Here is a 71758-nt window from a genome sequence, read left to right on the forward strand (position 1 = left end):
TTGCTCAGGACAAGATAAGAGGCCACGAGCAGCGGATGTGGGCAGGATGCCACAGGCTCTGTGCAAAACATCCTGTTGTCCTCTACACTGTAAAGTGACAGGGGCAAACCCAGCTCATCGGGGCAACACTGGGTGAGCTGTCCCATCCCTGCATCCACACCACGGACCTCTTTTAGGGTGTAAAAACTCTCTATATCATTTAGGTGGCCTTTATTTCTGGATGGGCTGAGCTTGGTATCAAGGATTCTTTGGAAAAATTAACTGCAATAAAGACAACCCTTCTGCTACAGCATCAGAGAGAAGTGAGGGGAGGAACTGGCCCCCAAAGCACAGGTACAGCTGGATCTCCTGAATGTCACATTTTGCTCCACAAAAGACACTTTCCTGCAGAAAACACTTCCCAGCCCTTCCCTTCAGCCCTGCTAATCATCACTCAGTGGCCTCTGGATCAGGCCCAAACCAATCACATCTGTGCCCAAAAACGAACACGTCCGCTTGTGTTTCCCTCACTTTTATAGGAGTGTTAACACATTTCAACCACATAAAACCTTCACCTTCAAAAGGGGAAGGGGAGAGAGAAAGGAAAACCTGTCACATAAAGCCCTGATTACACACTGAACACACCAACCCGGGAGGAGCCGACCTGGTGCAGAAGGGTTTTCCTGCTCAGGGTTCCGGATCCAGCAGGGATGTGGGGATGCCCAGGGCCAAAATGATGGGATGTGGGAATGCTGTCAGGACCGTTGCAACCTGGTTGTCACCAGGATGTTGGGATGCTGCCACCACCCCAGCTGCAGACAGCCGTCACTGCCCCATCTGGGGGGTCTTCTGCTGGTGGTTTGGGACTTCTTTCCCACAGAAGATGCTCCTAACCAAAACCAGATTTGATTCCCAAATATCCCCAATCTCCCTTAAAGCTTACAAATCTTCCACACCTGTGTTTGCTCATTCCTGCTGCTCGGCCCTGCCCTGGGAAGGACGATGTTTATTCCACTCCCCCACAGCTATTTACAATGGGGTTTTGGGATGGGGATGGAGCACATATTTGTCTAATGGCAACAGGGCGGTGAATTTAATTCTCCTCATTAACAGTCATCAGCTTAACGGGAAGCAATAAAAGATCTTTTAAATAGCAGCTGCTTGTGAGATATTATTTATGGCTGTGCCTGTCAGCAGGATGAGTGCACTGCTGGCCTGCAAGGGGGGAAACTGAGGCATGAGGCCATTTACCGACCCACCCTGGACCACACAGAAGGAGGTGGGAAGAAAATCCAGCCCTCCTCAAACCCATCCCGAGGCTGTGCTGCCCCAAGGCCACACAAGCCATGTTGTCATTACATGCCATTATTCACCCTGCAGGAAAAGCAATCTGTGAATGGTGCTATTTCCAGCACCCAAGGGAGGCATGGCAGGGCTCCCCACCCTTTTTCTCCCTTCATGAGCCACCTCCAAATCCCTCTGCCTGGCTGGTGACAGAAACTGCCCCTTCCCATGTACCCCCCAGCTATCCATCAATCCAGAAAATGACATTTCTACCCCCATTCTGATGACAAGAAATAATTTTGTCTGAGATTGCTTCTCTTTTGACCACAGCTGGTGACATCCACAGTGACACCTGGGATTGCAGGTCCTCCCTTAGTGACTTTGGGTCAAGGTTTTCACCTGACATCCTGCACTCGATGCTACAGAGACCCCCATGAGAGCAGAGCTGCTCCCTGCTGACCTGAGCATCTTTCCCAGTGGTAAAGAGGAGTCACCTCCACACAAGGACCAATTTTTGACCTGGACAGCCCTGTTGAAATGGGTCTATCTGAGATCTCACTTGAAATAACTGGCATTTTTTTAGCAGTTCCCCAAATATTCCTACTTGGAGACAAGCAGCCCTCCCCCCCTTCATTGGGGTTTACCCCAAAACACACAGACATAACTGCCCTCCAGCATTCAATTTTCCTGGCAGAACAAGACCAGGCTGTTCTTTAAGATCATTTGATGCTGATACCAGTCCAGTAAGGTCTGAAAGAACTCACCATGAATGCAGGAATCAGAAACCCACTCAGTATTTAGCCCTGCCTTTGGTAACTCCAAGGGAAAATCCTCACTTCATCCATCCCAGGTGTTGTAACTTGGGCTCTCTTGAGCTGTTTTCTGATCAGCAAAGCCCCCAGGCCTTTGTTTTCTGCCATGCCCAAGAGCAGAACTGCTCAGCTGTCCATGCAACCCTTCTCACTACACTTTTGTACCATCAAACCTTGCTCCCAAATTCCATCCTGCTGCTGAGGCACATGTGAGTCCCTCTCAGTGCTACCATTGGTTAATCAAATTAAAAATATTATCTTTGCAAACGATCCTTGGGGACTGCCTCTTACTGGGCAACTGTCCAACTGTACAAACTGCCTTTCAAGGAACACTGCAGTGATTATTTTTAATACTTTTAAACACCAAAATAAATAGCAACCACTCAGGCTGTATATATGAACTCTCCTCAAGTGACACCTTGAAATACCTGGTTCTGATGCTCCAAGTGCAGAAGCAGGAAGGATCAGCATGTTCCACAGGATGTCTTGCTCAGTGCCTCTTCCAGACACGTTCATGACTTGAAGGCCCTTGGATGAGGGTTTCTGTGATGAGGGGCACAGTGGGATTGGAGCCCTTCTACTCAGACATCCAAGGGGGACCCAACTCCCACCTTACCAATGGAATAAGGGCAAGTCCTACAGCCCTGTTTTTCCTTTTGGATGCAAACCAACAGCAAGAAACTCTCCTCCAGGACTGACCCAGCAGCGTGGGTTCCCCTCACAGCAATTGCAGAGCACAACCCCCAAACCCCAACTACATGAGCAGACAGTGGAGCACCGCTGGGGCTGTGCTGCTTCCACCAGCCCCACACACAACCCACAGCATCAGCCATTCAACCCCTACTCCACCAAGAGCTTCTTTCAGCCCTGAGAAGCATTTTCATAGGATCATAGACTGGTTTGGGTTGGAAAGGACCTTAAAGACCATCTTGTTCCACCCCCTGCCATGGGCAGGGACACCTTCCACTGTCCCAGGTTGCTCCAAGCCCTGTCCAACCTGGCCTTGGACACTTCCAGGGATGGGGCAGCCACAGCTACTCTGGGCAGGCTTTGCTTGCCTCTTACCCATCGTGAGGGCTGCAGGGTCTCCTCACAGGTCCCTCAGAGTGAAAGCAGCAGCTCCACCAGCACAGTCAGGCTCAAAGCTGCAGTGGGCAGTGTTGTGGTTGGGGGAGCTCTGTGTGGGTGCCCTGGCTGTGCTGTGCAGGGCCCAGCAGCTGTAAAGACATCCACATCAAAGAGTCAGACTTCTCCCCCAGCTCCATCACCTCAGTGGCCAGCAGGAAGAGTTGTCTGCACCACTCAAAGCACTTGGCGCTTGAGCAGCACATTTATATTATATACATATTACACATATCACATATGGCACTGTCGTGCCTATACATACTCAGGATTGAAGGAGTTTTAAGAGATAAACTCCAAAAATCAGGGCACAAAGGACATGGGTGGCTCTTCACTGAGCTACTCACTCCTCCTCCTTTGGACATAATGGATTAGTGTGGCATTCAAACAGTGTTTCCTTCTATTTATTTAATTCCCTATTAAATGCTCTTCAACACGGACATCCTGCCCAGGGCTCCCCCAGTGAGGTGTATAATCAATTTAGCCTTTCTGAGCCAATCTTGGCATGAAAGATTTCACCAACTTTGGTACATTACACAGCACAGACTAAACAAGGAAAGCCAATAACAGCAATACAGATTGTTACTGCTTTGCCTAGAATCTGACATGTGAAACAGCACAGTCCACATCAGGTGATTACTTCATAACACAGAATCTTATATTTCTGAAGGAAGAGGTGAGGAACAGGTGGAAAACCAATTTCTCTTTGCCTGTGAAACTCCAGACTGAGTCAAGCCTTTGCTTTTCTGCAGTGAGAAGCCTCCATTCAAGAGTGAAGGAAGTAATTTATTTTACCAGAACACGTTTTGAGGGGTGAGATTATCTGGTCAGGAATGGGCAGAGCTGAGACACAGAATCACAGAATGGCTTGGGTCAGAAGGGGCTTTAAGGCTCCCAACCCCCTGCCATGGGCAGGGACACCTTCCACTAGACCAGGCTGCAGGAACTCAGAAGGGTTTAAATCCCTGCCATAAATGCAACACAAAGGCCATTCCCTGAGGGCAGAGCAGAAAGTCCTGCTCCTGCCAGAACCCACCCAGCACCATCCCCTTCATGTTCCACAGCTGGCTGGAAAGGAAAGGACTCCCTGCCCAGTCCCAAACTGGTTGGGGACAGAGCTGGGAGGCAGCTGCCCACCCTGCCCAGGGATCTGAGTAGCAGAAGTCCAAGCAGCACTTCTGTTTGAAGAGGAAAAGGAGATCAAAGCTTCACTGCAACACTGCAAAGGACCTCCAAGGTGATGTGCACACAAACACCATGAGTTACCATCGTTACATTTAAGATGCAAAGTGATGCATCACTTTTTGCAGCCCCAGATAAGTGCTTTACAAACACATTTCTACAATTTCAGCATGTTGATTAACTTACTGAGGGTTCTTTTCCATGGCCTCCATCCTCCACCGTTATTGCCCGAACTGCTGGAGGTGGCACTGCTGGAATTTGCACTCAAAAGGCTGAGCACCAGCAGGGATCAACTTCCACTCAGGAAGACCTGCAGGTCCCCCCCAGCTTGGTTAGGGCACAGCAGAGGACAAGGGTGACACATTCAGCAGAGCAGAGGAGATGTGATCTCTGGTGCAGAGAAGGGAAATACGAAACAGGGGCTCAGTGTGCCCAAAAACACAAGAACTCTGGGGCATGAGGATGAACTCCAAGGTGAGGGTTTCAAAACCAAAAACAAAGGCAGCAGTTCAAAAGGAAGGGATAGGCAAAATGTGGAAATTACTGGCACAAGATTACACTAATCTGAAGAAAAAAACAATAATTATAAGATTTATAAAGTAATCCTATAAATTTCTGGGAGTAAAATCCATGCTGACCTATTAAATACAGTGACCCTGATTTTGGCTTTGGAAGGTCTGTCCTGTAAATAGCTGGAGGCTGATGAGTGCTCTGGGAAAAAATTTATTACAGGTTATGCTCCTGCCTTCTCCTACAGCCCAAGGGGGACCTTTGGAGAGAATTAGCAGTGACTTTTTTCCCTTTTTATTTCCTGTGAATATAGAGTAACTTCAACATTTTCCATCCATAGTCTGCTGGAACTGGGAGCCAACTTCTCCTCTGGGAGCTGTGTGGTCTCCCTGGATTTGCACATCTGTGATCTCCAGGAAAAGGGTGAATCAGACCACAAGTGGAAAGGAAAGTCTGCATTTATAAACACATCCTGTGCCAGCACCTGAATGAAAAGGAGACTGGCAGAAGTGTGGATGATGTAAATATGACCAGCCAGCTACAGAGTACCAAAGGCAGGTGAGCATCTCGAGATGCAGCCACACCCAGAGTATATGGACAGATCCAAAGCATAGGCCTGGGTCTGGATGAAGCTTTCCTTGGCTCCCTGATGGAAGGGGCAACTCATCACAGGTTCTTTCCAAGGTGGAATCCTACTGGTGATGGCTTTTGGTTGAGCCGAAGGTCCAGGCAGGCTTTGTGGTCTGTAGCACACCTGGGACTGGGAGTGATGCCCCATTCCTGGAGTGTCCAAGGCCAGGCTGGACAGGGCTTGGAATAAGTTGGTCTAGTGGAAGGTGTTCTTGCCCACAGAAGGGGGCTGGAACAAGATGGATCTTCAAGGTCCCTTCCAACCCCAATTGTTCTGGGATTCTGTGATTTTATGTCCCTGTCCATGGGAAGGGGGTTGGACTATAATGCCCTTTAAAGGCCCCTTCAATCACAAAGTGTTCAATGATTCCATGATGCCTCTCATGGACACGGGAGCTGAGCACTCTCCCACGAATGTCACTGCCACTGCTCAGCAAATGGGCTTGGAGCAGCTCTTTGCAAAGCCAAACTGAAGTTCTGGGAGAACACAAGGGGTCAGTGGGATCCTGATACTCTTGAGTAAGATACAGAATCAAGGCATGAGCAGGGGGCAGTGCATGAAAATTATTGACAGTGTGAAAAACAGCACCAAGCTGGGGCAAATTCTGGATGGAGCATGAACCAAAATCCCAGCACATGTGTCCAGCTGCTGAGTGGAATAAATGACTCATGGCCAGTCCAACAGAGCCAGAGCTCCCCATGGCTTCATACCTTCTTGGGCTCTGCTAAGGTACAAGGGACTGATGGATTTTGCTCCTCACTGCTTGTGTCCAGGTGGATGCTCTGCTGTCAATTAAGGAGCAAGTTTGAGGCACTTCTTTAAGAAGCCAAGTGAAAATAACATTCTGGAAATCCTATTTTACACTTCCAAAGTTCAATGTAGGATCCATGAAGGGAAAACTAATGTCTGGGTCATTTCTGATGCTCCCTGGCATGATCACTGCTGCCTAGAGAACAATGTGGACTTGGTAGCTTTCCCTTCATTATATTACACTGGAGTCCCCCAGTGCTTTAAGGTTAAGTGATGGATCTTCAGAAGGGAAGACTCAAGACCAGAGAAGAGTTTAGTGTTTAGAGCACAAGACACTGAGGTGCTGACACTTCCTCTGGCTCTGCCTGTTTTCTCTACATGACTGTACCCAAAATCCTTACCTGCAGGAGGGCAGTAATATCTCCTCTTACCTGTTCAGGTCCTGGGGCTTCAGAAAAGGACTGTGCACGTAGAGGACCTTCAGACCTGCTGCCATGCTGTGAAACCCCAGAACAGAGAGAACAAAGACCCTGTTGATGCCAAGATTCAACCATTTTCAGGCTGTGACAGCCTGACTGTGCTAATTGTGATGTGATCAGTGAGAAGTTTGCCAGAGGTGTCCCAGCACTGCAGTCAGGGAAGGGCCTCATCTTCCTCTGCTGGCTCTGCAGCAAAGCCTCGTGTTCCTCCCAGAATAGCAACGTGCAAACCTCGGTGCTTCTCTTCCAAACACATTCACGTTTTTAGAAACTAATTTGCAAAGCCTTGGCCACTGTGGCCACAAGCAAAGCCTGGTTGTCTGTGCAGCCTCCTCAGCCATGGCATCTCCAGCCTTTTCTCAACGTGATGAGTTAAGATTTGGCCTGGGAGGGTGGATTTTTACCTGGGAGAAGAAAAATCCTGCCAGAAAACACTTGGGATCCTAGAAACAAAGAGGGGAGAGGTTGGGATTGGTGTGACCAGAGGTCTCTGGGGGGAGCTCCTGACACATGACAAAGCCTGGGCCCCCATTTTCCAGTGGCCTCACCCCACACCCTCACCTGTGCTCAGCAATAATGTCATTGCACAGCATCCAGTGGCCCTCACCAAAACCACTGAGACCAGCTCAGCTGGAACCACAGGGGGTTAGCAAACCCCACAGAGATGTTCTCCTCATTTCCTATATTCATAAGCCACACAGACAGTACTTTTTAGGTACCCAAAGCCACAGACTTCCTGTGGAAGGCACAAAGATGAAGTCCCCTCGTGGTGAGCTGCAGAGCATCTCCCATCCAGCTCCTGCTTCTCGGGGTGCTGGTCCATGGGCACAGCTGTCAGGAGGACACCAGATGGTGGGAAGTGGCTGCACACCCACCTTCAACCTGATCCCCTTTCATTCACAGCTTGGATTGAGTGAGGGGGGGATTAAACTGATATCCCTTATCTCAGATCTTCCAGGGATTTCTGCTCCAGCTGACACAAAGTGCTCGCTCTAAAATAAGTAACATTTGCAAACAATACAGTCCATGGTCAGAGAGATGATGGCACTTAGAAAGCAGATAAATTTGTCATATTTTTAGGCAAAGATAAACACTGGCTGCCTGAGATTAAACCACCACTCCAGCTCTGCTCTGCTGAAACCATACTGGCACATTTATGGCTGGGAGCACTTGGCAAACAAACAGGTTTGGTCATCATGTTAATTCCTGTACTCAGGATTAAACCCAACTGCTGCAAGAAATGCACAAAACGATGGCCAGAAATGCTCTGGGGGATTCCAGGGTGTCCCTGCACTGTTGCTTCACTTGCAGCTTCTCAAAGGCAACTCCCCTCCCCTCCTTGCCAGGATGGTGAAGAGAGTTTGGATTAACACCAGTAAAACGCAGCATAAATTAAAGTGGTGGGAAAAAAAACCCACCACTGGTTGTCAGCTGGAAACTAGAAAGGGACTAATTCTGGTCTTCCTAAAATTTTGGTGTATTTTCCTATTTTTAAACAATTTCTCAGACTGAGAATTTTGTTAAATGCCTCCCTGATCACACAAGGCCGTGCAGCAGTTTGACACCCACATGTGACAGGGACACACACACAGAGGGAGCAAACCCTCAGCCTCTGTGCTCTGTGTAAAGTGCATAAATTTAGAGTAAATTCCTTAATACATCCATGAGTATTTTGTCACAGAGATCGCTTGTACCATCAGCAGGTTGATACCCAGTTTAGATTCCTATAAAATTTACATAATTAAAATACTTTGATTTTTTTTTAAGAAACAGTTAACTATTTTCCTGCAATTTGTGAGCAGAACACCCCATACAGGATCTCACCAAGCAAAGGAAAATCTCCCAAAGGCCACGGAAGCATCAGGACAACAGCAGAACCTACGAAAAATCAAGTGCCTGTGTCCTCCAAGGGGTTGAAACTTTGATTTCATCATTGAAACACAATGCAAAAAGAAGCACCAAAATAAACAGCTCCATAAAGCAGCAGGAACGCAGCAAAGCAGTTGGAGACTTCTCCAGTGAGAATGACCTAAATCCAAGAGGCTTTTGTGCAGATGCTGCTCAGCTCCACAACACCCTCCAGGACAGCCCGGGATGCAGCGACCAGCAGGGAAACGAACCTGGGAGAAGTCTCTTTCTTTGCAATAAAGTCACTGTGATTTATTTTTTTCCTCTCCAAGGCACCCTCCCTGCCGTGGCTGCCCCACATCCAGGGGGGCCGGGGTGGGGCCCTGGAGACCCCCTTTCCCGGTGCGACCCCGACCCCGCAGCGCCGGGGTTATCGATGGAGATGTGTGTAATTGCCCTGTCAGGCAGCTGAAAGGCGCTCGCCTTTAGCTGATGCCACTTCAAAATGAAATTCTTTCTTTGGCATGGCTATGTCTGATATGCAGGCATCAAAGGGGAGGCAGCAGGTCGCCGATGCCCCAGGCCACGCATTTCCCTTCTAAAAGCAGGAATGAGAGTGTCAGCTCGGGGCGAGGGGGCCCCCGGAGACCCGACACCCACTGCTGCTTCCTGGGGTGCTGGAAGGATTGGAGGACCCCCCAGCACCCAGAGACACCCAAAGGCTCTCCAGCAGCACAGGGAACTCCGTGGCCTGCACACCCCTGGGATGGAGGGGTGGAAAAGCCTCCCTGGCACAGAGGAGGTTGAGGGCTGGGTTTTTTGCTTCCAAGAGAAACACAGGGCCACGCTCGCCTCCCCCCACAGCTCCCATCTCTTCTCTCCACCTGCACTCCTCAGGGAGCCAAGGCTTTTGGCAAGCTCTCCACTCCAGTTTTTATTGGTTTCAACTGAGCTGCCCCTTTCCGAGGGTTGGAAAGCTTCAATCTTTAAAGGAAAAGAGAAAAAAATAAAAAGGCATCATGCACCCTTGCCCTGCTGCCCCTTCCCACTCCCAGGAAGGCTGAGGACACGAGCCCCACGCCACACAGCTCCCTATTTTCCAAGGCAAACACGCTCCCTTCCAATCCACTTGAGTCAGAGTTTTCAAGGCTCTCAATACCTCCAACTGTACCTGCTCGGCTCGATCACCTTCCTGCTCGGAAGCAATTTAGAAAGGACACAGCACAGGTAGCTATTAGCTAACACATATTTAACTGCTCCAGATATCTTTTTTTTTTGGCATTGTAATGGAGTGATTTGATCTTCAAAGGATCCGTGGAAACCTTTGAAGCTTCCCCATCTCCAGTGGGGAGGGGAGGAGGGGGGGGGAAATGTTAACAGTTTTAAAACCTGGGGAATCCTGAAGTCGTAGAAAGGGTATAAAACCCAGTGGGTTTAGCATAAAGCCCTCAGGTAAATCTTCAGCTTCTTTTCAAATGCATTTTTGGTGGGTTGCTTGCAAAGGCTTGGGCCAGGTTAGCAAGGTCGGCTCTATTCCCAGCGGCTCTTAATCTCCAGGGACCCTCATCTCCCACGTGGCGCAGCCCCAGCTCTGGGGGATCCACAGAACCTCGGCAAGAAATAGAAAGACTAAAATTTGCAAAGCCTTTAAGTGGAAAAGGAGTAGGGGGGGGAAAGGGTAGAGGAGGTGGGGGGAGAGAAGATAAGGAGAGAAGATAAATTCCCTGCTGCACTCCCAGCCAGCACAGCCTCAGCAGCACCCTGAGAGGCGAGACACAAAATGCGTTTACCTTTAAAATAATGACTCATTTTATTTTTTTCTTTTAATATGTAGTTATAAATATATTTTGTCAAAATATATGATCATTATTGTCAAAAACATTTGCACATAAAGTCATAAATAAGGTCAAGGTGAACGTTTAGTTTAGAGAAGAGTCCAGCTATAGCAAGCAGTTCTGGGGTGGGACGGGAGGGAGGGAGAAGGGGAGGAGAGGGCAGCGGGGAAGGGGGTCAGCGGCACCCGCACCCCTCCACCACCATCTCCTGGTAGTTTTTCAGGACCACCTTGTCATACTCATCCAGGTAGAGCATGGAGATGGCGCTGAGCTCCGTGGGCACGCAGCAGGCCTTGGGAATGCTGGAGTTCACGGAGTTCACCAGCGTCTGCACGATGGCGTGGTTCGTGGAGTTGAGGTGGTCGGCCAGAGGGAAGGGGCAGTCCCCGTGGCAGTAAAACGCCTGGTACCCCGGGGGTGCCACGATCCAGTCGTTCCAGCCCACGTCGCTGAAATCCACATAGAGGGCGTGGCGGCGGCAGTTTTTTTTGTTCTTGCGGGAACGCTGGTGCTTGGGGCTCCGCCGGGCTCTGCGGGTCAGCGCGTGGCCTCGCCCGTCGTGCCCAAAAGTGACCAGGAGCGGCCTGAGCTGCGCCCAGTCCCCGCGCCCTTGAGGTAAAGATCGGCTAATCCTGACGTGTTTGCCCTGATGAGTCTGTGCGTGGTGGAGGTGGGTCACCTCGATCACCAGCCCGTGGTTCGGCTGCTTGTCCTTGGTCCACCGGATCACAGCCGGGCTCACATCAAAGGTCTCCCAGCGCGTCACGTTGTGGTGCACCAGACGCGTGTCCAGCAGGCGCGTAATGGCCTGAGCGCGCTCCGACAGCGGCTTCATCACTTCGTAAATGTTTATCCGGTGGAAGCCCCCCTCCCACGCCGCGCTCGGCTCCTCCACCTGCTCCCGGTACAGCCGCAGCTCCGCCGAGGAGATCACCTCGTTTTCCGGCACGCTGCTGAGGTTGAAGACGAAGCGGATCCGGGGCGCCTCGCTGGGACCCGGCACGGTCTCCAGGTGCTCTGGAGGGGAGCAGGGACGGGGGGAAGTGGTGAGACAAGCAAACAAGAGCACGTCAGCCCCAGGGCACCCAGCCACGGCTCCCGGCGCAGCCACAGCACACACCCACGCTTCACCTGCCCGGCACCGCTCCGCTCCCCCGCGCATCCCTCCCGGCTGGACCCGGAGGGGCTCCGGCCCCGGCACCGCTCGCTTGTCTAAGCCCTGACCGGGACACCCCTTCCCAACTCGCTTCCCCTTTTAGAGAGGCTTTTTCCCCTCTCGCTTTTCCACTTTTGATTTCCCGCTCTCAGTCTCTCCAAAATCATCCCCTCGGCGAGATGCGGCGCCACGGAGCACAGAGGTGCCTTGTTACAGGGGGCAGGGGGAGAAAGAGAAGCAAATTCCAACGCAGTAATGATGCGGCTGGATTAATAATTCAGATTTACTTTGGAAAAGAAACATCCGCTAGGAAACATTTGGATCAGATTACAAGGGTCTATTGAATAAACCTTATAAACACACAGCTGTAAGTATTAAATTCGAGTTGGGGTTTGGGGGGGATTTTTTTTCCTCTCTCCTTTTTTTTTTAAGAGTAAAAGCAGGCAGCAATCGCTTTGATAGTTCAAAAGAAACACTCCAGGGGCGAGATCCCGCCCTCGCTTTACTCCCGTATCCGATCCAGAGCCATTAAATCCACGCGAGCCCAGGGAGTGACCCCGAGGCAGAGGCACCGAAGGAAACTCGCTGTTGTCAACAGAAGCAAAAGCACTTCAAAAAATGGTCAAACTCGGGTTAAGCACAGGATGCTGGAAAAAATACAGCATAGCACGCCTGTCACCCACACACGGCAGGCTGGGGGGTGGTTTTCCTCCCATAAATTTAGGGCCGGGCACGTCCTGCTTCTAAAGGCATTTGTGAGCTTCCAAACGCAAGGAAATCCCGATCGCTACCGGGGCTGGGAATTTACCGCCTCCCATCACTGACCTTCATGGTGGAAACTCCTCACGGTGTTTGCCCGGCTGGTCGATCGCTCAGGGTACTGCAGGCTAATTTCCTGGAGGCTTTCCTCCTCTTCTCCAGATTGGAGTCGATAGAGATCCAGCATGTAACTAGGAATGACGGCTGACTTGCTGGGCTGAGGCCGCCTTCGCAGCCCAAACATCTGCAGCAGAGTTGTTTCGAAACCCCGCAAGAGTTCATGGCTTTGGGCAGAGCGGCGTCCGGATCCGGCTTGTCCCTGAAGCTCTGCCACTTTCTTCCTGCCGGTCTCGGGGATCAGGCTAGCATGGTTAGTACCTCCTAGAAGGATTTGGCATAGTAGGATGACCATCAGCATTCGGTTACCAGGAATCATGGTGTCTCTGGGGTGTAAAAAACGCGACAACAAACAAGACGAAAAGTCAGGATGAGAAGAAAAACTCTTCTGAATAAACTTTAAAATAATAATTAATAATAATAATAGTAAATGGCAAAAGGACACGGGGAGCAGCCTCAATTCGAGAGGCTGCCGGCGCGCCCCGGCGGGCAGGGACCAGCCGCCGGCTCCGGGCTGCCCGCAGCCCCCTCGGGAAACGGGTCCCAGGCAGGTCCCTGGCGCATCTCGGTCCCGCAGCCCCTTCGGGAAACGGGTCCCAGGCAGGTCCCTGGCGCATCCCGGTCCCGCAGCCCCTTCGGGAAACGGGTCCCAGGCAGGTCCCTGGCGCATCCCGGTCCCGCAGCCCCCTCGGGAAGCGGATCCCAGGCGGGTCCCTGGTGCATCCCTGTCCCGCAGCCCCCTCAGCAAGCAGATCCCAGGCGGGTCCCGGGCGCATCCCGGTCCCGCAGCCCCCTCAGCAAGCAGATCCCAGGCGCATCCCGGTCCCGCAGTCCCCTCGGGAAGCGGGTCCTAAGCAGGTCCCAGGCGCATCCCGGTCCCACAGCCCCGCCAGGACGGGACGGGAGAAGCGGCGGCGGATCCCGGCGGGGACCAAAGGGGCGCGCGGCTCGGAGCGATGCGGAACCACCCGTTCGAATCCCACCGACAGACACGGGGAGGGGAAAACCGGGATAAGAACACCATAAAGTTCTTTAAAAATAAAAAAAAAAGTAAAATAAAGCCCCGCGCTGAAAACCAAAAGCGAGGATCGAGGCGGAGGAAGAAGAGGGCTGTACTCACTGACAGCAAGCAAGGCATATCAGCACAGTCCATGATTCTGGAGAGCCAGCCCGGACCCAGCGCGCCGAAAGCCCCGGGGCAGCGGCTGTGAGCGCCTCCCGCGATCGCCGCCCGGCGCAGTGCGGCCGCCGCCGCCGCCGGCCCCGGTTTTCTGCCGGCCCCGCAGTCACGTGGAGCCGCGCTCGCCGCCAGCCCGGCCCGGCCCGGCCCGGCCCGCCGCCCCCGGCCCGCCCCCGGCCCGGCCCGGCCCCGCGGGGGACGGCCCTGCCCGCCCCGCACCAGCCCAGCGCCCGCGGGCCGGGAGGGACCGAGCGCGGGGACCCCCCGGCGGCGCCGCGGGACGGGACGGGACGGGACGGGACCGGCGCGACCCCCGCGAGACCTTCGCGCCGCTCAGGTGCATCCCCGCGGGACCCTCCCGCACCACCGGGCGCCCCGAGGGACCGGCCCGGGAAGGGAGGCTCGGGAAGCGGCTGTGCCCCGAGGAGAAAGGGAGGAACGAGAAGGAGCTGCGCGGGGAAAGGGACGGCGGCCGGGAGCGGGTTCCTCCTGTGCTCCCACCACACGCCAACCCCCTGAGGGTGCCCTCCTCGGCGCTGCGAGCCCATGCCACTCCTGGGGGTTATCCATGCTCCCTGCCCTGCGATCCCACCCGCCCTCCAGATTTTCTCATCCTCCTGCCCCTCCCTGGCTGCCTGCACAGCTCTTTCCCCCTTCCCACCAAGCCAGGTTCCCGGACCCCCACCTGGATGTGCAGCAGGCGCCTTTCCAAGCCCACAGGGGCTGTGTATGGCCACAGCTGGCTGCTCCAGAGGGGTACAGACTAGAATCTCATGGAGAAAGGATGCTCCCTTGCCCCACAGTTCAACCCCAGCATTGCCCTGGGCCAGCTTTGGGGCTGAGACTAAGCACCAGACATCCCAAGGCCTGAGGCTGTTCCCAGGTGGAGTTTGGGGACAAAGTGGTCTCCCACTAGCACAAATCAACTGAGCACACTGGGGTTGATGTACAAACAAGGTGTGGAGAAGGCAGCTCCAGGGAAAGACCCTCTAATGAAGGGTGATGGATGCCACATATTTTGTAGACACAAAGTAGATTGAACAACCCACGATAAATAAAGCCAACCCCACTAGGGCACTAAAATATTGCCCCTTTGCCCTGCTGGGTTATCCCTTTGTGTTGGGCAAACTGTCACCCATGGTGAGAACAGCTGGTTAATTTATGAGACCAAAAGATGTGGTCGTGGAGTGGCCATGGGAACTCCTAAGCTCATCAATTAACCACAACCAAAAACCAGCTCAGAAACGATGACTGTGAACCAGCCACGTGGCCACAAACCACCAGGCTGCTGTGCCCAAGTGTGCAGCAAGCCCACACCAGCACCTCGGCATCCTTCCAGCACTGCCCCAGAGCTCACACACCATCACAGATGCCTTCTTTTCATATTTCACTTTTTTTTTTTAAGCTCAGACCTGACCCATGCATTAGAAAAGCCCAGGGATGTCACCGAAAGGACACGCACAGATAAAAGGCAGTGCTGACACTGTAATATCTCTGAGTTATTCCTATACCACTCTGAGTTTAAAAGAAACATCTGTTAGCAAGGTATTTGGGCTATGAATCCATCAAAATTGGTGAAATATTGCTATCGCCATTTCAAATGTATCACACTGTGTGTTATTCTTAACAAGGAAAAACAATTTGGGGAGTAGCTGCTGTGCAACTTTTTAAAGTTAAATAACATTTTCATTGAAAATACTCCAGTCTATAAACAAAGTTTACACGAGGGCCTGTATAGCTCTGCTCTTAAAACAGACGTCTGGATTGGGAAAGGCAATGGGCTCTCTCTTTGTCTAAAGACCCCACTCAGATTTTGTGCTGGAAATGTTTGTCCCTGCGGAATTCAGTCCCACAGCATCCAGTGCCTGCTCTCTCCTAAGCCATCCCATGGAACAGAGATCCCCAAAATTGCTTATGTAAGGCTGGTTAACCGTGCCCTGTGAGGAGGTGGCCAGCTGGGGCCAGAGAGCCAGGGCAGAGCAGTGTGGTTTGGGCTCTCGTAGGAGGCAGGAGCGTATTTGAGTAGCTCCCTGGTTACTAAGAAGTGTTAGTCATGGGGAAAGCTGTAGTATTTATTCCGTAAAATGTAAATACATAACCCAAACCACAAAGGAATAACCATGGATGGAAATAGTGTAGCGTTTACTGAGGGAGCTGAGCTGCCTTTCTACAGGAGCTGCATTTCCTCAGCCCCATGGAGTGTAATTCACCTTGAACGAAGCTTCTGCTCCAGCCCGTGGAGTTACACATCGGCTGAACTCAGTCCAGGCACACTAAACAACCCAGTGTGTTATATATTCCAACCAAAAAAGTGATGCCAAAATGGAGCTAAAAATACAAATGTGGAAGGTTTGAAAAGCAAACACTGCTCAATTCAGTGGCAGATGCAACTTTAAAGATCCAGCATGTCAAAAATAGAGAACATTGTGTCTGTGCTCAATGCAAGGATCACTACCCTCTGATTACAGGGGTGAGGGTGGGGCTGGTGGGGTTCTTGCCTGTGACCCAGTCCCAGCCTTACTCGGGGTTCTGCTGCCAGGTTTTTATTTCTCTGTGCTCTGTGAAAAACCCAGGAATCTCTGCACCTGGACCAGCAAGACCATTGGTCACCTCTGGAAGAAAAGAACCAGATCACTGGGGACTCACCCTGCAAAGAATGGCCAGACAAAGAGGTGATTCATCATGTGCAGACCTTGGCTGTGACAGAAGACTTTGTGGTAGCAAAAAGTCTTGGGAGCTGGCAGGTCTCCTGGAGCCCCAGCACCCAGCTCTGCTCACAGAGGTCACAGCTGAGGGGCAATTATTTGCTCACTTTTGTTCCAACCCAGTAATCGTGGATTTGCCCAGACGTGCTCCCGATAAAATCCCAGCCGCTCACACCTGACCCATTTCCAGGTTTTGTGTGCTCAGGACCTACCAACAAGCACTGCAGGTCGATGTTCAGCACCTCTAGAAATTAGGCCAGCTCTGTTTTCAAGGCAAACTACTCCTCTAATGGCAGAATTTCAGGTGATGCCTCTGGACACGGACCTTCCCAAACCAGTTCTTGCATCCTATGTTATTTTTAGAGCTGCTGCACCTTTTTGGGCTCTAAAGTTTGCAAACAACCCGCCTTGAGGAGAAAAAAAAAAAGAACTTGCCTCACCAGATTTGTGCTTGAGCAGAATTAAGCCTAAAACCATAAATAAATAAATAAACACCTATGGCAGAGACGTTTTAATGACATGAATTACAGGAGGAGATGCCCATAAGTGTGCTCAGATCAATTCCCTCCTACCCTTGCCTTTCAACTGCCTAAGCCTGTCAATTAAAACAAAGGGAACGGAGCAAACAACTCCAAGGGATTACATTTTCCAAAGTAGCTCTTCACTAAAGAGCTGGACTGCAACTGGTAAAAACAAGTGCAGCTGCTTGAATGGTGAAAGGAACATTTTTTACAACCACTCTGAGATTTTCATGATTTCTCTGAGTGCTTCAGAGCTGGCCTGCTCTACCAGAATTTTCTACCTCCTCCTGAATAAATAAATTCATACTTCTAAAGCACAGGACTGGGCCCAGCTTGGACTCTATTTCTGCTTTACATTAGAGTGTCTCTACTGAGGTGTCAGGACCACGTCTAGAACCACTCTTGAGCTAAGAGGAGAATCAGGTTCAGCATTGCTGTTTTATTCCAAACAGCTTTTCTTTTTTACCAATCCCTACAAAAACTCTGTTTGGGAACATTAAAATAATGCAGTTCTAAAAAGACAGTCTTTGGTAATCAGATACATGGCAGTTGAAACAGTAGAATTGTCTGCTCTTTTTTATTTTTAAGCTTCCAAGGATGATTTTTATTTGTTTGAGAATGCTATTAAAAGGTTGACAGTGCCATGCAGGGAGAATCTTAAGTTGCTGTTGCTTGACTTGTTCACTTTGTCACTACTCAAAGATCCCCAAGACTGAGCAAGGCGAGAAATGTCCATACAGACAGTGCTTGTCTTCTGTTGTGGGACTGTGAGGTCTCTGCTGTCAAATATTGTTCCTTTAGAGATGCTGTTGCCTCAAAACCAGGAGCTCTGGGTCTTTCAGGCCAGACCTTTTTCAGGTTGGATATCAGGAAGAACTTCTTGGAAAGGGTGGTTAGGCACTGGAATGGGCTGCCCAGGGAGCTGATGGTTCAAGAAATGACTTGGTGCTCTTGTCTAGTTGACAAAGTGGTGATGGGCCAAAAGTTGGACCTGATGACCTTGAAGGTCTTTTCCAGCCTTAATGATTCTGTGATTCTATGACTAGGGAAGTGCTTCAGCAACATGAGTCATGAAGTAAAGGTAGAGCCATTGTAAAGGTCTGTTAAAATTCTTCAGATCTGTGTTAGAAACATGTCTGATGTAACATTGGCTACACATTGACTGGTTTCCTCCATCGCTGTTATGAGAAGAATAAGAATACCCACTGATCTCATGCAGCTTTTGGAAAGAGTCATTGCTTTAGCTCACATCCTCTGTATTACTCCCCACTCCATCAAAACCTCATCCCTGAGAAGCAAGGAGGACCTCCCAAAGGTGAAGAACATGTTCCTCCTGCTCTGAAAGTGTGGCCGGTACTAATAAAGACCCTCATTCCTCCAACGAGCCCCATCCAGCCATGTGGCTATCGGAGATAAGCAGATTCATTTTGGATCTGATGAGTTATGAATAGTTCTGGAGGACACCACAAGTGCTGGCAGCTCCCTGGCCTTGCAAAGCTCTCCAGTGTGTCTCTGGTGCTGATATGTGGCTTGGTGTGAGTTCAGTTGCCACTGTGATATTTCCACACAGCCACTCGCACCTCCAGGGTGCCGACATTTGTCTTTGTCCTTTAACTGTGGCTCGAGATCTGCCATCAGCAGAAGCCTTCATGATCTCAAACACTACCACAAGGTGTAAATAAGCAGAGTGGGACATCTGCCACAGAAACAGTTCACACCAGCTCTATTAGATTTGCAGCAACAGCAAAGGACTTCACTAGCAGGTGTTAGTGCAAGTGCTGGGAAATGGCAGCACATGGATGAATTTTGAGTTTGTTACTGTGAACATCCTTACCTGAAAGCAGAGAGGAAGGATCCTGTCAGGGATTCCCTCTTGGGAAACATGGATATGCCCTGTGGCCTTCATCTCCAGCAATAATGAACTGGTGGGGCTTGTTTGTACCAGTTGCCTGGTGACAAGGTGCATGCTCACAATTAATCATCTTTCTTAGAAAGTGCTCACTGATTAAACTTACACAGTGGGTGTGGATGAGCAGAGCATGAGCCTTCACAGACATGTGACACAGAAAAAGATGGTTTCTGAGGGAAAGGCTCCTGCTCACATAATCAAAGAATCTGCTGAGATGGAAGAGACCCACAAGGATCATTGAGTTCAGCTCCTGGCCCTGCACAGACACCCCAACAATCCCTGAGAGCATTGTCCAAATGCTCATTGGGTTCTGACAGGGTTGGGACCATGCCCACTGCCCTGGGCAGCCTGTTCCAGTGTCTGACCACCCTCTGGGTGAAGAGCCTTTTCCTGAGATCCAACCTAACCCTGCCCTGACACGGCTGCAGTCCTTCCTGACAAACCTTTGAGCAGGACCTACTTAATGACAGCACATCAAGGCTCTCTGTTCTATAATTGATAAAGCAAGCTAATGAGTGAGGTGTTAGCTGGCTTTATTTTCAAGGTAGAGGCATTCTTACTTACTGTTACCTGCTCTGCTTCCTTCTGGGGCAAAGAAAAACCCTTGTAGGCAGAATCAAAGCCCACCTCCTCTCCCAGACAGCTGCAACCCAAAAGCACCTGAGCAGGGACACAGTTTGTGTCAACAGCAGCAAAACCTGATTTGATTTCTCTTTTCTAAATAAACAATGATTTGTTTTCCCCTTCACTGCTTCCATCATACACAGACACTGACTCAGCAGCCAAGGGGGGACTTCACCTACCTGTGAAGTCCAAAGGCAATAGATTTGATGCAGTGCTGCAAGTACTGTGATGCCTAAAGGAAGGTTGGCCTAATGATGAAGGAGTTAATTTGGACTTCAGAAGGTCTAGATTCAGCTTTGTGCTTCTGTGACAGTGACTGAATCACCAGGAACCTACTTTATCCAAGTGGCTAAGCATATACTAAACAGTGAGGAGTAATTAAAAAACATGGAGGTAATTAGAACTAAAGGCATGTCGGAACCTCCAGTCTGGAAGAACATTTTGCACCATTCTCAGAAATAAAAATTGTTCTAAACAGGTCCTTAAATTCCAACCAACCAAACAAAAAGGCTTTCAAACCATTTCAGTAGAACTCCAGCCCCTGGGAATGTATTGGAAGAGTAACATGACATGGAGAGTCCATATGATCTCTCCTTTACAGCACTTGGAACAAAGGTTGCACTGCCCTGTCCATCATGGAGAGACACCTGGGGATTCACCTCCTACCTGTGGCAGAAGAAAAAGGGAAGGAGCAAAACTGAATATGCCTGGAAAGCAGAGATTAAACACATTGTAGTCAGAGGGGGGTTTCCAGCATTTTCCAGAAATGGCCATCAGGGCTTTGGATTATTGGCTGGCAGCCTGGGAACTGAAGGGAGGCCAATTTCTTGACCTGCAGGTTCCAATGCAAAGGCAGTGTGTCCTCCCTGATACCTTATCCAAAAGATGTGGGCAAACCACTGTATGTGTGTTCTGTGAGATCTGACCCCCTCAGGCAAACCAGGCTTTCTATTCGAGGCCTTTCTCAGCATCCACTTGTTTTATTTTCTAAAATACCAGTCACCAAATATCTTATGGAGGGATAAAACTGAGGAACTGGCTCATAAAAAAAAAAAAAACAAAAGGGGAAAGAGGGAGTTTTAGGAAAGGAATATCTAAAAGTCAGTCTGAAGAGGGAAAAAAGCATGAAATGGCAAAAAAGGGGGCAAGTCTGGGGATTTCTCATATCTCATTGTCTCTTGCATATGAAGGGGCCTCAGGAGTGAGGGAGTGCCACCCTCACAGAGGTCCACCTGGGCAGAGGGTGTACAGACCCCTGAGGATCAGCAGGAAGACACAACAGGAGAGAAAACTGATATGGGAAAGAAGTGAAAACCAAGCAGGCAAATTTGGTCTGGGCAAAGGGCCAAGGCAAGGCCAAGTGCAATTCTAGAAAACAGGACTGAAGCCAGAGGCACCAAGGTGTCATGCCAGGCTCACACTGGTCTGCAGTGACAGCCCAGAATGGCACACCTGGCAGGTGCACAGCATCCCCCAGAAAGAGCCTTAAACAAAAGTCTCAGGATGGAGAGTCTAAACCAGCAGTTCCTACTTGAGCAGGATCTGGGCTTAGCACAGCACTGGTATGTCCCAGCCCTCTGGGCACTCTGGAGTCACTCACTGGTGTCACACTTTGAGTCAGGGAAAGCAGAACTGAGTTACCAGCAGTTTCTCTGAGGACCTGTTTGTTCCCCTGGTTGCACCCTGAATTCCTGCTGGTTCCACCTCTGTCCTGCTGACTCTGCTGCCTTTTCCCACCCTCTGTACACATACCTGATAGAGCAACAAGCCTCAGAACCAGGTATTGTGTGCAACACCACACCCCAATTCGAAGAAATATTGCAAAAAGCAAATGTGCAACATCATCTATAAAATTGGCATCAGATTACAAATGTTCCTCACAAAGACCCAACACTGAGAGAACTCCATGGCTGCCAAAAAGTCCAGAGACTGCCTCCAGAGGCTCTCAGCAAGTCACCTCATATCCAATCACTCTTTCCCTACGTAACACTTGGGTGCAGAGGCAAAGTGGGGCAGGAAATCCTGCTGTCCATCCACTCCAGACCAGACTGAGGAGAACCTGAGTGGGGTTGGGGCTTGAGGGTCTACAAGATAAAAATGAAGTGGGTTAAGGCAGATGTTTGAGGAGTGGAGGATAAAATGAGAAGATCAAAGAGGACTTGGAGGCCATGAATATTGACTTGAGTGACGGACAGTGGAGACAAACCCCAGATCCAAAGCACAAAATAAGAGCCAAGCAAGGTGAGCTTGACAGAATCTCTCCCAGTGTGGTGCCATGAGAGGTGCCATTTCCCAAGGGCATGAAGTGAAAGGACAAAAATGGAATGGTTTTAAGCTGAAGGAGGATAAAATTAGATTAGATATTAGGAAGAAATTATTCACTGTGAGGCTGGTGAGACACTGGCATAGGTTGCCCAGAGAAGCTATGGCTGCCCCATCCCTGGAAGTGTTCCAGGCCAGGTTGGACAGGGCTTGGAGCACCCTGGGCTGGTGGGAGGTGTCCCTGCCCGTGGCAGGGTGTGGAACTGGATGGTCTTTGGCCTCCCTTCCAAATCCAAACTATTCTGGAATTCTATGAGGGCATCTTGGACTTGCCAGGTGGTTCATTTCCCTCTCTTGGGACCACTGGCAGCCACCAGAACTGCAACCATTCCTGTTTCACAGGTTCCCCAACTGGGAAGTCACCAAGAGCTCATGGGAATTCCACCACACAGGAGGTTCCTTGAAATGGATGGTACAACTGGAGCACTTGCATGTTTTCTGCTATGGGATTGGTGCAGGAAGCAGGTGCCTGAATATACCTACAGGGTTGAGAATGGCTATGATCTGGGAGCTAAACAAGAGTCACCAGAAATGTGGAGACCTAACCAGTGTGTCTATACTTGCAGGAGGTGCACAGATCTGCTGTCCAGGGATAGCTCCCAATCCACTCTCAGCCCTTTCCAGAGCACAGAATTTATCCCACCTGGCATCATCCCTTCCCTGTCCACACAGGACCACCTTGCTGGGCAGAACCTCCTTTCACCCAAACCAGCAAAACCCAAAGTCCAGTCTGAATAAAACAACTCAACCCAAACAAAACCAAAACCCACAGCCAGTGGGCAAAAGGCATTTTTAAAATAAAAACTACATGAAGGCTGGGCTCTCTCTGCTGCTCAAGGCTTGTAAATGCTCTGTTCATCCATTTCAGGCTCTTACCAGCAGCAGAGCTCCTGAAGCACTTTGTCCCTGCAGGGTGAGCAGCTCCATGTCTCCCGTGGCAGAGGGCACACACAGGGATCTGGCTCATGTTACTGAGCAGGATCAGATGATAGATGAAGATCCACGAGGCTGAGCAGCAGCAGCTCACAGGTCAAAGTCTTTTCCTTCTGTCTGAAAATCCTCCTGCATCTTTCTTTTCCAGAGTAAGTAGAGGCCCTTCATTCTCCAAGGAGTTGTGTTGCTACCAAGCTTTATGTACTTACACATCCCTGCATGGGCAAGATTTTAGCTCAAGGGCATTGCCATGATTTTTTTATCAGCAATTCCTCTGTAAAACTGTTAATTTGACTGGCCCATGAGAGATGAATTGTAAACTCAGCCCAAAAAAACCTGTCCCACATCACTGGGCCTTAGGAAATACAGATTTGTCACCTTTCAGTCTCTCTGTATGCTGTTAGATTTTTCTCTGGGTAATTTTATGCTGCTCAGACACCCAAAGACCTAAGTGGTCCCAGGGAAGAGGAATTGGCTTCCTTTGGGGAAAAGAAAAAAAACAAGGTGTTTATTTGCAATTTAACTTACCTGCCCTTGTTTAAAGTCTTATCAGACTGCAACCACTTACTTTCTTTTCTTCATTTTCACTTGATATCCAAGATTTGCTTGAATTGAGAATGTCCAAAGCCTCAGGCATGAACCTGGGTGTTCTCAAGACTTAAATGCCACTGCTCAAAGAGTTAAAGATCTAGATGGCTGCACTAAGAGGATGATAAACTAATCACTCAGTCACTGCTGGTGAGCCTGGTGTCATTTACTGAAACATGGAATGCATTTAACAATGTAAGAGAAACTCCATGCAGTGCAGAAGCCAAAGATGACTGTTTGATTGTCAGGGTTTACTTTGGAGAAAGTCCTCAGTCTAATTACCTACTTTTGAGCAACAGAGGTATTTTTGCCCTCGTTGAAGAAATTAACATTTTCCTTTCAAGTCAATGGGTTGTTTTGGGGGTTTTTTCATGCTGAGGACTGCAGATTATATTCAGGGGGCTTCAAAAATTTAAGACAGGGACTAGGTAGAAGAAATAATTCTTCCAGGGAACAAGTAAGAAATGTTTCATAATAATGAGAAAAGTAGAAATAATAATTAGAGTACCAATACTGCACATTTACCTCCTGATTTGTGTCTTCCAGTTCTGTGAAATGGCTGGAAAGAAAAGGACAGCTCTTGGCACTCAACAGAAATAGATATTTAAAAGCCAGGCTCTGTTTTGGTGTTACTGAAAGAAAATTCTTTCAATCCTTTTCTCTGCAATCTTTGAACCTGAAGGAATAGAAAGAGCAGGTCCAACATTTTGGTTCTGCATTTTAGAATTTAGTGAATGACTGGCATTATCTGGCTCTACAATCAGTTAAAGACCAAGATACCAAAGATGAATGAAACTTCAAAAGAATTTTGTGGGGCTCACCCCATGAGCATCCAAACTGCACTTCAGTCTCTTTCACTCTATTAAACTTAGAATGGTGCAACTCCCTCGTGCTGGCAGCTGGAACAGGACCCTTTCCCAGCATTCCAAATCCCAGAGCTGCTGCCACTGGATACCACCAGAAGTTTTTCCTTGATGGTAAAGTAAGGGCTGGAGTGACAGAGCAAAAGGAAGGTGTGACCATAACTCATCCTTGAAGATCAGTGTCACTCTGACCCAGCAATAACAGACAGGGCAGTGACATCAGCACGGACTGACAGCTAATCCAGGGGCTCTGGATGGGTGTTCTGATGTGGCCACAGCACATCCTTGCACACCAATGTCAATTTGACCTGGTAAACACAAGTAATAATAGAAGAGGAAGCAACAGAAGCTCAGGAAGCATTACCAGCTTACCAGTTCTCCAGGGACTCTGGTGGACACTCTGCTCCCCAGCCTGGTCAAACCTTGTCCCATGGCTCTGGTGTTGGGACCCAAATGACTTCCAAGGAGGAGGAGGAGGAGGAGGAAGAGGCAGACACCTACCTTCATGACAAGCCTGACAAGTTGCCACATGATCATTTTCCCTGCTGGCTGATGGTTCAGGCAGTTCTGCTGACCTGGGTTAGGGCAGTCCCTGAGGGAGCAAGGAAAGCTTCAGCCTGTCCCAGAGGATCAAAATCCAGGTGTGGGGGTAGAAATTCGGCCCATCAAACAGAGATGTCTCCAGCATCCTCTCACCCTGAAATGCACATCAAAAATAGATCAGCTCTCAAGCAGTGGCCATTTCCCTGCACACCTAAAAAGGGAATCCAAATGAGTAAGTCAGGTGTTGCTGGAGAGACTGCAGAGATCTAAAGGCAGCAAAGATAAATGCTATTCAAAGGAACCTGCTGTTCCTGTTGTGTAAACCTTTCCCTCTACAAAGAGGCAACATTGAGCCCAGCAACTGTGTGACAACACTTGCCTCACTGCCCTGTGTGAAAGACAGAGCAAACACTTTGAGATCAGTGGGACCAAGAAATGTTGTTTTACAAGGGCCTGGAGTGACAGAACAAGGAGAAATGGTTTTAAACTATCAGAGGGCTGGGTTAGATTGGAGATTAGGAAGAAATTCTTGGCTGGGAGGGTGGGCAGGCCCTGGCACAGGTTGGCAGAGAAGCTGTGGCTGCCCCATCCCTGGGAGTGTCCCAGGCCAGGTTGGACAGGGCTTGGAGCAACCTGGGATAGTGGAAGGTGTCCCTGCCCTTGGCAGGGGGTGGAACTGGATGACCTTTAAGGTCCCTCCCAACCCAAACCATTCTGGGATTCTGTGATAAGAACTGGGGAACTTTTGAAATGCACTCCCAGCTCCACAGGCCACAATTGTTACTGCAGAGAAAACTGTTTCTACTTCATCTGTATGTGCATGACTTTAAGACTTGGAAAACTGCTGCTCTGGTACTTCTCAGCAGCTAATAAAACCCCTTGTTAGCAACATCTGGATACATGATAAGGGAACCTTGCAAAGAAACATGAGGTACTCAACAGGTTTCTGCAGTGGGTTCATCGTCAGTTCTCTCAGGACTTTGCTCCAAGGTCCACTGAGGTGTTTGGGTGTTTTTCCATTGACTTCATTGGGCTCTGAACCAAGATGTAAAGCCTCCCTGCTGTGTTTTGGGCATTTATTTGTGTTTGATCTGTAATAAGATCTTTCATTTCTCTTATTCCTGTAAAAACAAATAAAGCCAGAGCACAAGAAAGCAACTCAACACGTGCTTAGCTTTAAGCATATCCCTCAACCCATTCACTTAAAGCCCTTAATTCTATGGAGTTCTGGGAAAGAAAAGCACATGCTTGAAGTTAAACACGTGCTTGGGGTCTTTGCTAATTAATGAAGGCCCTTTGTCTCACACAGATCTCATCTTAGAGCATCTGGGCTTTTAGGGGCCATATGGGAGAAATTACATGGAGTGCAACTTTTAGGATTGTATCTCAGAAGCACAACTTTTAGGATTGTATCTGATGCTGAAAGCCTGTCTTTAATGGTTTTAAGACTGATTCTGGTACAGCACCATTTACAACTAGTTGGGGGGGTGTAGAGTTTCTCAGCTATTGGTAAAAGTCAGAATATCTAAACCCAGAACATTTCTTGGCTATTACTATGACACCATCCCATCACGGTGACAGAACTTAGCAGAGTAAAACTGCTCTTTGGATATGCTTAGTGGCATATCAAGAGCAAAAGTGCCTCAGTTCAGCCAAGGCATCGTCCCTGGGCTCTTCACTCTGCTTAGGGAATCATGGAATCATAGAATTGATTGGGTTGGAAAAGCCCTCCGAGATCATCAAGTCCAACCCTTGGTCCAACTCCTGTCCCTTTACCAGATCATGGCACTCAGTGCCACGGCCAAGCTCAGTTGAAAAACCTCCAGGGATGGGGAATCCACCCCCTCTCTGGGCAGCCCATTCCAATGCCTGAGCACTCTCTCTGCAAAGAATTTTTTTCTGATATCCAACTTCGAATTCCCCTGGCAGAGCTTGAGCCCATCGTGCCCCCTTGTCCTATTGCTGAGTGCCTGGGAGAAGAGACCAACCCTCACCTGGCCAGAACTTCCCTTCAGGCAGTTCCAGACAGTGCTGAGGTCACCTCTGAGCCTCCTCTTCTCCAGGCTAAACACCCCCAGCTCCCTCAGCCTCTCCCCACAGCACTTGTGCTCCAGTCCCTTCACCAGCCTCCTTGCTCTTCTCTGGCCCCGCTCCAGCACCTCAATATCCTTTCTGAACTGAGGGGCTCAGAACTGAACACAACACTCAGGGTGTGGCCTCCCCAAGGCAGAGTCCAGGGGAAGGGTCACTGCCCTGGGCCTGCTGTCCATGCTAGTTTTGATACAGGACAGGATCCCATTGGCCTTCTTGGCCACCTGGGCACACTGGTGGCTCCTGTTGAGCTTCCTGTCCCTCAGTCCCCCCAGGTCCCTCTGCCTGGCTGCTCTCCAGCCACTCTGTGCCCAGCCTGGAGCGCTGCAGGGGGTTGGGGTGGCCAAAAGGCAGGACCTGCACTTGGCCTTGTTGAACTTCATCCCATTGCAATCAGCCCATCTCTCCAGTCTCTCCAGATCCCTCTGCAGATCCCTCCTGCCTTCCAGCAGATCGACACTCCCTCCCAACTTGGTGTCATCCGCAAATTTGCTGAGGATGGACTCAATCCCCTCATCTAAATCATCAATAAAGATGTTAAACAGGACTGGACCCAACACAGACCCCTGGGGAACACCACTGGTGACCAGCTGGATGCAGCTCCATTCACCAGCACTCTCTGGGCCCGACCCTTCAGTGCATCCTCTGGAATCTGGCCCTTGGAAGATAAGTGCCCTTTGGGGCAGAAGGAAGAGCATTCCCAGCAGTCTGCACAGAGCAAAAAGCATTTTTCTTCACCACCCCATGTTTATTTTGGACCTCTGCTAAAGTGTTAGAACTCTCAGCTGTCTTGATCACAGACAAGGCCTGAATTTAATGTCTGACAGGTCAAATCAGTGTTGTCTCTGGTGAGAGGACATTTGGGAAGTTTCTTCACAAAACACATGCCAGCTAACAAGAAACTTGTCACCTTTTCAGCATCTCCTCTGCAAGGACTGAAATGTTTTCTACACCCCATCTCTTCTAATGTATCTTCCTGAACTCCTTTTTGAGATGCATCAGTGCACTCAACTTTAGATGCTGTTGGACCTTCATCTCTCTATTCTGTAAAGTTTTCTGCTGTCCCAGGTTTAGGGGCTCATTGTTCTGCAGGCTGCACAACGAGGCCACGTTTCCATGTCCATTAGTGAGGGATCTGGATCAGATGTTCACCCCCAGTGTTTCTCTCAGCCCAGCCAAGGCACGCAGCCTGGTGCCTCGCTGCTCACACAGCCTGTGAAGACACAGGTGGTATCTGAACCCAGCAGAAAGCCTTCAGAGGAATATAGTTTGAAAGAAAAGTGATGATTTGAATGCTTTACATCACATGGCTGCAGTGCCTTTGATCTGAAACTAGATTTACCACAGCTTCATGCTTACCTCTGAGGAACCACCAACCACCCAAACCACCAAGAACAAAAGGCTGCTGGGGGCTGTGCTTGCCCAGAAGCACCAGCAGCAAAGTCCTCCCCAACCCAGGGTCTAGATAAACACCTAAAATAACCTCAGCCCAGCCCATGGTATTTTAAGGATGGAAAGGAGGATAAACACAGGGAACTTCTCTTGGATCCTTCTGCAGCCCCACTTTTTAAGATGATCATCTACATTCCTCGACTCTTCAGTGCCAAAATCCAGCTCACAGTGACTTCACAGAAGAGATCAAACTTTTGTAAGAAGCATCAGATCCACCTGCTCTTGACCACAAAATAATAGATCCAAAGCAAAAGAATCACAGAATCGATTGGGTTGGAAAAGACCTGTAAGATCATCAAGTCCACCCCAAGGTCTCAGGATGTCCATCCAACAATAATAATTTCCTGCCACTGGCTCCAAACTATGACTCTCCTGAACCAGCAAATTTACAAATATAATTTCCTGATTACAGAATTACTGTGGCTTTGGGCCTGCTGGATCAATATTTTGATCCACCACTTCTTTGAGTCCTTCCTCTGTGAGAGCTCTTCCCTCTTCCCTCAGTTTCGTGATCCAATCTGGTCAAGATGATGTAGAGAACGAAGCCTTTAAGAGGACCTGGTCTAAGGCATTTTGTAATGAGTGGGATGTTACTCAGGGGCTAAAACTCTACAGAGCTGTGTTCAGTTCTGGGGCCCTCAGTTCAGAAAGGATATTGAGGTACTGGAGCAGATCTAGAGAAGAGCAACGAGGCTGGAGAAGGGACTGGAGCACAAGTGCTGTGGGGAGAGGCTGAGGGAGCTGGGGGTGTTTAGCCTGGAGAAGAGGAGGCTCAGAGGTGACCTCAGCACTGTCTGGAACTCCTTGAAGGGAAGTTCTGGCCAGGTGGGGGTTGGTCTCTTCTCCCAGGCACTCAGCAATAGGACAAGGGGGCACGATGGGCTCCTTGGGGAAATTGAAGTTGGAGATCAGGAAAAAATTCTTTGCAGAGAGAGTGCTCAGGCATTGGAATGGGCTGCCCAGAGAGGGGGTGGATTCCCCATCCCTGGAGGTTTTTCAGGTGAGCTTGGCCGTGGCACTGAGTCCCATGATCTGGTAAAGGGACTGGAGTTGGACCAAGGGTTGGACTTGATGATCTCGGAGGTCTTTTCCCACCCAATCCATTCTGTGATTCTATAAGGGAACAAGGGTCAGGCCTCTGGGCTCCAGCAGATCCCTGCACTAAGGCATGGCTGAACACAGGAGCAGGAAGAGTCTTCTCCTCCTTGTCAAAAAAATCATCCTCACAGAGAAAAAAGGTGGCAATCCTTAGATCAATCTTTTCTACAAGATAGATTTTCAGAGGAACTACCCCCTTGGCTGGTTTTTGCAGCTGAAACAGTTGCACTGTTTTTTCCAGTGTTTTCTGAGCAGCCCATGTCAAAACTGAGAACATTACAACCAAACAGAAGGTAAATATTCATCAGCATCTTCTGTGCTGAGTCTTGGTTGCATGAAATGTCCAAGTGTTATGATCTACTTTTAAACTACTTCTTGGGGATGACCTACATCACCTGTGGGAGAACAAGGGTTGATATCACTGCTGCAAAGCTGATTTTGGAAAATCTCTGTGAAGACCATGCCACATGATTAAAAATTACCCCTCTGGGATCCTCCCAATCCTTTCCCAGAGACTACTTTGCCTGTGGAAGTGAAATCCTGTCTTCCTTCTGGTAGCAAACATGTAAGAGTTTCCCAAGAAAGCTGGGGAAAGAAAATTGTGTTCAATATACTTCCTAAACTCCAACAACAATGGAAGGCTGTACTCTCAGTAGACCTCAGAAAATTCACTTCTTTCACCACCAGATTCCTGTTCCCAATGCTGCCTCTAACCTCTCTGTTTCCCTTCCTTTCCACACAAGATTGATTCACAGAACTTGATTTAAAGGATGTTTATTTCCATAACAAAAATGATCAGGGGTCTAGAAAACATGACCTATGAGGAAAGATTGAAAGAATTGGGTTTGTTTAGTCTAGAGAAGAAAAGACTGAGGGGGAGACATGATAACAGCCTTCAACTATGTAAAAGGTTGTTGCAGATAGGAAGGTAATAAATTGTTCTCCATGTCCACTGGGTATAAGACAAGAAATAATGGGTTTAAATTGCAGCAAGGAGGATATAGGTCAAACATTAGACACATTTCCTAAGAGGAAGGACAGGTGAGAACTGGAGTAAATTAGTCAAGGAGCTACAGAGTCTGCTGTCACCAGGAATGGCTCAGACCTGGCAAATCCTGCCTCAGGGTAGAGGGTTAGATCATCTCTCAAGGTCCTCTCTGCCCCTTTTCCTACTAGTCTGTATTTCTCCCAGTCAAAATGATCAAAAGTACCTTTGTTCCATAGAAAGGAAAGAGAAAATCCTTCTTGAACCCTCCCAAAGGTTTTACTGCTGGTTTTATCTAGAGTTAGAGTTCATTTGAAGGCACCCCCACTTATTTCTATTTAAGCAATTAACTGAAGGACTATTTTTACAGATCCACCCCCCTGCAAATGTTTTCTCTTGTGGCTCATGCTATGAAATGTTATGTCAGCACCCTGTTCAAAAGCTTTTCTGCAGGTGAGAGGTGCAGGACTCCCAGACAAGTCAGTCCTGTCCCATCAGGACCCAGCCAGGGAGAACATCAGGACTGAGGGAGGTTCTTCCACCCCAGATCTCTGGGTCTCACAGCCACAGCTGTGCCTGTCACACCCCACTCTCTGCTCAAAATGAATGTTTTCCAGGGAATATATGGATTTACAGAGCTCATGGAGCAGGCACTGATGGGTAACCTTGGCAGGGCCTCTCCTTCTGAGGTGGGAAACTCAACCCCAGAGCACAAGCTGGGCTTGAATTTTGTACTCCAGCTCTGCTGGTACCAGTTGTGTCAATCCCAGTGCAAAGAACAACGGAGTGAAAAACCAACCTCTCTGTCCAGTGAAGAAAAAAGAAATAGAATCATTCAGTGGTGAAGGAAATCTCCCTCTTATGGCCTCAAGCAAGGCAGGATTGCTCCATAACCTGACAGAACATGAAAAGGTTAAACAGCAGTCTGCAAACAGACAACAGTAATTAATTTTCTGATCTTTTTTTCCATCTTCTCCCCGTTTCCACTCTGTCCAAAACAGGGTCTGATTCTCTGGAGAGCAAGGAAATATTTTCTTTCAGCACTGAACTGTGTGGAAGCAAAATGGATCTGGATCCACCTGGGACTTTTTTTATCTCATGTGAAGAGCAAAAAGAAACAGCCTGAGACACAGAACCTTCTGCCACTTACACCTTAATAAAGCTTTTGTGATGCAGTTTTGTCATTATTTTAATGGATTTTCAAATGGTATTAAAATTACCTGTGGTTTCTGGGTTGCTTTTTTATTAAAAGACAACCATCCCAGTTTCAATGTTTCAAACAACTATCCCAGACCCCAGAAAATACAATTTCAGAGTGGTCAAGCCTAAATGTTTACTTGTGTCAAGTCCAATGGCAATTGACTCTTCATAGAAAGGAAAAAAAACATCAGAAAAGGCAAGAATATTTGTAGGAATCTTTTCTAAATGTTCTGATTTTTCATCTGAAATGAAATTCTGAAATTGTTGGCATAACTGCATTTATGCCAACACACATCCCCATGTTTATGCAACCCACCAAAATTAAATGGAACTTCTTATTTCAGGCCAATTAAACAATTTGTATGGCACCAAGAGATTTTTTTTTAAGAGAACTTCCTTTCTCCCTAAGTCTATTCAACCTGTGCAGACACCAATGGCACACAACCTTCCACAAAAGGTTTGCTTCCTTCATGTTTCCAGCTCAGCTTCCCATGAAAAAGATGGGAATCCTACAGGTCCTGCTGGACTGGGCTGGTGTGATAACAGGGTTTGTCTCCATCTGCTGGTGTTTCAGCTTTTAGTGTCTCAAATGTCTGCAAAATACCAATATTTTCTAAAAGATGTGTGAAATTCAGGAGATGTTCCTCACTCGGTTCTCTAATTCCTAATTATTACTACTGAGCCCAAGTGCTGCCTGTAGGGTGGGGTGTTACTGAGTAAAATCATGTCATTGTATTGATGCTGATTAGGAACTGATTTTCCCAACTCACACTGGCTTTTTTTTATTTCAGATATTGATTAACCTCCTGCCTGAATCAGCTCTCATGGGAGGGTAACAGATTCACACCCAGGGTAGAGCCCCATGTCATCACCACCCAAGTCACAGTCACCACAGAGCACAGGAATTCATGTTTGAGACTTAGAATCATAGAATGATGAATTGATTGGGTTGGAAAAGACCTCCGAGATCATCAAGTCCAACCCTTGGGCCAGCTCCAGTCCCTTTACCAGATCATGGCACTCAGTGCCACGGCCAAGCTCATCTTAAAAACCTCCAGGGATGGGGAATCCACCCCCTCTCTGGGCAGCCCATTCCAATGCCTGAGCACTCTCTCTGCAAAGAATTTCTTTCTGCTCTCCAACTTCAATTTCCCCTGGCAGAGCTTGAGCCCATCGTGCCCTCTTGTCCTATTGCTGAGTTCCTGGGAGAAGAGACCAACCCCCACCTGGCCAGAACTTCCCTTCAGGGAGTTCCAGACAGTGCTGAGGTCACCTCTGAGCCTCCTCTTCTCCAGGCTAAACACCCCCAGCTCCCTCAGCCTCTCCCCACAGCACTTGTGCTCCAGTCCCTTCTCCAGCCTCGTTGCTCTTCTCTGGACTTGATCCTTTTACTTTGGACTGATAAAATTGTCAGCAATAATCCCATTAGACAGGACTGCTTCCCTCCAGTGATGCCAAAAATGTGACAAAATCCCCATCCCTGGAAGTGTTCAAGGCCAGGTTGAATGGGGCTTGGATCAACCTGGGATAGTGGAAGGTGTCCCTGCCCATGGCAGGGGATGGGACTGGATGATCTTTAAGGTCCCTTCCAACCCAAACCAGTCTGGGATTCCATGTGGATACCTCTCTTTCTTCCCTCTAAAGCCATGGAAGGCAAAGCCCATCTTCTATTCCTCAGGTATTAATTGCATCCCATGGGTTTGTTCCCTCAGATTAACACAAATTCTTGTCTTCCAGCTCAATTCGGCTGTGAGAGACCCATCCCAGAGCCTCTCCATGAAGGCACAAACATTTCCAGGGATCTGGCAGCACATCTAGAAGTCGGGGAGCTGATACACAATACCTTGTATACATCACAGGTAGGATTCATCTTACCTAACTCTATCCACCTGAGAGGGAAGAGTCAGGTCCCAGCCAGTCATATCAGCTCCCTGAATCCTCAGCACAGATATGCATTTCCAGAGGGCAACTTATTCCATGACTTCAAGGCACCTGTCTATGGCAAGATAAATCCAACCCCAAGAAAACGTTATCACCTACATTTTTTTCCACTTCAAACTAAAAGATCACAGTCAGCTTTGCCACCTGGCAAACAGCACATCAGATCTGGACTCGTCATTTCACCCCGTGGACAAGTGAGGCTCTGGAGAAGAAAATGAAAAGCTGAAAACTTCAGTTGTTTGCCTGTGTCAGAACGACCACCCATGGCTTGATCCTACAAAACTTAATGACTTTCCCAAAGTTATTTAGAGAAAATTAAACTGAGTGAAGCTTTGATGGTTCAAATCTCTCACTTTCAGTGTGAAAACGGAATACTCCACGGAGCAGCTCCAGCTAAATCTCCTTGATGGGAAATGAAACATCGCAGTTGTACATTAAAGACAGTGCCCACCAGGGAAATTGAAGTTTGAGATCAGAAAAAAATTCTTTGCAGAGAGAGTGCTCAGGCATTGGAATGGGCTGCCCAGAGAGGGGGTGGATTCCCCATCCCTGGAGGTTTTTAAGGTGAGATTGGCCGTGGCACTGAGTGCCATGATCTGGTAAAGGGACTGGGTTGGACTTGATGATCTCGGAGGTCTTTCCCAATCCAATCCATTCTATGATTCTATATTCAGCTCCTGGGTATAGGAAATGGGGTTTTATGTAAAATATTCTTGCTTGAAATAAGTCTCCTTGTAACTTGTTTCACCAGTGATTCTAAAGATGATGCTGATTTAAGTCCCATATCAGATCCTAACGTGGGTTGCATTTTCTTTGACATTTAAATGCCCACATGCACATAAATGCAGCCATTACATCAAGAATATACTGTTACATCAAGATTTATTTAACTGAATCCCCCATAATTAGGTCATAACGTCTGATTAAGGAGTTGGTAACTGTGTCGTAAGGGAATCTACAAAGGGAATGAAATATTTAAAACAGTAATAACATACCTATCCTGCCTGGCTATTTATGCACAGTTAAACACATAAAAACAAAGGAGCAACTCTTAATTACAAGGACAATTTATTTCGCTGACCTTCTCTTTGGGACACATGCCAAGCCCACTGGGGGTTGGTTTGCTGGTGGGTTTGGTGGATTTTGCAGGGAAAACATCCCAGGCTGTTGCTGGAGAGGCTGCAGTTTGTCTGCCTGGAGAGAGCAGAGCCTTTCTCAGGGCTAATTTACAGCCTTCCAAGTGGTCAAGGGCAGCCACGGAGCACACAAATTACAGTTAAAAATAGGGATGGCTTTGTGGAATCTCATTCCGGTGGCTTCCAAAGGTGCAGGGCCAGGAGCACATACATCTCTTTCCACACTGCCTGCAAGCCCAATTTCTTTGTATTTTTCTTTATCTTTCTTTTTTTTTTTTCTTTACTTTCCCCCTTGAATCCTGAGCTCCACTTCAGTTTTGAACTTCCATAGGAAGGCAGGAGGTTAAACCAAACTGCTAACTGTGTCTCTTCAAAACTGACATTTAATACAGGGTATAAATCACTGGGGGAGCCTGTTATTCCTTCAGGAATGCAATTACATAGGGTCAAATAAAACATGAAAGAACCCAACAAGTTTTAAAATGTAGTATGTTCTCAAAAGCAGGCAAGAAGGAATGCAAAGCAGTCCAAATATGCTAACATCCACATGTTGTCCTGTGTGAGGGGGATTAGAAGGGAAGGTTTCTGGTCTTTAATGATTATGTTGTTAAGGGTGGGTTTGTGTGCAGGTTCAGGGCCCTCACTGAGTCCCAGCCCACTCAGGGAGCTCTGGGCACGTTACTGTATTTATTTAAAGCAGGTGACTTTTATGTATCTCATTATTTTAATTGCCACCGTGGTCGTATTTAGGATGCCATTCAGCACTCAAATGGGATGTGCAAAGGGGATATTCACCTTTTTCCTTGGAGGCTCTGGGATGCAACCCCCATTCCTGTGGCTCGTGGTGATGGAGAGATATCAGAGAGATATCGGGAGAGATAAAAGCACAGCATTGCAAAATCATCTCTTTGATAAGCCAACATCTGCCTCCTCCTCCTCCTCCTCCTCCTCCTCCTCATTTAGGCCACCTCAGCCTCATTGCTTTTGAAACAACAGGCAAAAACATAAATAAAGCCTCATGAAACCTGTTAAAACCTGAATAAAAGATGATTAACCTCCTATAACATCCCTCCCAGTCACCATTCACATTTCACTCACATTTGTCTGAGAAAACCCCTTCCCTTCAGCTTCCATATTTTAGCAATGTATTCAAAAAGCCTGGAAGGGAAAACCCAAAAGGTTCTACCAAATTTTTGAGGTCAGATTTGCCACCCTCCAGTTCACTACTCTGTATTTTATACCTTGAAAGCTTAAACTAAGCAAACTTTGAAGTTTCTTAATTGAAAATCTGGGATTTATCAAAGGTGACTTTTATCTGAAAGTAATTTTTTAAGCTAAATGGGATATTTAAATTCAAAATGAAAGACTTTCCAGTAAAAAATAAATTTTTCAGCATCTAATTATGAGAATTGTTACAAATGTTTCCTTTTCCCTTTTTAAAGAAGTGACTCCTCCCCAAGAGTGAGTGATGTTTAAAGACATATATGAGGGAGAACTTTGCTTTTTAAAAGCCTTAAACTTTTTTAATTGCTTCAATCTTGCTTTTAAAAGTTCTGCTTTTCACATTTAAATATAAAACTCTCACTTTTTAACCCTCTCCCTAAGAAAGTAACACAAGTAATGCTTTATTTTTTTTTAAATGTTTTCCAGGGGAAAAAAAGTTTAAAAGAAATACATGAAATAACTCATTTTTCTCTTTCTAAATCAAGCAGGGAAAACCTTAATGAATTGGGGAAAAGAAAGAGTTTCCTCCAGATCTTTTAAAAATGACTTTTTTACAGCAAATTTCCTAATGGGAAAATTATAAGTGGGGATTTTTTCCTACACAATCCCCAGAGCTCCAGCTCTCAGACTCCCTGATTCCACCTCCACTAAGGTTGCCAGGATAAAACCTTGGATTTCTCTCCCCTATTTTATGGCAACTCACTGCACTGCAGTTCCACAGGTCACTGGCCCTGCCAACACTTAAATATATTCTCAGAATAAAGGCTGTGAAGAAGTTTGTGCAGAACAAAACCTTTGTTAAAGGCAGAGGTAGAACTACTGTCCATTATAAAGATTATTGAATACTTCCCATTGCAAGAATATCACAGAATAATAGAATGGATTGGGTTGGAAAAGACCTCCGAGATCATCAAGTCCAACCCTTGGGCCAACTCCAGTCCCTTTACCAGATCATGGCACTCAGTGCCACGGCCAAGCTCAGTTGAAAAACCTCCAGGGATGGGGAATCCACCCCCTCTCTGGGCAGCCCATTCCAATGCCTGAGCACTCTCTCTGCAAAGAAGTTTTTTCTGATCTCCAACTTCAATTTGCCCTGGCAGAGCTTGAGCCCATCGTGCCCCCTTGTCCTATTGCTGAGTGCCTGGGAGAAGAGACCAACCCCCACCTGGCCACAACTTCCCTTCAGGGAGTTCCAGACAGTGCTGAGGTCACCTCTGAGCCTCCTCTTCTCCAGGCTAAACACCCCCAGCTCCCTCAGCCTCTCCCCACAGCACTTGTGCTCCAGTCCCTTCTCCAGCCTCGTTGCTCTTCTCTGGCCCTGCTCCAGCCCCTCAATCTCTTTGGTTTTATTTGTTTTAATTGTTGCCCTTCTCCATCCACACAAGGGAAATGCCTCATACTGACCATGGGCCTCGGGCTTGGTTTGTGTGTGGGGAGGATTTTTTAATATATTTTTAATATCTACCAGAATGACTCACCTGTTTCAGAGGGGAACAAACTCTGCTCCAGGGGGTTCTCAAACAATCCCTGAGCCCTGTGGTTTGAAATGTTCTGCTGTCCTAATTCTTTGCAGGAAGGGCTTAAAAACTCCTAGCAAGGGAATCTCTGGATAAAAAAATAGACCTTTCACTTGTGAAAATGCCCCGAAATACAAGTGTTTGTAAAATGCTGTTTGTATTTATTCACCAATTGAAGGGAGAGGGAGCTCAGAACGTTGGCAGTAAAACATCAGTTTCTCTTCTAATATGAACCTACAGTCCATGCTTAGAGAATTCCCCTTTTTCAGTATTGTTTGGGGAAAAAATGACAGAAAAGGCCCATCCTCACAGAAAACAACCCAAAAAGCTGGGGACAGGCTGGGTTGGGTATTCAGGTCACTCCTGGCAGAGGTGGTGGCACGAACCTGAAGCATAGAATCACGGAATGGATTGGGTTGGAAAAGATCATTAAGTCCAACCCTTGGTCCAACTCCAGTCCCTTTACCAGATCATGGCACTCAGTGCCACACCCAATCTCACCTTAAAAACCTCCAGGGATGGGGAATCCACCCCCTCTCTGGGCAGCCCATTCCAATGCCTGAGCACTCTCTCTGCAAAGAATTTCTTTCTGATCTTCAACTTCAATTTCCCCTGGCAGAGCTTGAGCCCATCGTGCCCCCTTGTCCTATTGCTGAGTGCCTGCTGAGTGCATCATGTGAGACTCCAGTCCTGCTGTCTGTGACACACTCAGAGCCAGCCACTCCTCCAGGTGAAATTAGCTCAGGAAATGCTAATGCAGTGACAAAAGTTCACAAGATGTTCATCCTTTCCAGACAATCATCTCTCCTTCACCTAAGAATGTTGCTTTCTTCAGATCCAGCTCCTTGAGCTGCTGAAAAGAAATAAATCCACAACAGGGAAAACTTAGGTGACATGTACAGAAGAAATTCCTCCCTGTGAGGGTGGGCAGGCCCTGGCACAGGTTGGGCAGAGAAGCTGTGGCTGCCCCATCCCTGGGAGTGTCTCAGGCCAGGTTGGACAGGGCTTGGAGCAACCTGGGGTGGTGGGAGGTGTCCCTGCCCATGGCAGGGGGTGGGATGGGATGTTCTTTAAGGTCCCTTCCAACCCAAACCATCCTGGGATTCTAAGCCCATTTTGTGCATCCCTGAGCCTGTTCCAGCAGGAACTCCAGACAGGAGCTCAGTGACAGCAGAGAAGCTGCAGAGACACTCCCAGATGGTGGAAACCCTGAATTCAAGACATGCTGTACAGTCCAGACAGATGCTGAATGCTGTGAGTGTATAAAGTTAAAAATCCATCTTTTTAGCTGCATTTGATACACAGAATCATGGAATCATTGAGGTTGGAAAAGCCCTATAAAATCATAGAGTCCAACCATCCCCCAGCACTGCCAAGGCCACCACTGACCATGTCCCCAGGTGCCACATCCACATGGCTTTTAAACCCCTCCAGGGATGGGGACTCCACCCCTGCCCTGGGCAGTTGTGCCAGGGATGGACAGCCCTTCCCATGAGGAAATTTTTCCCAACATCCAAACTAAACCTCCTCTGGTGCAACTTGAGGTAATTTCCTCTTGTCCTATCACTTGTTCCCTGGGAGAAGAGACCAACGCTCAAAATAAAGAGCCTGCAATGGTCCCTCAAGGGGAAATATTCACATGGATAATCCAAGAAAACTTCAATAATAAAAGTGCTGGAGTGGGGAGGGAACAATATCATGGCAGCTCTGAATGCTGGAAGGAGTAACACATGGAACTGCAAACATGCTGCTGAGATTTGTTACACCAGAATTGATACCTTAGAGAAAAGCAAATGCAGGGCCTTTATTTAATGAGAAAAAACCAACTTGATCACTCATAACACCATTATCAATATATCATTAAAATGTGCAGAAGAAACATTGGGTAAAGAATAAAGAGCTGTGACACAACGTGACAGAGGGGACAAACTTCAGTCTGGATGTAACAGTGTCAGGCTTTTGTACCAGGCTGCTCTATCCAAATATTAGGTAAAGCCTTGACATGTTGCCACATGAAACTGGGAAAGATTGGGATAAGACAAGTGTAAGGAGGATAATAAATTGTCTAAAGTGGAGATGATAGCACGTTGCACTGACAGAACAAGTGAACTGAAGGGAGGGTACTGGAGGAATTCTCAGTATCAGCCGTGGGATGGTTGCCTTTAACACTGCCCCCACCACGCTGCTGCAGATGGGGAATTATTTCTACCCAAACTGCCTGAGGCACAGAATTAAAAGCCATCATCAGTACCAGAGAGATCAGAGTATCATACCTGAGGAAATGATCTACAAACCACAGGATGACTCAGGGACTAATACAACATCCTACCACAGCCACTGGTGCTGTGCAGGGCACTGGGGATTCCTCCTGAGGAATTCTCTGCTCGTTTGTGTTTGAAACAGAGTAGTTCAAAGTGGGATAAGAGTGGAAAACAGGTGCAAAGGCTGGTCAGGATCCAGGAGACATCCTGACAGTGGAGGGATGGAGTAAATGAAAGGTCATCGCTCACAAGTGTGGCCAGGAATAAGGAGGGGAAGATTTCTAAGGATCATGGTAGTGGGATTCACAAACAGGCCCCTGAGAGGAGCCCCAGAAGTCTGAAGCCACACCCTCATTATGTTAAAAACAGATATAAAATGAGGCTGCTTGCTCTCATTTATGGGAAGCTCAGCGAGCAAAAGGGAGAGAGACTTAATCTCAAAAACCTGATAAAAACAACACTAAATGTGGGTTACTCAGCAGGAGGAGAGTGCTGGAAGAAGGAATGGACTTAGCAAGCACTTAGAGCTGAGGAGCTGTGCTCTCTGCTGATAAACTTGTGCCTCAGACTCCACTGCTCATTTCCTAAACACCTTGAGGGAGCACAGGTTTCAGAGGAGCCATGAGATGCAAAAGGCACTGCAGGTTACACAGGATTTCCATCCCCTAGAAAGAAGCCAGAACTGAACTAGAACTGCCCCAGAGATCAGCAGACACATGAATTACTGGGCATTGTTATCTTTAGATTTAAAACAAGGTTCTGATTTGGAAAATCCAGGTCAGATTCAGGGTGTCAGAGTAAATCATAAACCAGGTGTGTGAGCAGTTGCTGTGCATGCCATAAACACAACGGCCGAGCTGTAGGGGCAGATCCTGAGCATTATATTCGGTTCATGCTTGATCTCTCTTATCCCACTGGTGAAACTGGATTGTTACTAAGGATTGTGCTGGAGATCCTCGTTCCACTCCACACAGGCACTCACACACACCTGCATTCAGGCAGGCAGTCTCATAAACTTTAACTACAGACAGAAATTCCCATATTGCCTCTTGGATACGGTCCAGCTTATGAAGGACTTTGCTGGTGGATGATCAGTACCTGCCAGGTACAAAGCCTTCTCTTTTCTCCCTGGGTTGAGTGCTGTCATGAGCTGCCCTAATGCCTTTGCAATAAAACTCATCAAATTGCCTCAGTATAAAGTAATGAGCTGTAGCCTTTCTACCAACCTACATCTGCTATTTACAGCGGGCCAAGGAAACAACCAGCGATGTCAACTCGTCATTCTGTTCCTCAGATCATCAGTTCTCTGAAAATAACAAAATCTGAAAGGCATATGGACCTTCTCATAAAAACAACAAACACACAAACAAACCCTCAGATGAGTTTCCCGAGTCAGCAGGATCTGTCTGCTAATTATTACAGTGCAGAGAGATGAACTATCCTGGAGCCAGAAATTACTCAAGAAGAGGCCTGAGCTCTTCCCCCAAGTTGGGCTGTTTGGACATGCTGAACTCCTTCATTTCTGGGGATAAAGGGGGGGATTTATCTCCCCAGATGAGCACAGACCCAAAACCTAGAAGGTATTAGATATTAGGAAGAAATTCTTGGCTGGGAGGGTGGGCAGGCCCTGGCACAGGTTGGGCAGAGAAGCTCTGGCTGCCCCATACCTGGAAGTGTCCAAGACCAGGTTAGATGGGGCTTGGAGCAACCTGGGCTGGTGGGAGGTGTCCCTGCCCATGGCAGGGAGTGGGATGAGATGGTCTTTCAGATCTTTTCCAACCCAAACCAACCTGTGATAGAAGGGGACTTGTGGTGGGTGGTGGGGGCTGCTTTTACCTCCACCTTCCTGCCTGTGCCACTCACACATGGACAGTGTGGGCTCTGTGGAGACAGGAAACTCCTCCCTGGCTCAGAAACCCTTGAAGAGATATTTTGACCCACACAGAGAAAAGTATGGATAAATGAATGGTATTGGGTCTGGAATAAACAGGTTGGGGAAAAAAAAAAAAGATGGTTTCAGCCCTAAAGTGCTCCTTGCCTTGAATCCCCTCTGTTCACCTCAGAGCCTTCAAGGAAATGTGTCCATGGGGCATGGGAGAATGGAAATGGGAGCAACACAGCATCCTACACAAACACAGCTTTCCCTGCAAGCCTGGTGTCCCTTCATCCCAAAGGGCAGAGGGGAATGATGCAAAGCCACAGGGCAATTCCCTCCAGCAGTTGGGCCCCCCGTGCAGCCCCCACGTCTGTGCTCAGAGCTGCTGCCAGCCCTCTCTTCCAGGGAGAGGACAGAGCTCACCTCCCCATCCAGAAAAAAAAAAAAGTAGCATCTGTGGGAGAAAGACATATGTCTGGCCTCCAGCGTGAACCCTGTGCCTGGCAGGAGAACACTGCGCCGATTCCAGCCCCAGCTTTTCATTCCTGTTGTAACAGTCATAAACGCCTGCTGAAACCTAAGAAGAACAAGACTGTAATCCTAATAAAACAACATTCTGGAACCCTGAAAACTAGATGGAGGCTTCTCAGGCCAACTTTAAAATTATATTCGCTTTTCCAAAGGCTGCACTTTGTGTGTGCCGGGAGGGCGGACCCTGACCCGCTGGGAGGGGGCGAGGGCAGTGCCTGCAGCACAGCACCCATCCTGTCCCAACATAAAAGAGAGTCCCCCAAGCCCAGGCTCTCAAGGGCACCTCCTAAAATCAAGCCTTGATCTTTGTCTCCAAATTCCCCATCCCTAGAGGTTTTTAAACTGAGATTGGCCGTGGCACTGAGTGCCATGATCTGGTAAAGGGACTAGAGTTGGACCAAAGGTTGGACTTGATGATCTCGGAGGTCTTTTCCAACCCAATCCATTCTATGATTCTGTGATTCTGTGAAATTTACTCTTCTCTTCAGATGCCCTCAAAGCCCAACTCCATAGGGCAGGAATTGGCTGTGCCTGTTTGGAGGCAAAAGCTGGTGCAAAAGGCGCAGCTTTTCGTAGTGAAACCTTTTCCTCCCTTTTTTGGAGTGAAGTGTTGAATAGATGCCACAGGACTTCCCTTTGTGCACCAGTGTGATGGTTTAAAGGTAAACTGGCAGGAAAAACAGACCCACCACAAGAGAGATTATAAGTCAGAGTTACAATTTAATGAAAGATATTACCATAAATACACTGACACAAAGAGAAATTGCTTTCAACTCACAAAACCCAGCAGTATAACCCAGTGTTCTGGGGCACAAACCCAAAGGGGTTTGTTAGCCCTTGCGCTGAGACCCGCGTGGCACCCCCAAGTCCAAAGCAAAAGAAAGCAAAAAACCTGTTGGTGCAGGTGATGGCTGTAGTCTGGTCAAGAGCAGTGGTCTCCTCCTGTCGAGGTCCTGCTGCTCCTCTGAATCTGACAAGTGGTTCCTGAGGTCTTCTTACCTACCACTTATGTACCCTCAGTGAGCACCCAGCCCCTCCACCAGTGCGGGGACTCACACAATGGGTGATTAACTCTGGCAGTCATGGGGTATTCCTGAACTGTTGATGGCCCATTAGCAGCCACGCCCCTCAGGCTGGGTGTGAAGGTGCCAATGACTCCCTGGGCAGCTGCTGCTAATGGTCCATTGTCCTTGGGGAATGACTAGAGGGGGTAGAACACACAGCTTGGATCACCCACACACAGTGATAGCTGGTCCCACCTGCTGAACTAGGACAACCAGCCACCCCTAAAATAAAGAGCAGGAAGAAAGAGGGTTCAGCTTCCCCTCCTCTCCATCATGGAGCTCTCCAGGGACACAATTAATGCTGTGCTCACAACCTGGCATGTCTCTGGCAAGGCACCACACCAGCCAGTGCTTCTCTGTGGTCCTAAAACACCAACCAGCATGAAGGGTTGTTGGACATCATGACAAAGATCCTCAGCAACCATCAGTTTGCATCCTGCCCCTGGAATCTGTAGGGCTGGAGCTGCACAATCCAAGGAGCTGCTCTTGGAATGTCGTGCTGTGCTGCCCCTTTCAGGGAGAAAACCCCTCTGCTGCCAACTCTTGTGATTTTACTGCAAATCTTCCCTGATGTTACATGAAACCTGAGCTCCTGATGTGCCTCTCCATCCAGGACTTTCACTTTAAAACAAAAAAATCTGTGGTCTTTATGGTCTTAAAGAAAACAATTCTTTGAGCACATGTTAAAGGCTAAAAGGAGCATTCCTGGAATAAAACCATCTCATGATTTTTAAAAGATTTTTGCAATTCTGGGGGCCTGACCTGTGGTGTGGGGAGTGACAGGCTATGGAGAACCCAACAAGTGATTTGGAAAGTGCACTGTCTGATAACAAGTGTTGGTTTGGTGGTGATGGAAAGCATGTGGCAGCTCTAATCAGCTCTCTGGGGATGACCTGAGTCAGTCCCTGCAGGGAATAGCACATTTAAATTGCAAATGCCCACAGGGAACTAGTAATATTTATCTGGCAAACAGCATTTTCTATCATCACATTGTCTTAGGAGCATCAATTAATTAGCTTTAACTGGCCAGTGAAGTATGAAATGTTTTTCTAGGCTGGGGAAGCCGTGAAGGTGCAGAGAAGCTCCATATCCCAACCCCAGTGGGGCTATCAGGGTCAGGGCTGGCTTTTTAACAGCTCAGCACTTGGGCAGAGAAAGGGCTTCCCCAGTAACCCCATTCCCACTGGCACACCACAAAAAGCAGCCAGGATTTCCAAAGAGCTCCTCATGCCCATGTGCACCACCTCTGACAGTCCCACCACAACTGTCCTGGGGGAAAATGAGGGCTGAAAATCTGCTCCCAGGCCACAAAAGGCTACTCTTGGTGCAGACACTGAGGGCCTCTTTGGCCTTGGGTGAATCACTTAACACCCACATAAACACACAGGGCTGCACAGCTGCTCCCCACACCACAAGCCGTGTCCTACTCATGACATTAAGATCACTCTTGACTTCCTAACTTGGCCCTGGGCACTGAATTCTTAGAAATCTGGCCCTGAGCTATTTTGGATTGGCCCTGCAGGGCACAGCAGGACAGACAAACCTCAGCTCATGCAGGACAGACAAATCTCAGCTCACGTGTGTCTTTAAGGCAGATCCCAACCGATCCACATGAGCACCATGGGAAAACAGAGGAGAGATCTGCCCACACTAATGGACTGTTCCTGGCTTGGTTTGAGTCTTTGTTGAGTGCAGCCTTTCATCTCTGCTGAGTAGGGGGTTTGTGGAGGATATTTGGAAGGAAATCAATGGACACAGGCAACATCACAGACCCAAATCCGAGCAGGTATTACAGCTGGCCATAAAAGAGAGAGCACTTCTGAGTGCAACACTCAGATGGAGGAGGTTCAGCTCTCAGTGCCTTTCCCACTTTAGCCAGTATAGGCATCTCCCCAGTGCTCCTTTCTCAGGATCTCTTCTGCAACGGGATATACAAGCCGGATAAATCACATTTTACTTTCAAATCATCATTTGCATGATATTCAGTCCACAGAGAAGGGGAGAGCGAGCACTTTGCACTTAAATAACCAAAAGCTTTTAGTGTGACACAAAGGCAAACTTCACTAGCCTTTCGTTTTCCCCACTTCTCAATGGCACACAGATCCAATGAAATCAAATGAGATAATCCCAGCCTGGTGCAGCCTGGAAGCAGAGGTGAAAACCTCCCAGAGCTCACGCAATCAGAGGAGAGCTCGGACATCGCAGACTTCCCCCCTCAACTATTTCCAAATAAAACACTTTTGTTGCTTGGCTGCCCGTGCCAAATGAGCTAACAATAAAAGAAGGAACTTGCAAAGCTTCTATCCACAGGAAGAAAAAAAAAAGGGGAAAAAAAGGGGGAAAATAAGAAACTTTAGGAAAAAACAGAAGGAAAAAACCTCTCCAAAACTATAGGGCAGATCCTCTGGCTGGAGTAAATCAGCACAGGCCCAGCTCTGTTGCTCTACCCCAGGCAAATCGTGGGCCTGGTGCTACTCTGCATTTCTCAGGGGCAGGGGGTGGTCTCCACTGGAAGATTGCGACACTGCAGGATACTTTTCCATATTAAAAAGGCGCTTTTTAGTGTTTTGTCTGTTGCCAGGTTTTGGGTTTATTGAGGACTCATTTGGCAGAGCCATCCTGGAAGAACAATACAGATGTTTTATGGAGAAATAAACTGGGACTTGGGCTGGATTCTTTCAGTGCTGGATTCCACCTAATTTGGAGGGAGGAATGGCTCTTTTAATGAAGGGTGTAATCAAAACCTGTAGGAAAAGCCAATATGCCCTGGGCAAAGGGAGCAGGAGATACACTGCCCCTCTCTGCTGCCCAGTAAATTCTGGGTCTCTTTAGCACAGCAAAAGCCTCCCAGAAGGGCAGAGAACACACATTTCTTCAGCCAGGGATTCAGAGCACCCTCTGTATCCTCAGCTGCATCTCTTGGAGAGAAGTGGTGACCTCTCAGCAACGATGGGTCTTTACAGTCCAAATCTGCCCCACCTCATCTTTCCAGACCAAATCTGCCCCACCTCATCTTTCCAGACCAAATCTGCCCCACCTCCATAAGGAGCTGATTCTGTGGATACAACAGGACTGTGCAGAGAACTCTCAACATCCAACCCTTTCCTTAAGTAGCACCGTTTCTCACATGGCAGCTCCTGGAGCACCTAAAGACGATGTAGGAGCTTCGCTTGTGAAAGATTGTAAGGGAAGGGTTGAAAAACTCTGACTCTCCACTCACAGGCAGGTTGGGCTCATTTTCCTGCCAGGAAGGTGATGCCAGATGACTGGAAAATCCAGGTTTATTGTTCATTGTCAGCTACATGGTGCAGAGTGCCCCTTAAACCATGGCAATTGTCACCTGACAGAAGAAAGTGTTTTCACCCTCCAGCGATGCTAAACACTCATTGTCCTTTAGGTCAGATCAAGCTAGAGGAGAGCTGCAGGCTAAAACAGCCTTTTTTTTCTTTTCTTTGGCTTCTTCCTTATTTCCCATTACCCAAATTTTGCTCTTTGCATCAACCATTCCTTCAGATCTTTTTGTGGAGCTGAACACTTTGGTTAGCAAAGCCAAGGAGGAGAGTCTGGAGTGCTGAACAGCCCTCCCAAGGGTTATTAGAAGTGGCCATGCTAGAGAAATGTTCACAGGGGAAGACTCCAAAGGGGAAATATTGGAACAGAATTTACACAAGTTCCCAATCAGGTGTTGCAGATACCAGAAAATAACATACAGCCTAAGCAGCTCCAGGAAGTTGATAGTTTGCAAATCAAGGGGTTGGCTGATGGGAAGAAAAGCAATTTTGGGAATTGCTTTGGGCCAGCATCTAGGAAGGCAGATTAGGCTGGCTCTGATCCCACAGTGCCCTTAAGCACATGCTTAACTTTAACCCTGAAGGAGCCACTGGAATCCATGGAACCATCAGCACCCTTGTGTGTCCTGGACACCCAGGACAGGTTTGTGTGGGGCTTTGTGTGATGGAGTCACAGCACAGAAATGAGCCCAGCCAGAGGTTTGTGTTTCCAGCACCTGCTCAGGCTGTGTGGGGTCAGCACATCAGGCTCTCCACAGGGACAGAAATCTCCTGTTCTGAAACCATTTCTGACTTCTCATTTATTTTCCTCTCTTTTGAAGTCAACAGCCAACTTTTCAAAACCACCTGTGAAATTCACCCCTGTAGGAGTGGCTGGAGACATTCCTGCTGGCTCTTCCACAGCCTGGATTTCACTGACATCTCTCTCTGCTTCTCTTTCAGTTTGTTTTTTGAACAGAACATGGCAGGGGGGTTGAATCATCTTGGGAAATTCAGTTTCAAGGACAGATAGGTTTGTTTAAGCAGGATTTTCTCAGCCCTGGAGTAGAAATGGCTCCATGTAAAGCAAGGATGGAAGGTCCCTTTGAGCTCCACAAAAAGACACAAGGGACACAACAAAGACTAGTGGGTTTTGCATAGCAGTTGAAAATAACAACTCTGTTATTTATCCGTTACTGATGCTCCTGACCTAAATACTTAATTTTTAACCACCAATGACAAGGTTAACAACAGTGGGTTAATATATTCCATTTTCTATTTATCTGATGAACTGATAGACAGTCATACACTGTGCAATATGCAATTTTTGGCCAGGCCTTCCTTTGTGGTCTCTGTTTGCATTTGCATTAACCTGGGAGTATTAATCAGGTCATGTAGACACCCAGGAACATAAACCAACCCAAACACCCAAAAGATACACACCACACTCAGAATCAACACACAGAAACCACAGGATGGAGTGCAGTGTCCATTAACTGAACCAGATTAATCACACACACACTGAGGGAGGCCAAACATAAAACATCTGATTCCCACCAACCTCTAACTATACAAACCCAAGTAAATACTAAAGCACCCTGAGACATCACTGGCCTCCTGCCCCTACCAAATGTGCTGTCAGCCCCTTGGAAACAAGGTCATGTCCAGGTAAGGAACTTATAGCCACAAAAGGACTTCTGATATGGCCACTCCCAATGAAGCCACCTCCAAAGTCCATATTCTCTAAGCCCAGGTGTTATAACCCTTTTCACAAACATGCCAAGCTTGTTCTTATAACAAGGTGTTATTTGTCCCCAGCTCCTACTGGATGGCTGTTTCAGAGCCTTCCTGCTCTGCAGTCACAAACCATCCTCTGATTGAACCCAGTGTCCTCAGACCAATGGAATCACAGAATCACAGAATCATTTAGGTTGGAAAAGCCCCCTGAGATCATCAAGTCCAACTATTCTCCCAGCACTGCCAAGGTCACCACTGACCCGTGTCCCCAAGTGCCACATCCACATGTCTTTTAAATCCCTCCAGGGATGGGAACTCCACCACTGCCCTGGGCAGCCTGACTACTCTTTCTGTGAAGAAATTTTTCTTGACATCCAATCTAAAATTTGTATCCATTTAGCTTTGTGTTCTATAACTTATAAAGCTTATTTGCTTCTCTGTTTACCATCCTGATGTACAGATGGACAGATACCACCCTTCTTCTCAGCTTCCATCTGTCTAGGTTAAAAATTTGGCTTTTTCCTTCTTTTCTCATAGTACAGAGCTCTTCATCCTCCCAGCATCTCCACCACCCTTTCCTGTGTGCAGCCCATGTCAAATGGAGGCCTCAGGAACAGGGGGACCTGAATTGTCAGAGGATGCCACGTGAGGCTTCACCAGTTCCTGAGAAATGGAATTTCTACTATCTCCTGGAAAAAACACCTCCCAGGGTATATCTGAAGGTCCTTTTTCAGAGCCCATCCTATGACTAAGCTGTCCACATGTGTTTCTTCTCCTTTGTCATCTACAGCTGATGAGCCTTTATAGTCAGAATTCTTACAAACTTGTGACTTTGCATTTTTCAGTACTGGATTCCATCTCATTTCTATCACTCCAGCCTTCAAGGTCATCCAGTTCTCTCTGTATGGCACATCTCCCAAGTCTGTGTCATCAACAGACTTCAGCAACGTGCTGTGTTTTGTGCCAAGGTCATTCATGAAAATATTAAACAAGATCCATCCCCAAGAAAAATCCTTGTAGAACTCCACTCATACCCAGCCAGACACTTTCCCTTTCAATGCTACTTGTTGTCACTCGATTAACCTGAGCCCTGCTCGTTCACTCTCCAGTTTGTGTGTTAAATGTGCAAACAGCTCAACATCCAATTATTAGGAAAAGGTCCTTCCCCCAGAGGGTGCTGGGCACTGACCAGGCTCCCCAGGGCAGTGGGCATGGCCCCAAGGCTGCCAGAGCTCCAGGAACGTTTGGACAACATTCTCAGGGACAGGGTGGGATTGTTGGGGTGTCTGTGCAAGGCCAGGGGCTGGACTGGATGGTCCTTGTGGGCCCCTTCCAACTCAGGATATTCTAATGTACTGATGTCCACATAGATAAAACCCACTACATTCCTCTTGCCTAGAAATCCCAGCTATCTAATCCAAGAACTGCCCAGTTTGGTCTAACTTCTCCCTGACCTCGTGCAAATTATTTAGGATGCCACCTCACTCTTCTGTCTGTGACTTCTCTTGACATCTACTTCCCTCAGGAACCACAGGTCTGCTGGTCTCAACAGGGAACCTCCTCTTCCAGCTGGCCCACGGCTCTGGAGCTCATTTCCCATAGGAGCAGAGTGACCATGAACCTCAGTGCTACTGGCATGAAAGGAAAATAAAACCAAATAAAGCCTCATCCTTACAAATAAAGACTTTTTGAATTCTCCCAAACCATCACTCCCAAGTAAACCAGCTCAAAGGGACCCTGAGCAATGTGGGATGAGCCCATGGAATGAGATGGTCTTTAAGAGCCCTTCCAACACAAACCACTCTGGGATTCTCTGAGTCTGTAGTGACCAAGTTCTCATACAACAACTAAGATACAATGAGGACAGTTCAGCTTGATGGTAGATGAGATCTTACACCTGCCTGAGCTACTGTGCAGTGTCAGGTTCCTGGGAACCATTAGGCCATTGTGCATTAAAATTAGCACTAAATTTATTAAATTTATTTAAATTTATGTTAATAGAGCATGTGTCACTAAGGAAAGAGGTGTTGGCAGAGACCTGTGATTCTGCCTAATGGAATGACATCACTCCAAAGAGACCTGTGGTTTGAGAATATGGTTTGGTGGCCAAGATGGTGCTGTTGACTTGAGTTGACAGCTGGACTTGGGCTTTTCCAACCTTTATGATTCCATGATTCTTATGCACAAAAATGGCTTTCTATACTAGTATTTTATTACTGATAAAACCCACCCACTGCAGCACAATCTTGTGCCTATTTTTGTCTCATCTGAAGCGGGGAGGAAAATAAAACACCGTCAGTGCAACGGGAGTAAAGGTTGTGTTGCTTTCCCTTGATAACAGCGGGAAAGGAGCAGCTCCTCATTGGGGATTCGTTGGCATCCAGCGCCATAAACACACTCCCTGATGGATGTGATTGCAGGGAGCACTGCCCAGCAATGGCACAGCAATCCAGGGACAGGGCAAACAGCAGGGATGGGTTCAAAGCTGTGCCGCGCTCGCGGCTCTGGGCCGGGTGTGCCGGGTTGGTCGGAGCCAACTCTGCACCCACGACAGCCGGGAGAGCCCCGGGGGTCACCTCAGCTGAAAAGCATCCCCAGTGATCCCCGCTGACCTCTCCTGATTCACCCTCCTGCCTTTTAACACAGGCCTGAGCCGAGTCAGAGGTGAAACAGATAAATGACTGAAGATCCAAATGTTTTCTCAACAGGCAAGTTCCCACATGCTCAATTTTCTTTTCCTCCACGAAGAACAAGAGGGGGAAAAAAATTGCAAGTGATTAGCTAATGAACATCTGGTTTGCTTTATTTGGGTTTCCTTGCAGCCAGGGGTTGCATTTACTAATTTTTATTTCCTACTAAAAACAGAAAAAGGAGCTTTCTCTTTTTTTTTTTCCCCCAAAGCCTGTACAGGATAAGCTCCTCACAAGTGTGGCCGTTCTTTCCACCACTATGATTACCTGGCCCACATGCCACGTCCTGTGTGGTTACCTTCTGCCCTGAACTTTTCATGTGGTTTGACATGTCTTTAATTTAGACAATCAGACCACGTCTAACCTGAAACAAAAACACTCTTTGGAGATCCTGAGCACTTTTTGAATCCTACAGATGTCAACCCAGCGGGATGCGATGGCAAACTGTTAATTATATGTGTAAAGAGGGTCGATGGTAATTACACACCAAACACAAATATTATCTGATGTAAGTATAGACTGATTGTGCTCTTGCACTGCTGACTGCTAAAAATAGCTGATTTAAGGCCCAGCTCTGCACTGACTTTAGATTTGGGCAGTGCCATGGATTCAGAGTGACTTGTCTGTGCTCACTTCAGCTCCTGAATTCATCTCTACTTGTTTATTTTCCAGGGTTTTCACAGACCTGAACATTTAACTCTTCATGGGAATAATCAGAGAGGGGATTTATGAACAATCGAACAATGATTTGGAGAATTGCTCTCCCTCCACCTCACAGAAACCCAATTTTCCAAGAAGGCTTAAGCACTCACCTGGACTTGCCCAACCCCTTCAGTGTTTCAAGCAGATCCCAAAATCTGTTGCAGTTCTGAGGAGTTACATCTTTTACGGTCAATTCATTTCAGAGGCAATTATGAGACTAAATTTCACTGTTGTTTACAACTGCCCAGCACTGAACCAGGGGTTAAGGAAATAAATTGCCAGCCATAAACCCTTTAAAAACATGGTTTAGCTTCTTCCTCCCACTCCCACAGATTTACCTTACGTTTACTTTGCCAGTGAGTTACTCACTCCAGCCTGTCTTCACTGAAGTCATAAAGCCCTCAAGCCTCGATGGTACATTTTTACTCTACAGCCTGAACTCCAAAATTATTGAAATGGCTATTTATGGCCAGCCTTGGGAGCCAGATCCAGAGGGAAACTGCAGCAGGGTAAATCTGGAGGGGCACTCACGTGTAACTGATATCATACCCTGCCCCATTTTATCACCCCCATCTTTGTCGTTCAACCAACTTGTTCTCTAGAGAAGGATCATAAACCCACAGGTAATTACAGGATGGCCACACAGACAGTAAAAAGAAAAAGCCTGCAGATGGGTAGTTCAAAGAGAGATTTCCCAAAAAACACCAAACCACTGAGAGGAGCCAAGCTGGGTCTCATTTGCTGTGCTGAGCATCTCTAAGTTTATTTCAAATCAGCAATAGCTGCAACATGCAGTGTCTATCAAAATCAGACCTTCACCCACAACTGTGGCTTCTGAAAGACATGATTTACTCCAGAACTGAAGAAGAAATAACAGGGCTTTTAGGCAGACTAATAAATGTATGGTCCAGAGACTTTTCCAGTAGCATATTTATTGTCCAAGCCCTCCAGTCAGCAGCACACTTAATTTTAAGCACATGCTTAAGTGCTTTACTGAACAAAGCCTCAATGTGGACCCACCAGGCAGCTCAAGAAAAGTACTTTGACATTATTCATCCTGCATGAGCAGTGATAGCAACTGAGCTTCTCACCACTACAGACACAATCTGAGCTCAGCATCAGCTCTTTCCTCTGCAGCTGGAATGCAGCAGATAAGACAGCAGCCCTGCAGAGCAAGAAGGGATTTCCTTGCTTCTTTAGGCATATGACCCCTGGATGATCCAGAATGGAGCCCTGGCTTCTCCCTGTGGTGCAGGGGCCAAGCTTTTGGAGCAGATGGTGGTACTGATGTACAGAAAGGCAAAGCAGGCAGGATTAGGCAAAGCTACAACAACCACACCAAATAATTTTATGCACCTGACAGTGTTATCCATGTCTGACAAGGTTGGGGGCTCACTGAAATCTGAATATTGCTCAGCATCTCTTCTACCCCAGCTCTTAGTTTAGGAGACAGGCAAAAATCCAGGGTGACCACATACATTACAGACATGTAAAATCCTCCTTGCTTGGTGAAGGCACTGGGCTAATTCTGCTCCCAGGATTGTGTCTGGAAAAGGGACTGTTGGTACCTCTGCAAACTTTGAAAAAGAAAGGAAAAGTCATGGTGATATATTGTTTTATCAGGTGTGTGGTATCAAGTGAAATCTGGGTCAGTCAGAAGAGGGCAAGGCTTATTTTGATAAATCATCTGTGTCAGTCAGAAGAGGGCAGGGCTTGTTTTGATAAATCATCACCCACTGTGCATCATAGTAAACACAAGAGAAGCCACATAAAATTATCTCTAATTGAAGGGTGGATTTCCAGGTATCCACTTAGATTACATCATGTTCTAACCTTTTTTCCTGCTTTCCTGCTCTCTTCCATCTTCTGACGTCTGGTAAGGGTTGAGCTCAGCTTTCCCTGTGCTGGGAGCTCTCTCTCCAATGCCTGCCCATGTATTGGCATAAAAATTGTTAAAAGTGAATATTTTTGAGGTTCTTTCAGATTTGGGTGAAACTGGGCAATGGATAGGGAGTGATAGGGGCAAAAAGCAGGGCCCATGAACCTATAGAGCCATACAAAGCATGACTGTGTAAACCTTTCTTTCCCTTTGGAAAATCGGGGTAAAAATTATGCCCAAAAATTGCACATTGCAGCCTCTCTCTCACGTAACACAAGGCTCTGTGACACATCTGACATGTGGCTGTGCTTGGAGGACTTGGCTGCAGCAAAGTCCATGCCAGACCCCATTGATCTGCACCAAAAAACCAGCTCTTTATGACCACAGATGGGTTCAGAGCAGATGGCCAGCAAGCCAGACTTGCAGAAATCCTCTGAACATTCCAGCCCAGCATGGACCCTGCAGAACCAGTCTGAGCCCTCTCACCGTTTTGCCTGTTAACTTTTAGAGACCCCTCAGGAGCAGTCTGTGAGTCCCAAAAGAGTCACCAGCTATTAAAGCAGAGTTCTCTGTGCTCCAGGGCCCATTTCCAGCTGCCTCTGCTCTGCCCTGGCTTTGAGAGCCATGAAAGACACAGAGGCTGCTCAAGGTACCACGCACAGCCTGAATTATCTTGGAGCCTTCCTCCCACAGGTGAGTAGCAATCACGGGGAATAAACTCCCCAGGACCATAACTATGGGATGGGAATGTCTGTCCTGGTCCTCCCTTTTCCTGTGGGGAAAAGACAAAGGGTCTTTAATGTTCCATAGCTGTTGTAAGAGGCAAAGAGGAAGTTGGTAGTTTCAGTAGCCAGTAAAATGTCATCCAACACCACTTGCATCCATGAAATCATTAAGAGGTTGGAAAAGCCCTCTAAGACCATTGAGTTCAACCATCCCCCAGCACTGTCAAAGCCAACACTAACCCATGTCCCCAAGTGCCACATCCACACAGCTTTTAAATCCCTCCAGGGATGGGGACTCCACCCCTGCCCTGGGCAGCTCTGCCAAGGGTGGACAACTCTTTCAGTGAAGAATTTTTCCCTAAAATTCAATCTAAACCTCCCCTGACTCAGTCTGAGGCCATTCCCTCTCCTCCTGTCCCTGTTCCCTGGAGCAGAGCCTGACTCCCCCCCAGCTCCCCCCTCCTGGCAGGGATTGCAGAGCCAGAAGGTCTCCCCCCCGAGCCTCCTTTTCTCCAGGCTCAGCCCCCCCAGCTGCTCCTCATCAAATTTGTGCTCCAGATTCTTCCCAAGCTCCATTGCCCTTCTGTGGACATCCAGTTTAAACCGACTCAGAAAAGGACAGCTCAGAGGCACATGCACAGGTTTAATAAGATGATTGACCAGATAAATGCAGGGGAGGAGCAATTTTACTGTGAAAGGAACAAGAGACCTGGATTTTCATTACTGCATAGCTGAAGCTTCTCTCCCCTTGCTCCAACATGCATAGACCACCCCATTGCACTGATGCTGTAAAACACAGGACTAACAACCAGTTGTTTCCCTCAAAAATTCTCAGCCTCAATAGTTTTTCCCCAGCAGAGAACACCACAGGCCATAGGAGGCTCTGTTTTCCTGACCCTGCCTGGTTTTCCAGGTCCCTTTCTGCATTGCCCACACACCTCTGAAGCACGTGGAGAGGGGGCTGAGACTCACAGAACTCACCAGACATCATTTCCCAGCACAGCAGCTTCCAAGGCCAGCTCAGGAAAAGCCATCCTGCTGGTTCTGATGGCTTGTGGCTCAGAGGTCTCTGCCCCTGCCCTGCACCTCAGCCCCCAGACAGCAGGGCCAAGGAGCCACCCCAGAACTCCCAGCCCCCATTAATGCCTGAGAAACTTAAAGATTTGCAGAGTTTACTTGCAAAGCCTTTTAGAAGCAGAGAGGAGTAAACAAGAGTGGAAAGTTAAACAAAGGAAATACATTTATGCTTGTACTGTTTTCAAGTTTGTGCAAACAATCCATTTCTAAAGCTGTCACTGACACTCCTGGCACGTTCTCATTCCCCAGTTCAGAGTCATGTTGGAAACTGAAATCACAAGCATTTCTGAGATGCTTTGGGCAAAATATCTCCTTCAGCTACACCAGCTGAAAATCAGTGAAGTTTGCTGTGGCTACAAAGCCATGGCAACATCTTTGTGCATGGATTGGTCCTGGAAGAAGAGGGAGAAGAGTCTGAACTTCTTTGGCCACAGTGGCCATGGAAGAAACTAGAATAGAGTTATCCAAATGAGTTATGAAGATCACTTTAAGAAATAACAGCAGGAAATCATCAGGCAGAGCAGGAATTAGAAAATATTATTTTCTAGCTTGTCAGGCAGTAAGTGGGTCTGCCATAAACGTGCCCTTTTGCTCATGACTTGACCCAGGGAAGGAGACATGGACAGCCTGCTCTGCGCCGGCACAGCCCACCAAGCTCCACACAGGGAGGGAGGACTCTCTGCTAGACCCAAGCAAAGGGTCAGCAGAGCCACAGCTTCCCAAACTGTGTCCCAAAAAGTGGCATTTGGGTTTATTTCCAAGGGAAAGCCTGCCCAAGCTCTGCTTCAGCTGGGACACAGCAGAGTTGCCACCCCGACGCCTCCTCACCCTCTGTCCTGCCCTCCATTCAGCTGCACGAGACAGCACATCTAACAGCTGATCCATCTGGAGCAAAGCCTCCAGAGTTAATTTCTAGCTTTGAGATGGTTAGTGGTAATTGTAGGTAATTTCAAATATAATTGCAATCGAGTTGAAAAAGCTCTGTTTGCAGTGTTTATGCTCATCACTCTAATTTAAGACCCAGAATGCTGGATACGCCGCTCTTCAACACACACCCATTTTTCATCTTCCTGATTTTACCACGAGCCATCATAAAAACAGCCCCAGCAAACCACAGTCTGCAATGCAAGGCAAATGTTGGGGAAGCTGCATATAAAGTTTCAAGCAGAGCTGCTTGAAGGTTAACGATGGAACATGTTAATGATTATCAAATAGACAAGGAAAGCCACAAAGCGCTTCCAACACAGAAAGGCAAGAGCCCCCCAAAATAAGTGGTGGCTAACCTTGCTTGGAATAATCCTGCTCTTCAAAGCCATGGGGCTGCTGCATGTTGCAAATATGTCCACATGTCGTTTTAATACAGGAATAATTACCCATGGCATGTTTGTTAGTGGAAAAAGCAAAGGTCTCCTATTACTTACACATAATAAAACCTGCATTGTTTACCATAAGTGAGTTATATGAGACTGGTAATAAATAAGTGTTGTAACAAACTTTGGTGCCCAGGCCTGCAAACTGTTCTTAATATCTGCAGTTTGGTAGCACTGAGAGGCCCTGCTGAAACCTGTGATTCTCAGTCTGCTGCAGAGGAGGAAACTGCCCCTGCCCTGAAACACAAAAATATGGTATAGGTAGAGTAAAAACACTCAACCCCCTGGGCAGGGTGACTTCAAAACACACAAGTATTTACCTTGAGTGTTGTGTTCAATTCTGGACCCCTCAGTTCAGGAAAGAGATTGAGGGGCTGGAGTGGGGCCAGAGAAGAGCAACGAGGCTGGAGAAGGGACTGGAGCACAAGTGCTGTGGGGAGAGGCTGAGGGAGCTGGGGGTGTTTAGCCTGGAGAAGAGGAGGCTCAGAGGTGACCTCAGCACTGTCTGGAACTGCCTGAAGTGAAGTTCTGGCCAGGTGGGGGTTGGTCTCTTCTCCCAGGCACTCAGCAATAGGACAAGGGGGCACGATGGGCTCAAGCTCTGCCAGAGGAAATTGAAGTTGGATATCAGAAAAAACTTCTTTGCAGAGAGAGTGCTCAGGCATTGGAATGGGCTGCCCAGAGACGGGGTGGATTCCCCATCCCTGGAGGTTTTTAAGGTGAGCTTGGCCGTGGCACTGAGTGCCATGATCAGGTAAAGGGACTAGAGTTGGACTAAGGGTTGAAGTTGATGATCTCGGAGGTCTTTTCCAACCCAATCCATTCCAGGATTCTATGATTCTATTTGCAGAAAGCTCATCTGAGAGGAACACACTGCAGGTGGTCCTCCTGCTCCCTCTGGGTGTGCCCCCTCTGTGCAGCCACGTGGGTGGAAAGAAGGACCCAAACAACCTTTAGTTCTGCTTCAGCACTGAGTAGATACTACCAAAGAACTGCAACATGCAAAGCTACTCCTGTGTGTTACTCCTCACACAGTGGGGACTCTGCCATGGCCAGTTTAAGCTCTGGGATAAACCCTCAAAGTTAAAACCAGCAGCTGTGTGCTGCCTTATCTACACTTCAGATATCTGGGCTTTAAAAATCACATTTGGGCTTTCTATAGTTGGCAAAGCTACTTTGGAGTTTTAAGCCCTTTGGTGGCTGAAGTTGTACAGAATCACAGAATCCCAGAATGGTTTGGGTTGGGAGGGACCTTAAGGACCACCTGGTTCCAACCCCCTGCCATGGGCAGGGAACCTGTGCCTGCCAAGGCCATGCATGTATCAGAGTATCTCTGTCCACATCTCCATTCAAAGTTAGGATCTGTCAACAGAGATCTGCTTGAAAAAAGAATAACAACCCAAAAACTTTAGCTTGCTCTACTCTCAACAAACAGGACACTTAAAGGAACTATTTAAATCTGGAGTTACCCAGGAAATTGTTTCCCTACGAAAAAATCATTAGGAAAATTAAAAATAAAACCCCTTTTCTTTAACACTTTCCTACTTTCTGTTTTAAAACGAAGTGTCTTTTCTTGAACTCCTTTTGTTGTGATTTGGCAGCCACTGACCCATTTGAGAACTTTTGCAGCAGAAAATGATCCTTCCAGCTCTTTGGAGAACATCAATCCTGTGAAGTTTCCAGTCCTTGCTTATTTTAATACAACTCCCAAAGCAAATCCTTTCTTCAGAACAAGGTTTGAAACGCTGGACTTGGCAAAAAACTCCATGTGGCATATCTGAAGCAAACTTCAAAACCTTGCTTTAGTAATGAAATGGACTTATTTTAACTTCTCAGTAAGTTGCTTTATATAGCAAAGGAAGCAGCTGTGGGATTACTGGGAATGCTACACACGATCCGTAGCTGAGCACCACTTGACCCGAGCCAGACGTGGCCCCAGGCTGTGTTTGCTGCTCCTTCATTCACCCCAAGAAAAGCAGGGCCATTCTCCTCCTTATTTCTGTCTCTTCACTTGAAGAATAAGGAGTTTAGGACGATTTAAGATCACCCCCTTAGGCTCGAGCAAAGTCCCAGTTACCCCTTGCTGGATGGAAGGGTTTAAAAGACAAGGGGCTTATAGGAAAAATTAATGAACAGACTGAAAGAGAAAAATTCAAGTGAATTAGTTGCAGGACAGCCTTGAAAGTCGACAAGGATCCTCCAGAATTCTGCAGGAGGAAGCCCAAATTCTTGCTCCAAAATGATGCCCTGATTTCACAGGCATCAAACCCACCCTGGGGAGCTCTGACCTTCCCCAGACTCTTGGCATGAGGGGTCAGACCCATAACCCCACTTAACCCTCTGGCTGATGAGGAAAAAGAAGGAGGTGAATGATTTACACTCAGGAGTAACGTTGAACCACTTCACTGTCACTCAACTCCAGTTCCTGCTCTACAGGAGACAGTGACAATGCCACAGGAATGGAAACTCCAACTCCTGACAATTATTTTTACTCTGTTCTTTCAGACTTTCAAAGTTTTTGCTGTGCTATCTGTGACTGTAACATCATATAAGGCTTTACTGAGGAGACAAAATAAGAGAGGGGCCTCAGACACATGGTAATCAAAGGCAGCTGCATGCAAGACATTATACTCAAGCTCTAAGAATAACCATTAATTGCTTGTGTGGGTCAAAAAAATCAGCTCCCATGAAAAATTAATATCTAAATGAAGACTAATGAGGGGCTGGTTAAGTGTAGCAGACAAAATAAATAACAGTGAGGGAGAAAAATTTAGGAGCCTGATTCTCAATACCTGGGGTACCCAAAAGTGATAGTGAAGCTGAAAGTGTGAAGTCTGATCCTTCAGGCAGGACTGGGTGTGTTTATCAGTTCAGTTCATGGGTCACCTTCATGTTATTTAAGGGTGTCTGGAAAAGCCTGTGCTTTTTAGTCAAGTGGAAAGGGCAGCAGGACCACTGAGGTGAATCAGAGTCTTACCCTGGGAGGACTCTGGAATGAGTTAGAAGGACAAAATATGGAAAAGGGATATTTTTCCTGCCAATATTGTGCATAGTGAATGCCCCAGAGATGCATCTCTGAAAACAAAGAGGGCAATGCTTTGAGCACTGTCTTCAGCTCACCCATTTGTTTGCTCCCCTTACAATACATGTTGCCTTCCCATTCAGGCTGGAGGCACCTCTGCACAACTCATGGCCCAAAGAATAATCTCAATCCATCCACATGAGTCAAAGCAAAGCAGAGGAAAAACCAGCTAGAGCTCACCCAGCCCCTGGGTCCATGTCTTTGCATAGGCTGAAGTTGGGTTTAGGTCATAGTGATAAAGCCAAGTTTATAAACTTGGTAGTCAAGACAAATTTGAAGATCCCAACCCACCAAGCTCTCAAAAGAAAGGCAGAAGGGATCTGAACTTATTGTGAGAGGGACAACTCTTCCCCTTCTAAGCTACAGTAAAATACAGGAGGAAATTATCCCATCCCACAAACTGCTGTTACTCCTGCCAACAGCCAGTACAGCAGCAAATACAAGACTGCACTTCTTGATCTCTGGGTAGCAATTAGACCCGAAAGGTGGTCTCATGTTTTGCCCTTCCCACCCCAGCACTGAGGCAGCAGCAGCTCAGCAGCCCCAGAGTGCCTCACTGAGCAGTGCTTTGCTCTTTGGGGGCTGATGGCACCACAACACCACGGGATGGGCAACAGCCTCCTCTCCATGTGTGTGTGTTGGGATCTGCCAGCCAGATGTCTGGGAGGGAAAGGGAGAGATAATCTGGGATCAAGCACATCTCAGTCAGATCTTGCTGTTCCACAGAGAAGTACAAAGCCAGCCAGGGAACTTGTTCTTCTCATGGAATCTTCTCATTTCAGTTCTGCCATTTGGTCTGTCAAACAGGGAATGGGTAATGGATGGGTAATCCCCAAGGAGCACCAGCCAAGTTCCCAGACTTATTTCTCAAATGCTTTGCATTTCACTGTGCAAATTGGAACACCAGCAAAATGACCTTTCTTGGTAGCTGTTCTTCTATTCCTGGAACTTGGCAAAGGGACACTCAGTGATGCTGGAGATGCTCTGGTGTTCCACAGGCTATGCAAAAACTTGGGGAAAATGCAGCAAATGCAAGGCCAAGAGAGAACATTTCTGGCCATGAAGATCAACCCTAACCTTTGTAAACTGCCTGTCAATGACAGTACTGTTTGTTATTACCAACTCTAGTCCTGCTGGTCCTGTTGAGCTGAGAGCTGGTTCTGATTCATATTTTATCTGTTGTTCTGCATCACAAACCTCCATCCTTTTGCCTCGTGCTCCAGTGAGGAACTTAACTCTAGTATTTCACAATTAATCCATTGTGTGTGGGATCCTCTATTCATCTGGAATCACGTGGTAAAACACATAATGTCAATACCTTGCACTCAGATTTTGGTGTTTGGTGAAATTTTCCAGAGTATTTCATAAATATATTTGAATTATGGTTGGATTTTAGATGAGTCCTGTATCTGTAGGTCCAAGTATTTGTATTTACTGTGAACTTTGAGGCACCTGATGGAGTTGCTGTTTCTCATGCAGTGACTGAAGCTATAAAAGTAGAAGCCTCTTTCCAAAACTCCTACAATTTGACTCCTTTGAAGTCACATCAGTACATGTATTGTTAAGCATTTCATTTCTGGGCACTGTCTTCTAAGAATTGACCCTTGTGGTCCTTTCCAACTCAGGATATTCTATGATTCTATGAACTCATTCACTTAAAAGACTGAAAAGCAAAAAGGAATATAATCAAGTTAAAGACCTTTGTTTGAACATTATCTTTCTGTGCTGAGGAACCGTATTTAAAATGAAATATTAACTCAAGCACTGCCAATTAAGGAAAGCAGGTATCTCACCCCAGCTCTTTTGAGTTGTGTCTCATGGTGAGGTCTTTAATTACAACATCATTTCAGACCATTTTAATAGATCTTATTCACACAGCAAACAGTGTTGAATGATTGAGCAGCTACTCAATATTTCACCCCTCTCTCACTGCACACTGTCCTTACACCTCCTCTTGCAACCCAAACCCTGCTCTGAAGGCAGGATTAATAATTTCTCTTTAGGTTTTCCTAAGGAGCATTTCAATGGAGGATTTGAGTGCTTGCCCAATAGTAATCGATTCCCACTGACCCTGCAAAATGGGAAGCTGGATCACTTCCCACCTTACTGTCAGGGAGCTGAGGCACAGACAAGAGGTGAAAAGTGCCCATTAATTTTCAGAGCCCCATTCGAAGTGCCTTGGGCATGATTATTCATGGCACTTACCACTGGATACTACTTTATGCATCCAAAATCCTGCTCTTGTTGCACAAGGTGGCTGCTGGTGGGCCTGTGCACTTCATGTCAGATTTGTGGGATCCCACGGCAGGGACATGGAGGGTGAACAGCAAAGAGTGACCCCCAGATAACATCCAGTTAAGGGAAGGATGATCCCACCCAGGGACACAGAGGCCCCATTTTCCCAGGCAGCATGACAGCAACTTCTTTTTGGGACCATCCATCACACACACCTTCTTTTTGGGACCATTCATCACACTATTCCCAGTGACTGCACCAGCAGAGTCAGGAATCTTACAGACAACAACCACATGATTGGGAGAATGGGATTGTTCATCCAGGTATTTCTCCCATTTCCAACACAAGGCAGTGGTATGAGGGCAAAAAAGCTTGTGGAGATACAATTACAGGTCTCCATCCCATTGCAGGGGAGCACATCAAGGGCAGCTTTATGCTAGTATTTCCTTCGCAGTTTGGAGAGTTGGGAGAAGGAAAATTTTGTGTCGGCCCTTCAGATTTGCAGTAGAACATGCTCAGTTTTCCAAGGGGATGGGTTTGTGGGTAGGTTATCACAGAATATGCTGAGCTGGAACGGACCCATGAGGATCATCAAGTATAGCCCTCAGCCATGACAGGACCATCCCCAAGAGTCACACCCTGAGCCTGAGAGTGTTGTCCAAATGCTTCTTGAGCTCTGTCAGCCTTGGTGGGACTGTTCAGACAGACACAGTCCTGAGGCTGCTGAGCAGCTCTGCAGCTGGGCTTGTGCCAGTGCCCACCGAGGAAAAGCCATGTCTGAGATAATCCATTTCTAGCTGAGCCTTAAAAACCTCCAGGAATGAAGAGTTGTCTCCTTTCCCCCTTCACCAGCAGCCTGTTTCAGTCCTGCATTTGCCAGGAAAAAAGGTTTCCTTAATGTCCAACGTGAACCTTCCACACCGCAATCCGTGGTCTCTGCCCCTTATTGAATCATCTGCCACTACCAAGGAGAGTTTGATCCCATCATCTTTGTAGCTGTTCTTCAAGCAGTTGTTAAATCTCTCTTCACTTGGCTTGAACCCTGAAGGAAGCCAGGACTTTCTGTCCGTTCTCCAGGGCCCACATACACCCTTGGCCCAGAACAGGGCTCTGATCCTTTCAGAGTTAAGGCCAAGCACCTGTACAACCATCCCAGACCTCCCATGAGAACCACAGGCTGAGCTTTCCCTTCCATGGAGGCAGCTGGGGAGGGTTGTTGACCTCTTTGATATGGACTGGGGACACAGCCAGAGTCGGCATCAACAGAGGAAAATCCACATCAGGGTTTTTTTTGAGAGCAGAAAAGGCAAAAATAGTCTTTGATGTGTAACTTCAGTGCTGTTTTGTGCTGTAAGGCCTCTGGGAGAGGGAGAGGGATGGAGGCACCTTGAGTGGGGTACCAGGACAATGGGCCAGCAGAGACACCATCCTGTTAACCCTGAGAAACTACAAACAGCCAAAAAAGCTGCTTTTTCCAGGTGCCATTACGTCCTGGGAAACTAAGCAGAGGCACCCAGGCAGGGAGGGAGTCTGGAGCAGGTACAAGAGACAAGGCCGGGCTGGCTGGGGCTGTTAACCTCTGACAGCCAGCCTGTAACATACCTGACACAGAAAACAAACCAGGTGGTGCCACTGCTGGGCAAATACAGACACAGTGGGGGACTGGGAGTGCAAGAGGGGGAGAGAGGGAAAACATGAGCAAGGGAAAACCGAGAGGGCAGGAGTCGTTAACCCCTGATAGCAAGTATAAAGTATTCTACTCCCCACCCCATTCATTAGAGCGTCAGCTCCAGCAGGACTGCGGCCATCCCCGCACATAAATCCAGCAAGTTTCTCTTTTCAAAAGGCCAGACAGTGTCTTTGCCACGGCAATCCAGCTGTCTGGCTGCCTGCCCTGCACCAGGACTGCCAGAGCTCAGCTGTCACACAGGAGGGCACCTCTCGCTGGGGCTCCCTGCACCCTCTGCATCCCCATAGCCCAGGGGTGTCCCCAGGGCCTGCCATGGTCCTGTCCTTCCAGCTGGGAATGCCAGTCCATGGGCAGGAGCAGCTCGTGCCCACCTGGCAGAGATCACAGGCATGCACAAGCTCTGTAGCATAAGCAAGGCACTAATCCACAGAAGCTCAGAAGAGATCCAGAGCAACTTCTGGATGACTAATTTCATTGAACATCCAGTATCAGGCCATCCAGTACTCAAAGAGGTGTATGAAAAAGAAGGGAGAGTGACTTGTTGTACAGGCAGATAATGACAGGACTAGGGAATGGCCAGTGCTGATAGGGCTGGTGATAAGGAGAACAGTTTTAAACAAAAAAAGAGAGATTTAGATTAGATGGTGGGAAGAAATTCTTCCCTGTGGGGGTGGTGGGACACTGGCACAGGTTGGGCAGAGCAGCTGTGGCTGCCCCATCCCTGGAGTGTCCCAGGCCAGGTTGGACAGGGCTTGGAGCACCCTGGGATAGTGGAAGGTGTCCCTGGCCATGGCAGGGGTTGGAACGAGATGAGTTTTAAGGTCAATTCCAACCCAGATTTTTCCATGATTCTATGATTCATTATCAGGGCTCCAGCATAGTCCAATCAGGAAAAAATAAAGGAACCCTGATCCCCTCTGCAGAGCCTCATCCTTCACAACACTAAGGAACAAATCTCTGTTATAACCCACGCTTAGATCAGGGTACAATGTTGAGAGAAAGGGATTATGCTCAATAACTTGCATCTGCTGCTGGTTTGGAGCTTATCTCTGCACTTCCAGCCTGTGGGGACACTGTGCCCCCATCCTGCCCCATTTCTGAAAGTTGCTCAAACCAGCACCCACCCATACAAAGCTTTGGGAAATGTAGGAAGCAGTTCTGTCCTCGAAATCTTACCTGAATTCAGACTAAAAACACAGCAATTCCAATAAAAGAACCAGGGCACAAAATCCAGCTATTTTTAACACATCTGTCTACAGTTAAACAACATTGTTTTTCTTTGTGAGAACTCAGTAACATCAGGAAAGTTGGAGAGCCTTCCTGGGGCTGAGGTATTACAGGGCATCTTGTATACCTTGGCATTGTGTGGCTTTCCAGGCCATCATTTTAGCACTTCACAAATCAGGCTTTATGGACATTCTTCTATCATAAATCCATCTCAAAGCAAACACAGAAACTACAAGTTGCACGTAGCCAGGTGAACTGCAGGGAAGATCACCAGCGAGCAGAACAGCTTTAAAATGTATGAACCATAAAGCATTTTCGGGTGTTTTATGATGGCAACATTTCTTTTAGGGCCTGATCCAGCCTTCTTTGAAGTCAAATGGAGTCTTTCCATTGACATCAGAGGGTGTGGGATTTGTCTCACAGCAACTTATACCAATGAGAACAATATTTTGCTCTGAAGTCATCGCTTTCTGCCGTGGATGTTTTGCAAACAGCTCGTCACCTGACAATACACCCTGAAGGTACTGACAGTCCGTGTGTTTTCATTATTTAAAAATGAGACTTGGTGACGGGCTCAGCTGTTTAGGGAAGGTAATATTTTTCCAACCATAAAGTAAATTAGCAAAATCTTCTTCGAGCTGTAACTAAAACATAAGGGCACAGCTGCCCTGGAGGAGTACAAGGGCTCTCAATGTAAACTCCGCTGATATCACCACCATCAGAAGGTCATAAAATTGATTGATTATAAATACAGTCCCCATTTGTTTACAGCCCGCATTTTTGGGTCCCGGGTAATTAGCACATTAACCATCTCTCAAAGTGAGCGCTTACAGGTGCCGCTCCGAGTGGGAACCGCTCCAGAGGGGAGCCCGAATCTCGCAGGATGGGGATGCATCGGCACGGAGGGCAGAAATGTCAGTCCTGTAAGCGTTTAGCTACTTGATCACACATCCCCAGGAGCCGAGGGCGTCAGGGGGCATTAAAATGACCTGTTAATTTCCTTCAGAGGTAAAGGAGCACCCAAAAAATGAGAGACATGTCAGCAATGTGCGGGAGATCTCTCTGAGAAGCCTGAGGCTGAGCGGAGTCTTTTAAGATTCTTTTCCCTCCGCACAAGCCAACAAAGGAAGATAAAGATCACCCTATTTGTGGTAACTGGTACTTAGTTCCTTTTAGTTACACTTAAAATAAACTCTGTTTGAGTTCTCCGAAGGTTTCAGCCTTCAGACAGGCCACTACCGAGCTGTAAACCAGCCACCTTCCTCCCAGCCCCTCTTGGCTCCAAGTTCACGACTGCTCTGAGCTCAGGACATTAAACTTTAAAGTCACGTTTTATTTGTACAGCTGGATGCATCAGGTTTGTGCTTATTGTCTAATTAGCCAACTAAACCACTTTTGAAAGGGTTTTAATGCTTCACCCCCAGTGAGATCTCTGTAGTGAGTGTGTGTTGAAATGCTAATGGAGACAAAGAATTCCTTTTTGTAGGAATTTGCAGCATTTTGGATACATCTCGTGGGCCAAATCTTCAGCCGCTGTGGCTCGGTTGGAGCGAGGCAGGTTATTCCCAATTACTGACTCCTGAAATTTAACAGAGTGCCAGAGAGGTTATTCACTAATATTCTTGGGTTAGGATGGTTTAAAACTCTAGGGCTAATTTCCAGATTTTTTTTCCTATCCTCCACAGAATTTTGTTAGAAATGCCTCCTGTAGTTGGGCCAAGTTGGGAGCTACAGAATTCACCAACCCACTAACTATTAAAGTATGGAATATCTGCCCTGACATTTACACAGTTTTACAGGTTAATTCTTTCAAAACCTTTCCAGTGGCATCATTTGCTGCAGAAGTAATTGAGAAATCTCATACCAGCATCTTTTTCATCCATGAAACATGAGTGGCAAGTGAGCCAAAAGTGAAGTCGCTGGCACAGCTGACATTGTCTGTGCAATAAAAAGGAGATCTTGCTTTACTTTTGGGGGGATTTCTGTCAATTCTAACAGCGCTTTTAATTGGAAATATTTTGGAGCAGAACTGCTTGTTCTGATGTGTTCGAAAAGCTACAGCCAAAAGCAACCCGAGAAGTGCCTCTAAACACAACAACGCCGGTAGTAAATAATGCTAATAACCCTTAATTATGGGTCTTATTTAATTCCTGTTTCCAAGTGCCATGAATATAAGGGGCTAAATGATAGCAAATTAGCTTTAAAAATGTTAATGGAAAGTTGTTAGTGCTGAAGGCTGTTTTTAGCCCTTCTGGCAGGAGGGGAACTTCTCCATTAAGATGCCTCTCCAGCCCAATTGAATCCACAGGTCACCCATTCACTGTTTAGACCCTCACCCCTCCACACACCCAGAGACCCGTTTTCAGTGCAAGGCAAGAACGTTTTAGTCGCTTTGCTCCTCAGGTGTGTTTGGTTTATGGTCGGACTCGATGATCTTAAAGGTCTTTTCCAACCTAAATGAATCTGTGATTATATATTTTGGAAGACTGAATATTCCTTATACAGTTGCTTGACTTTGCACTGACTCTACACCCCTCAGTACACAAAGCCCCAACCCCTGAGCTTGTTTTGAGCTCAAGGAGGCAAAATTTCCCCTTAAAGCTTCCAAAGAAACACGACAAACACTACAGGTGCAGAATACTCTGCAGTGCTCCCTGCTCTGAAGGATTTACTGTTTCACAACCTTTCTGCATCCCGGGCATGGCACCTCCTTATAAAACTGTCTCATGACCCAACTACAGAAGAGAAGATCAAGCAAATTATTTAATTTCCAGCATTTGAGATTTTTATACTCAAGCCAGTTGCCCGTCTAAGCCCATAAACAGAACTTCAATGGCAGATAATATGATGTGCCTGGTCAGATGGAGTTCCTGTAGTAGGGAGAAAAATGAGCACAGCGATTTTTCAGACTGCAAGTGAGAACCTTTACAGAACCAAATGGTACAAAGAAGGGCAAAAATTAATCATAGAATATCATTAGATGGAAGGGATCTACATGGATCATCCAGTCCAACTCCTGGCCCTGCACAGACACCCCCAAGAAGCCCAACATGTGCCTTGTCCAAACACTTCTGGAGCTCTGGAAGCCTTGGGGCTGTGCCCACTGCCCTGGGGAGCCTGGTCAGTGCCCACCACCCTCTGGGGGAAGGACCTTGTGAAGAGGAAGAGCTTTTGTTCCTAAAGCTTTCAATCCCCCCACCTGCTTCACCTGCATCACCTGTGCTAACATTATTTCCCCTTACAAATTGAGCTTCAAATTTGATCTTTGCAAACACTAAGCAAAACCGGAGCTCAGAGACAAAAAAAGCCCCAAACTTACCTTTGCAAAAAAACCAGACCATATCTGCAATTTCTCCCAGAATCTCTCCAGCTGTCCTGTGTTTTGCTGCCATTCCCCACCCTCTGTTTTTATCACGCTGCTGTCCTGCTGCACTTTGAGGCTGGATGATCCCTTAATGTAAATTGTCACCTGCACCGAAGTCATTGAGTCGAGCTGGTTTAGAGCCGTTAAGGATCTTGTTCCTGACAGCTCGGCTTTGGCAAAGAAAGGGCTGAACTGTGTTTTGCAAACAAGCAATGCAGTGAACTTCATTCTTTTTCTCTGTTCATGAACCAACATTGATTTGGTAAGAGATATTTGTTATTCAAGTGCTCGCTGGACAGCTTGGATCAACAATGGCTCATTCCAGAAACAGTTCATTTCAATTTCTTGCTGCTCATGGGGTGAGAACTGTCACCTAAATCAGATGGAGCTGATTCTAATCTTTGAGGGGATGAGTAAGCCTTTTAAAAATAGGAGAACAAAGGCTGAGGAAGAACAAATATTCTTGTTCACATGTAAATGCGAGTACACATACAAAGGACAACCAATTCCCAAACTATCATGCAAATAAAAATCTTTCCAGTCATGCACAGAGTTATATCAAGGACACCAACACATTCAGTGTGGCAACCACAGCTGGACTAAAAGGTATCAATGTAGAAGGGATTGTTATATCCACTTTAATTAAACTTCTGTCCTCAGTGACATTTCAACCTCTAATTCCTACACTGACTCCATTAAACTGAGGCTGAATTAGAGTCTCCTCCCTGCACAGATATTGAGGCTTTCAGCATTCAAGGCCACCCTTAGTAAAATGCAGCAATGTTTAATTACTCAGTGTTGCTATTTGAGCATATTTTCCTCTCCAGAAATTATCATCCTCAGGTTCCCATGTATCAGTTCATATTATTTCTTTCCCTGCTGGATGAAAAATCACTGCTGATACCTTTTTGTGATGGACACACTGCAGTCAAGGACACTCTTCACCTCCTCTTTCAACACTCAAGTGACTGTCTCACTCAACAAGCACCTTTCTCTCAACACTGGAGAGCTGAGGTGAACTTAAGGAAAAATGTCAAATAAAGATTGAACTTCCTATGAATTTCATAGGGAGCAAAAGGATGAGAACATCAGGATGTCCATACACTGTACAGTGCTGTGTGTGCAGGGTTTTCTCACATCTTTTTCAAGCATGTAGGCACAGGCAGGAAAAGAAGGGATTTTTCAAAGCTCTGCCACTTTAATTGCCTTATTAAAATGTCTCTTCAGATCCCTCAGCCTCCCTTACTACTCTGTGTTGCTCCTTTGCTGACACCAGGCTCAGGACAGTCTCCTTGGCTCGGGTGTGTGCACAGCCAGCCAAGCCAAACTGACTTCAGAACATTTTATGAAAATGTTAATATTGCTTTGTTGCATTACCAGGCAGATGTGAAGCTGTTCCCACTTGGATTTCGACATCACAGCGCTGGTGCATCCTCCTTACACTGCACTGGTAGGGTGATGTTATTGCAAACAAGAGTTCCCACATGCCATGGCTGCAGCTCTCACCTCATCACGAGCCAAAGGAGGGAACAAGGAAAAGTACTAAAAGAAGAAACTAAGAGTGAACTGGAATTAATTTCACTGAAATAAATATTTCTGTAAAATCGGCTGTACAAGCTAAACTGTTACTGCATCACCCAGGAATGAAGGTTCACTTCTCCAAGTGGCAGATCTTTTCTGTGGGTTGTTCTGAGCCCATCATAGAATCATAGAATGGATTGGGTTGGAAAAGACCTCCGAGATCATTGAGTCCAACCCTTGGTCCAAGTCCAGTCCCTTTACCAGATCATGGCACTCAGGGCCACGGCCAAGCTCAGCTGAAAAACCTCCAGGGATGGGGAATCCACCCCCTCTCTGGGCAGCCCATTCCAATCCCTGAGCACTCTCTCTGTAAAGAATTTGTTTCTGATCTCCAACTTCAATTTCCCCTGGCAGAGCTTGAGCCCATCGTGCCCCCTTGTCCTATTGCTGAGTGCCTGGGAGAAGAGACCAACCCCCACCTGGCCAGAACTTCCCTTCAGGGAGTTCCAGACAGTGCTGAGGTCACCTCTGAGCCTCCTCTTCTCCAGGCTAAACACCCCCAGCTCCCTCAGCCTCTCCCCACAGCACTTGTGCTCCAGTCCCTTCTCCAGCCTCGTTGCTCTTCTCTGGACTCGCTCCAGCCCCTCAATATCCTTTCTGAACTGAGGGGCCCAGAACTGAACACAACACTCAAGGTGTGGCCAACCCAAGGCAGAGTCCAGGGGAAGGGTCACTGCCCTGGGCCTGCTGGCCATGCTAGTTTGGATCCAGGCCAGGATCCCATTGGCCTTCTTGGCCACCTGGGCACACTGTTGGCTCCTGTTGAGCTTCCTGTCCCTCAGTCCCCCCAGGTCCCTTCCTGCCTGGCTGCTCTCCAGCCACTCTGTGCCCAGCCTGGAGCGCTGCGGGGGGTTGGGGTGGCCAAAGGGCAGGACCTGCACTTGGCCTTGATGAACTTCATCCCATTGGAATCAGCCCATGATGCTACATCCTCACCACATTTTCTCTGGAAGTAAGGGTTAACTTAAATAATTTATTCTACAGCTTGGGACAGATGTAAAAGCTCCTGAGCACTAGGTTAGCTCAAAAATAGAGATCAAGGTTTCATAAATGGCTCATCAGATAAAAAGAAAAAAATTATCCTCAGAAAACCACAGGATGCTCAAAATCCCCTTTGAATTCCATGGCAGGTACCTCCCTTAAACTGCCAGAATTAACAGAAATTACCAAATAATTAATCACAGAATGGATTGGGAGGGATCTTAAATATCATCTAAATCCAACCCCTGCAGGGATGCCACTCACCACATCAGGTGACTCAGGACCCCATCCAAATTCCCTTCTCACTAACATCTGAAACCAGGACCTGTTCCTAAAGAGGCCATTTCAGATGGTGTAAATCAGATTATCTGCACAGATATCAAAGGGCCGCAGCAGTTTCTAGCCCTGGAGGATCTGCCCTGTGTAGGCTCAGGGAGCTGCTGCAGAGCTCTCACACAGAACAGCAGTGCTGTGTAATATCCAGATTCCAGAGAGCCATCTGGGAATTTCCCACTGTGCCCCTCAACCACAAAGGTTACCCTGTCTTAGCCTAATTTAGCCAGTTGTGGTCTCCCCCGTGCAGGGAGAGGACATCCTTCTAAAGACATTAGTGACTCACCCCCAGCCAGAACCTACAATGGTTGAGAAAATTTGTTGTTTATGTCAGGGGAAGCCAATAAAGTTTTGCCAAGTGCTTCCTTTGGTAACATCTTATACATTTTAATGTCTCAGCTGCTGCCAAGCCACTGGGCTGTAATGTCCCCATAATGAGGCAGGGCTAAATAATCCAAATCACAAGCCTGCCCTTGAGCTGTCCAAAGGACCTCACTGTCCCTCCCTCAGGCATCCCAGTCCTCTGCATGTGTCCCCACAACTGATGCATTTGCATCCAGCTTTGGACAAACACATTCCAATGAGTGGTAGGAGAGAAGCTCAGGAGAGAAGTCTGGAAAAAGTAGAGGATCTGGCAGTTTTAATTCCCAGATCTGTTCTTCCTACATTTTTCAGTTTAAAAAGAAAAACAACTGAAAATAATTATTGGCTTCAAGATAGAAAGGAAAGAAATGAGATTTTCCTGGGCATGCACTATCACAGCCTCGCAGGAGTATTAAACAAACAGA

The 71758-nt window shown here is 47.4% G+C and overlaps 1 protein-coding gene across 2 annotated transcripts; it reads right to left on the reverse strand.

Moving 5' to 3' along the window:
- Window positions 1-10382: 10382 nt before the first annotated feature.
- On the reverse strand, window positions 10383-13701 carry BMP4 (bone morphogenetic protein 4). 2 transcript variants are annotated; one of them, XM_071559335.1, is made up of 3 exons: window positions 13589-13701; window positions 12414-12790; window positions 10383-11449 (listed from the first exon to the last, which is right to left on the reverse strand). In XM_071559335.1, exons 1-3 carry the CDS (start codon window positions 13615-13617, stop codon window positions 10608-10610), a joined length of 1248 nt encoding a protein of 415 aa, XP_071415436.1. In that variant the 5' UTR covers window positions 13618-13701; the 3' UTR covers window positions 10383-10607. The 2 variants fall into 2 exon arrangements, with proteins under 2 accessions (XP_071415436.1, XP_071415438.1); XM_071559337.1 differs by having other exon boundaries at window positions 13585-13667.
- Window positions 13702-71758: the final 58057 nt, after the last annotated feature.

The sequence above is a fragment of the Pithys albifrons genome, chromosome 6 (assembly GCF_047495875.1).
Source record: "Pithys albifrons albifrons isolate INPA30051 chromosome 6, PitAlb_v1, whole genome shotgun sequence".
Classification (NCBI taxonomy): domain Eukaryota; kingdom Metazoa; phylum Chordata; class Aves; order Passeriformes; family Thamnophilidae; genus Pithys; species Pithys albifrons.

Coding starts and splice junctions, on each gene's coding strand:
- BMP4 (XM_071559335.1), bottom strand. CDS start 13,617: ATGGACTGTGCTGATATGCCTTGCTTGCT. Junction 12,791..13,588: donor GCTGATATGCCTTGCTTGCT/GTCAGTGAGTAC, acceptor TTTACACCCCAG/AGACACCATGATTCCTGGTA. Junction 11,450..12,413: donor GAGGAGTTTCCACCATGAAG/GTCAGTGATGGG, acceptor GCTCCCCTCCAG/AGCACCTGGAGACCGTGCCG.